At 41.1% G+C, this 72,089-nt stretch overlaps 1 long non-coding RNA gene across 1 annotated transcript; it reads right to left on the bottom strand.

Annotated features, from left to right (window-relative positions):
• Positions 1–16,642: 16,642 nt before the first annotated feature.
• On the bottom strand, positions 16,643–53,521 carry LOC125935455 (uncharacterized). Its single transcript, XR_007461683.1, has 5 exons — positions 53,270–53,521; positions 52,350–52,437; positions 35,045–35,159; positions 19,862–19,939; positions 16,643–16,914 (listed from the first exon to the last, which is right to left on the bottom strand). It is a non-coding gene; the product is annotated as an uncharacterized LOC125935455 (long non-coding RNA).
• Between the last annotated feature and the right edge of the window lie 18,568 nt (positions 53,522–72,089).

The following is a 72,089-nucleotide window of genomic DNA, read 5'->3' as shown; positions in this document are numbered from 1 at the left end:
GATTTGCCAGGTCTAAGTATAAGTTTATTTATCCACTCAGCTATCTTCATGGGTCGGTGAACATTCAAAGCACAAGGGACAGGAGGGAAGGTTTAATAATATTCACACCAAGCCTATAAATTAGGATCTATATTCAAGCATTATTAAAAGCAAGCAGGTGAAAGTCCAGCCACAAATTGGCAGCCTCCTGGTTTGATCTTTTCTTGTATGCATCTCTACCCATCACAACTGTGATATGTTGAATGCTCAATTAGCAGCTGATGAATCTGGAACAGAGTAGTATTTGAAATGAAATGAGGAGCAATCAATGCTGCAACTCAGTGGAAATGTATTTGCAAGAAACAAAACACTGATAGAATGTAATACATGTGAAGACTTCAGACTGCCCTGTAAAATGAACAAGTTCACTCATTTTTCTCTCTACAAGTAAAAAAAAAGGGGAGGGGGCGTGCCAGGCTGGTCAGTCCATCGAGCATCCGACTTCAGCTCAGGTCATGATCTCACAGTTCGTGGGTTCGACCCCCATTTTGGACTCTGTGCTGATAGCTCGGAGCCTGGAGCCTGCCTCAGATTCTGTCTCCCTCTCTCTCTGCCCCTCCCCTGCTCACACTCTGTCTCTCTCTCTCTCTCTCTCTCTCTCTCTCAAAAATAAATAAACATTAAAAAAAAAGTATCAACGAAGGAAATGCATCTTGAAAACACTGATGTCCAACCCTGTTCTATTTAGAGACAATATTTGCAAACTTTCAGATATTAATTCTAATTACAGCATGAAAGTATGAGAACGTCAGTATGGATTATTCACTCTTCGAAAGAAATTCATACTGAGGAGTTAACAGCCTGGTGGATAAATTTATTCTTTTTAAATGACTTGTACAATAATAACAGTTTTCTTAATGACTTTGAAATACTTAATGCCTTTAAAATGTCATGTAAAGTGCCAATTAGAGTTTTATACAAACCACTCCTCTAAATTTTTATGCTCTTATTTTGGCATTGTTCTTTCTGTTCAACAGCTGTACATTAGAAGGGACCTCTACTGCATGGAAAGTTGGAGGACTGAACAAATTACAACATTGAGATGATTTAGAAAATAAAATAGAATAGGCCTGAGAATTGCTTAACTGTTAGCCGGACTTTTATACCTGACCAAATTCTGGAACTAAAAATCTTGCCACTGAAAATCAATTTGAAAATCCCCAGAGGAGAAAAATAATCATACGAGGCCATTTAAAAATGCGGGTTAAAAAAATTTATGAAAAACGAATCCCAATTTCTGATATTTCAGCTTATGGGGAAACGATGGAAAGGAGGCTAAGAAAATGGCCATAAACAGAAGTTACGAAACACAGTCGCTGGATGCAAATTTCAGCTGCCTCAGTGGGTGATGTCACCAATTGCTGCTTGAAAAATCACTTAACTTTACAAGTATTTCAATATTTCATTGAGATCAATCAAAAGTTCTGGTCATGTAGCATATTATTTTAAAAGGCAGGCATTAAGAATACATCTTTCTTTTCCAATCCTATGTTTCAAACTTTGATAAGCAGCCTACCATCTATAATTTTGCCTGTATATAATATCTATGTTATATTTATATATATTAAGTGTGTGAATATTATCTGTCATCTCTATTTCTATTCTATGTGATATTAGAGTATCTCATGAGCTTGTTAAGCATGCAGATTTGAGGAGCCCAGGCCCACGTTTTTCTTTTTTTACTTTTTATAGACCCACATTTTTTTAATTCATTAAGGCCAAGAATCTATAGTTTGAATAAGAAACCTATATGACTAATGAGATGGGGAATATGAAGTCTACCCTTGGAAAATGATAAAGTTAATTGGTTTTTTTCCCTCCTTGACTGGCCAAATTAGGCATTTTGTTTTACTATTATTTTGTAATTGAAATATAGTTGGCGTGCAATGTAACATTAGTTTCAGGTGTGTCACATAGTGATTCCACAGCTCCATCTATACATTTTGCTGTGTTCACCACAAGATTAAGCATTTTAACTTCTTGAGGGAAGAGCTTAAGCTTAACTCTGGGGGTATCCCAGATTCTTTGATTAAACCCATGGACCCATCACTAGAAATATGCATGTACTGTATCCTGCTTAGAGAACTTCTGCCTGAAATTTCCTTTCAAAATACGTGCATCTTCTCTTTCTTCCTCCCCATCTTATGTGCAATAAAGTGGTAGTGAACAGTGCCCACAATAAAGGCCGGTAGTGATGAAGACAGCAGAGTGGAACTAGAGGCAGAAAGGAGTTTGGTCTATTTCTATTTCGGGGACAGGAAATGAACCAAGGAGGGCTGACTGGTGAAGCGAGCTCAGAAAACATGCAGAGGGGGCTTCAGCTGGAACTGACATGGGGGAGGAGGGGACCTTTCCAGCAGTGGGGACTAAGCTCAGGAAGGAGAAACGAGGCTACTAACAGGAAGAAGTGCAAGGTCTGGGGACAAGTGAGTGACGCCCCTGTCTTTTGTGGTTGTACACTATCCAGTGGGCCCGGGGAACACTGATCTAATTATCAGGAGAGGCAGTGGTGAAGATTGAGCCAAATTGTCACTTAGGACAGCAGGGTAGGAAAAGAGAATGTCAGCATTGATAAAATAGGAAAGCGTGAGGTCAATTTGTTAATAAGAAAATAACCAGAAAACCTGAAAAGAGCAACTGTTAAAATTTTGTTCTCTCTGAGATTAGACCTGAGAGGGGAGGGTAGCACCCGGGAGGGCTACTTTTCATTATAAGGCTTTCTAAGCAATTTGATTGTTTAACCATGTGCATATTGTTTAACTATGTGCCATTCCACTTTGCAAAAACTGTAAGAGTAATATGGGCAAACCATTAAAAAAGAAATAAAATGCTTGCTTGAAACCCAGGCAATGAGTCTCTTTATAATGGCATTTTAGGGTCCAGCAACAAATGAGTGGATAATTCTTTGGGGATGGGGGCTTCTTTGAACCCCTGAATCTCCCCCACCCAGGATTACAGTCCTTTCTGCTTATAAGTAAAACTAGTCCTTCTAGGCACTCTTCAAACATCTTGGGTGCCCTTAAAACGTGATTTCTTGTAATCACATGCAATGCAATAAAAGCCAAACTATGGCCTTGATTTCCTCGTATCATTCAGACATCATCTAATTTTTATACGTGCTATTTAGCTAGCTAGCTAGCTAACTTGTGTTCAATTATTTGTTCATTAATTTATGTGTATATATTTATACCCCATTAAATTTCAGAAACGTTTGAAGAAAGTTGTGAAGTAGATTATACATCATTAGTGGTAGCAAAATACCACTTTTATTATGTATTCAGTGAATTTTCCCATGGCCAATCTAAAAAAAGGCTAGATGTACTTGTTTTCAAATTTTGAAAAATAAAATCTTTTCAGAATGCTTTCTTGGCTGAAGCACTAGACACCATATTGAAAAATTAAAAAACCTTGTTTCTTTATAAACTTGACTTTTTAGGAAATATATATATATATAACAAATGCAACCACATAGCCATCAATAAGTTCAGTGCATATTACTAATGCCAAGCTGAAAATGTTGCATGGGTAATTAATAGAGACTGAATATTAATTCAGGAAACATTCTCAAAGAGCTTGTGAAAAAGGCAACTCTTCACTTGAAATGCTGGAGAACAGCACCTTTAAAGTGCCCTGAGGCAGAACAGACTGTCACTAAGTCTCACTTCCTTTTTCTTTCATCCTCATGAGAATGCCCTTCAGCATCACTATTAGGAAGGGTCCTTGCTCTTGTGCTCAACATTTTTCTTAATTCAAAAATGGATATGGAGCCAATTGAGAAAAATGAACATTTAGCATTGCCAATAGCCATGCAATTGGTATTGCATATCATGAATATGGTTAGGGGCTTGGGTTAAATGCCAACACGATATTCAATGGACTATGGATTACTAATGTATAAGCCCAGAAAAGCTATGTTTGCAGATGAGAAAAGGATGAAGAAAAATCTCTATCACTCCCGGCACATGCCCACATTTCTAGGCCAAGTCAGGATGGCAGAATGGCCCATTCATCATGAACAGTCACCCCTTCTCTGGTCCTGCCTTCGAAAATTAGCCTCTATGATTTCAGATGAGCTCTTGCTGGCTCTTGGAGCTCTGTCTTGATTTCCATCTGAGGATGGAGTCCAAGCCTTGTCTATCTACCTGATTACAGTTCCTTACATCTTTTTTCCCAAAACCTTTCTCATTCTGTAGTCCCATCACTCCAGAACCACAACTTTTCCTCAGGCATCTGTTTATCTAAAATAACAAATTACCCTTCTCCCATCATGTATTGTCCATTCAAAAGCTACCTGGCTTAGGAGACTAAATATGACAAAGACAAACAATGGAACTTATTTTTGCAACTCCAATCCACAACCACTCTTGTGATAGCTTCTTAATGTCTAACACCACAAAAGCAACGGTAACAATAATTAGAATAACAATACAATTGCAATGATAAAATTCAGCAACCTTATACCTTCAGTCTCCCTAGACTTTAAACTCTTACGATGGCAAAAATTGTACCCTTTTACTTGTTTTATCAAGTGAAAGTAGGGTGTGTTCGTGTGTGTATGTGTGTGTGCGTGCATGTGTGTGTGAATTTGTTCTCACTTTCTGATTAAACCAGAAGATACTTGAGAATAAAGGAGGCTGAGCCTTCTCTTAATTTATTTATTAATTTATTTTGACTGACTATGATATTAGCAGAAGTAACAACTTTACCCACAGACTACATTCTCTATTACACATTGTCCTAAATAAACATTATAGTTGTATTTTTTTCTTACTTGTTTTCTCTTGCAACATCATTGCCATACTTTGCCAGCCATATTAAAATAAGTCTAACCAAGCATAACCATTAATCACCAGCTTGCAACCAGTAATCTGCATTTGTATCTGTCAAGATGGGCTAGATAATGCTGCAATTAAAAAACGAATGCATTTTCAGTGGCAGAAAATAGCAAAATTTATTTTTTACTACATGTCCATTAAGGGTTACCTGAGGATTCTGTTCCAGTGTGATCATTTTCCTCATTCCAAGACCCAGACAGAGAGGAGACAGCCTCTACCAGCCATGGAGGTCATGGGAAAAGAGAGCATAGCAAATCATGTGTTGGCTCTTAAGGCTCTACAAGATGGCTTAAATTACATGGGCAAAGTAAATCTCATGGCCACGTCTGAATTTCATAGGCTAAGAAGTATAACTCTTCCCTAGGAAGGAACATGGGACACTGTCAAACAATGTCATAGTCTACCACTATGTTTAACTAGCGTTTTACCCTTTACATAATGACTTCCCATAGATGGTGCACCCATGATAACCTTTGTCTAGCATCCCCTGTCATCTCAGCATCCTTGAGCTTCATCCTGGACCCACATTAGCTCCCATCCAGTCATTACTCCAGTTTGCCTTGACCTTGGTTGGATCTTCTGCTTCAACCTCCTTGTCTTCCCTTTGCTCCCAGTCTCAGATTGGATTTTCATGCCTGGGTTCATTTGGTTTCTCTAGCCTCTCATTTCCTGGGTTCTCTTTCAGATTATGTCTCATCTCCTCTCTAGCTTGGCACAATAACACAGTCCATCTAGCACGCTGCCCTTCCAGCGCAGTTCCAAGAATCTTTGGCTCTTGAGTAGAGGGCAAAGTCACAGCCTGACATTTCTAGATCCGCTCCCATACCCGGACACCATCCCTAATGGGTCAAGTGTCCCAACCAGTACCTCACAGGGGCCATACCCTCCCAAGATTCTTAATATCATTATTCCAATTTTATAGCTACATAGACAAGGTTTGGGGAGATGAAGTGATTTGCTCAAGAACACAAAGATTGCATTTGAAGTATTTTTGCCTACCTCTCTTTTGTAGCACCTCAGATAAATAGACACGGTGTCTCAGAATAACTCAAACTCTGATAGGGTACTCTGGAAAAACATTCATTTCTTAGTGGGCAGAGAAAGGGGATGTGGACACTACAAGAGACTGCATCAGATCTGGAGTTTGAGCGCTGACGCTTTGGTCTGCAGAAATGTCTTATGCCAGTAGAAGTCAGGAGAGAGCATGGTGTGGAGGAGACTGGGAGGCAGGTGGAGGGCAGGGAGCTGGATCTCCGCGATAAGGCAACCAACCCTGTCTCAGGTTTGAGATCCTTAGAGGTAAGTCATTTAGGTACTCCCTTTTCATATTTTTGACCTACCTGCAGTGTCTCAAAAATAACCTTCTTATTAATCAGATTGCTTTTGTCTTCCTTGTTCTCTTTTATTGTTTCGTTTTTTTTTTCCTAACTGCACACCCCTCTCAAATCCTTGCAACCACCTTGAACTTGGCCACGCCCTCTCTTGGATGCACGTAGAATCAGAATTCGAAAATAGCAGCCACATTTCTAATAAGGTGGAAGTATTAGTTGAGACTGCTAGAGAGACCATAAGGCATAAACATTGTGTAATGGTTTTGCTTCCTCTCTGTCCTCGGAGGAGAACAGAAACCTGATACCGTCCTGAGTGCAGACACAAAAAGCTCCTCAGAGCTACCAAAATGAACAAAATAAAAAAAAAACACCCTCACCTGATGTTGGTGTTCTTGACAGGGACTGGCCCACTCAGCTTCCTGTGTAGATTTAAGAGCTTTTAGGTTAATATGGGTCTTGAAGAGGCCACTGTGTGGTAAGACCACTAACCCAACTAGTGGACAGCTGAGTTCCCTTGGTCCTTGGCTACCTGTCCCCACCTCTCACACTGAGACACTTGAATTTGCTCTTGAGTTAAAATATTGTATCATAGGTGGCCCCCCTCAGCATAGCAATGGGTCAGGGGTTGATTGAGGGAATAGATTGTCTAACCCATAAGTCCACAAAGATATTGTAACTTGAGGGGCACCTGGGTGGCTCAGTCAGTTAAGCATCCGACTTTGGCTCAGATCATGATCATCCAGTTCGTGGGGTAGAGCCCCACGTCGGGCTCTGTGCTGACAGCTCAGAGCCTGGAGGTTGCTTCGGATTCTGTGTCTCCCTCTCTCCCTCTCTGCCCCTCCCCTGCTCACAATCTGTCTCTCTCTCTCAAAAACAAATAAATATTAAAACAAATTTAAATATATTATAACTTGATTTAAAGAAAAAATTTCCATCAATGTTTTTGATGTTCGTGTTTAATAGTACAAAACCATTTCTCACAACTGTACTCTAATTAGCTTGGCACCAAAAGAGACCTCCACACTCCATCTCTGTGATGTTTTACTGCAGGGGGTATCAATAAATAAAGCAATCAGAGTTTTGCTAGCTTAAGAATACTGAGTTCCTTTATTTCAGGGAGAATTTTTTGAGTCTCTGGCTGTATATTATGACAAGAATGCAAACAAGCTGCAGTTTGGAGGGAATCTTATGCAACCATGGACACAATAACTCATTCAGAGCAGCGTAATCGACCACTGAGAAAAGACGATGGAACGTCGTGGGAAGACTCGTGGGTCCTTTGGGTTGGGACGTGTGGGAGGTGAAGCAGTGCCTGGAAGTTTGAAACTTGTATTCTGGGGCACCTGGGTGGCTCAGTCAGTTAATCATCCGACTTTGGCTCAAGTCATGGTCTTGTGGTTCGCGACTTTGAGTTCCGCATCAGGCTCTCTGCTTTCAGCCCAGAGCCCACTTCAGATCTTCTGACTCCCTCTCCTTCTGCCCACCCCCCACTCATTCTCTCTGTCTCTCTCAAAATAAATAAGAAAGCTTAAAAAAAAAAGGAACTTGTATGCTTACAGTGGCTGTGGGACAGTTATCCTAAGCAAGATAGCCCTTGGGTCCTGCTTTCCTCAGCTGCTAAATGAAAGAGGTTGTATAACTAGACCTAAAATGTTGATTCTATGCCTATCATATGCACACAAGAAAAGTATCACCACCATCTTCCCATGCTTGGGTGAGCCTTCCAGACCACATACCACCTTCATCAGGATAACTGGAAGGAGCACATAGCCCTTCAAGAACTCCACTCTTCCAGAGTAGAATGGTTACACCAGCATTTCAGGAAGAAAATTAGAAGGTAATTTTCAACTGAAGGATGAGAGCAATTTCTTAAGGGTTCTTGGACGTATTTCAGGGGGCTGAAGTATTGCCTTACAGACTGCTTCTCTCAAAGAAAGAAGAAATGGGGGTAACTCTACTGTGGAGGTGAACTCGAGACTTCACCTCCACAGGCAGAGGTCAACTGTTGAAATCTGAGGAGTGAGGGCTCTGAAGCATGGCAGGAGGTGGTGAGCCGTCTTTCCCTGCTGCAAGAACTTCTACCCAAATCTAACATGTATGCTTGCCACCCTCTGGGGGGCAGAAGAGACGATCCAGTAGGACTGAAGTACAGTTACAATTTCCATACACAGTCCTGCCTCTCACACTGAAAACATCCAATATCCGGAAGTATTTTCCACAATCCATTTGAGTATCGAAATAGTTCAGTGTTGCCTGTAAACCAATCATATGGAATTATAGTGTTATTCTAAAATGCTTGAGTTTTCTTCTTACTGATAAATGATGAAAAGAAAAATGCAATTCTACAAGCATGTTTTCATAAACACAAAGAAAACTAATCCAAATCCATCATGATTTGAGTAATGGTTCAATTCAAACTTAGTGGCTGGTAACAGCACTAGCTATGTTCCTTTCAAAGGCTACTATTTATAAAATGAAAATAAATTCAATGGATTTCGAGCAGAAGCATATTCTGTGAAGACCTAAATAAAGAGTCATTTCAGGGAGTAATTAGAAATCATGGTGCTTTCATCTGTACTTTGAATGGAAATTTTCTCATGATGCTTTGCTAAATGAATTTTTGCCATTAAGATTCCCCCATAAAACAACTAAGTACCTACACTCCAGCATCTTTACCCTTTCGAATGCTGGTCATATTGAAGCGTAATGTAATTTGAAAATTATTTCTGTTGTTAGCAATTGTCATTTGTGTTAGTGTCTCCAGTTCTCTGACCCATCTCTTAATCCTCTCCAGAAACCACTCATCCACCATACTCCATTCCTCGATTAGCTTGGCCCTATCCCCAAATGATCCTCCATAAAATACACAGTCAGCAAAATCTTAGTATAAATAATTCATAGACAAAATTTCACTTAAAATATTACACTAATAGATTATAAACATATAAAAGAATGAGGTCTAAAGGATGGCCAGGAGTTCATAGTTGCCATGAATGTAAGACATAAAGCAATTTGAGTAACTGCATTGTCCTTCTTTTTTCTCAATTTCCTTGTGCCTGTATTCTTACATATGTAAAATGGGTTTAATAATAGCACTCGCCTATCTTCTAGAGTTGTTGTAAGGATTAAATGAATTAAAATCATATAATAGAGCTTAAAATCATTCCTGGCACATAGAAGTATAGTCTATTATATAAGTACAAGCTATTATATAATCATAATATTACTTTTATCTTTTTTCTTCTGATGACACTAATGATCATAGCACATTTTCCCATGATAAAGTACGTTATAATTTTTCATTTCAGCATAAATCCAGTAAATTCAAATGTAAGCATAGTTTTAAAACCTACTACCTAAGCTTAAGTTGGAATGGAAACCTTAAAGAAATAGTGAGATCTATTCTGAATCATTAACATATATGTCAGAGTTATTTTTTTTAGCAAACTTTCACTATATGCCAAGCAGCTTAAAGATGCTTTACATGTAGCAGTTTATTTAATCCTCACAAATTAGGTATTATTATCCTGATTTTGCAGCTGAGACATAAGCTGGTTACGTGACCTGCCCAATATCACACAGGTAGAAGGTGATGAATGAAGGATTCAGATGGAGGCAAGTGGCCCCAGAGGTCATTTGTTTACACTCTATCCTGTTCTTGATATGGATGGAAAATTCCTCATCTCACTTCCTGAGGTAGCAGTTACCACTGTGCAGTAGTCAGTGCTAAGCAACTGCCTCTGTAACTTGGCAGAATTGCTCAAGTTCAGATCCTTTACAAGAAGCACAATTTTATTTAATGGACACACTTCTACAGAGTATATATCCTATCTCCCTAATTACATATGAACCTTCATAAGGAGGCTTCCATCCTCCAGAAAGTCAAGCATGGCTTAAGGCATGTGGGAGACCCTCCATATATATTGGGACACAGGTGATACATTCCCATCTGATTGTAAGCCTCAAAGAATTCAGTTTGAATGAGGTGATATTTCCACCTCTGGTTAAGGACTGGCTTCCCCTGACAGTACTTCTCCCCTATGCCATACATCTGGTCACTCTGTACCGAGTTCACCGAGCCAGGCTTTTTTTTTCATTCTTTTGAGAGCCATCTGCCTCTCTCTTGGTTTTAAAAGAAAGTTATCCCTCAGCCCTTGATGTAAATATGGAACTCTCCAGACAAGGTTAGCTTAAGAGCTGAAGTTGTCATATGTGGGGCTTCAAGACCTTCTTCCCAGGAGTCTTGGTGTAGGTAACACAGGTCATATCATGCATCTAAGGGAAATATCCTCGCAGGGATGCAAGGTGCTAAGTTGATATCTTTAAACTTTGTCCAACGGAGACAGCTAAATCTAGACACGTAGCTTTCATTATATTCTACAACAGGGTGGTAGTTATGGTATGGAAGAAGAAGCCTAAAATTTCTACTTGATAGTACAAACTCTAATTCTGCCAGTTCCCAAATTCTATACACTTGGGTAATTGACTAATGTTTCTGAGCCTCAGTTTTCTCAGATGTGAAATGAGGATAGGTGTGCTAACCCTCCCCATATGCTCTCCGTGAGTGCCTTCTTGTGCTTTATTTAACTCCTGGGAACACTTCAACAGCTGAGTGTGCCTTTTAAAAGGCATACTGTGTAAGGTGCTAATGAGGAGTCAGGATCACCATTCTCGAAAGCTTGTTCTTTCTTCCCTTCCTCCCTGACTTTTTCCTCTTTTGAAACATTAACCAGTAGACAGGACTTTCGGAAACTTCACAGAGGAGTGGAGCATTGAAAATGTCCATCTGAAAGCACGTACCCAAATAACTGGTGATTAAGACCTGTTCACTGAATCTCTCCTCCATCGAAATCCTGCCATTTGTAGCAACGTGGATGGAACTGGAGGGTATTATGCCAAGTGAAATAACTCAGGCAGAGAAAGACAGATATCATATGTTTTCATGCATATATGGAATTTGAGAAACTTAACAGAAGACCATGGAGGGAAGGAAGGGAAAAAAAATAATTACAGACAGAGGGAGGCAAACCATAACAGACCCTTAAATACAGAGAACAAACTGAGGGTTGATGGAGGCAGGAGCAGGGGAGAGGGAAAAATGGATGATGGGCATTGAGGAGGGCACTTGTTGGGATGAGCACTGGGTGTTGTATGTAAGCGATGAATCATGGGAATCTACCCCCAATCCAAGAGCACACTGTATACACTGTATGTTAGCCAACTTGACAATAAATTATATATACACATATATATATGTATGTATATATGTGTGTGTGTATATCTATACACATATATGTATATTTATATACATATACATATGTATATACATATATATGTATATGTGTATATGTATATACATATATATGTATATATGTGTCTGTATATACATATATATACACATATGTATATATTTGTAAGACCTCTTATCTGAAAACAACATGCAATGGATTTATGCATTGTCAGTGTCCTCAACCTCAAAGATAGGGTGGAATTGAATGCAAAATGCTGAAGTAGGTAGAGGGGAGGAGGCTGTGAATTTAGAAGTCAGCTCTGTGGGAGAATCTTAGGGAAGCATTGCTTCTCTCCACCCATCATTCTTTCAGATGTGAAACTCTAGGCCCAGACTCTTGTTCAGCCCCTGAACTGCCAAGGCTCTACTAGGGACAGTAGAAAATTCTCCTCTAATTCTGTTAGCAACACCCATTTATTTATTGAAATTTAGAAGATTTTGGATATAAAGCAAATTTTTCCTTCTCCTATAGATTCAGTTTTCTTATTTACTCTGGAAAAAGCCATTTCCTTCTGACTCACTGTATTATAAGGTCACCTCAGCTTGCATTGGCCATTATGGTTAAATACTCTTGGTGGGGGAAAAAAAACCTCCACGAATATGAGATGTCTTGAAAATATTAAGTACTAATAACTGATTATGGAAAATGTAACCACCCAAGGCACTTAACTCATTTCCCCTCAGAGCATCACTTTCTTTGTGTCTACATTTTATTTATTATTTTTTAATGTTTATTTTTGAGAGAGAGAGAGAGAGAGAGACAGTATAAGCAGGGGAGTGGCAGAGAGAGAGGGAGACACAGAATCTGAAGCAGGCTCCAGGCTCTGAGCTGTCAGCACAGAGCCCGACGCGGGGCTCAAACTCACAAACTGTGAGATCATGACCTGAGCCCAACTAAGTCGCTTAACCGATGAGCCACCCAGGCACCCCTTCCTGTCTTCATTTTAGAACTCACTGTTTTATATTCTAAGTCAGGGGTCAGGAAACTTCCCATAAAGGGGCAGAGAGAAAGTATTTTCAGCTTTGTGGGCCAGGCAGTCTTAGTATTTACTACGAAATTTTGTTAGAGCAGGAAAGCAACCAGGGATAATGTGTAAACAAATGAATGTGTCTGTGTTCCAGTCAAACTTTATTTATGGACACTGAAATTTGGCTTTCATATAATTTTTCACGTGTCAAATTATATTATTTTTCATTTGATTTCTCCCCTAATCACTGATTTATTTTTGCTTAGTATTTGGGGGGAGGGGCAGAGGGAGAGAGAGAATCTTGAGCAGGCTCCTTACTCAGCATGAAGCCCCACTTGGGGCTTGATCCCAGGACCCTGGGATCATGATCTGAGCAGAAAAAAAGAGTCGGATGCTTAACCAGCTGAGCCACGCGGGTGCCCTTCCCACAATCATTTAAAAAAGTAAATGCATCCATAGCTCACAGGCCATTCAAAAACAGGTGCGCCAATTCTGACGCCCAGGCCCTAGGTCCTCTGCCACTGTTTCAATTCACCTATGAGTCTTTTGAAGGCAACCGCCATATTTTCTTCAATATATGAAAATCAGATTTTGTGATATCAGCAATGAATATTAATGCCAAGAATCACAGGAATGTGCAAACCAGTACAAGAAGGGAGAAAGGAAGGAAGAACGGGAATGAACGTAACTGCAATGTCACATCTTTAAGAGATGCTCAAATTGGCCTGTGCTCGTGTGAAAACATTTCTTGATAAGTTATTTGGAAACATTACCTTTTACTTTCTACATTTGGAATTCCGGTCACAGTTGAACATGGATTGCTCCGTGGCGCTTCAAGAGGCTGCTGGGGCCTTGCCGTGATTAGCATCAGAACTGAAAAGATGGGATACGAGCCATGATTGTTAATGGAAGCAACGGCTTCAGCCCATTATCATTCTGCATGACAGACAGGCAGAAAACAAATCCAAATAGAAAGAAAGAAATCTCAAGCTTGTTTATGCGTCTTGGTGTTGAAGAGCATTTTCAGAATAATTCAAATAAGGCTACATCTCTCCGAGTCGAGGAAAAATCTATAGTTGAAAAGATTTTTTCAGAGTTGCATGGTACTTCTGGATTTCAGTTAAGCATGTGAACTCTGCTCGTAACTTGTGGTGTGAGTTTACCTGTTGTCCAGGGGGAGAAATGGGCTCCGTTCCAGTTGAGAAAGTTTCCCACTTGTTACTCTCCTGATCACCATGGATACAGTCTTTCTCAATGAGTAGCAAGATTGCTAGGAGAGCTAATGCAAGGCCCAAGACAAAATCTTTTACTTTCAGATCTTCATACTTTTTAAAAAAATATCACATGACTGCAGCTAGAAATTCATACAGATGAGCGCCTCCATGAAAGTCTCAAGACTTCTAAAACTTGAGCAACACCAAAGACAGAAGGTCTAAACTATTTTCATTTCAACAGGAAAAATCTTAGAATTACCAAGTTGGAGTAAACGTTGGATATCATGTAGCATTCCTCAACAGTTATCAGAACAATACTGAGGTCATTTCAGTTGGAAGAAAACCCCAAGTTCCCTACATACATACTAGATCTCCTGTCCCAATATTTATGGTCCCCGCCCCCCCCCACACACACACACAGTAGATATTATCCTTGTGCCTAATTCACATCCTGGAAGGCAGTTCACCTGCAACGCCTATTTTTCTGGAAACTCACTGATGATGTTACTAGCCCACAATACCAACAGCTGAGGAAAGAACTTTGAAAATTTTGCTGAGTTTGCAAGAACTGTGTGAGGTTCTTTTCTCCCTCTGCATTGGTGACTAACAAATTTTGCTATATAGGAAAAGCAAGCTATAAAGATGACTCTGAAAACTCCAATCAAAAAGTCTGGTCCCAGAACAGTCCCCTAGTCTAGAAATTGAAGTGAAAAGATAAACTTACTGTGCTTGATAGTATTCAGGAGCAACCAGTTTTGAACCTGAAGCTTTTTGTCTGGCACAATACAAGCTCATTTTCTACCTTTCATAATGCAAGCTCTTCTTTCATCTTTCCTAAGTCAACGACATCTATATTCTCTCTTCAAATATACAGCTCCTCCCACAACATACACACCCTAAAATCTTGCTGGCTCCCTCCGAAAAAATGTGGGGGTCTCTCCCAAATCTGCTTCCTCTGAATATGTATTCTGATGATTCTCAGTTTTACCTACTAGAATAAATAAGTGTCTACTGAAGTTGGTAGATTACGGGCGCCTGGGTGGCTCATTCGGTTAAGTATCCAACTTCAGCTCGGGTCATGATCTTACCTTTCATGGGTTTGAGCCCTGTATTGGGCTGTCTGCTGTCAGCACAGGGCCTGTTTCGGATCATCTGTCCCCTCTCTCTCTGCCCCTCCCCTGCTCATGCACGCTCACTCCCTACCTTTCTCTCTCAAAAATAAATATTTAAAAAACTAAAGTAGATAGATTATATCATCCTTTGAATGTTATAATGTGAATATTTATTTATGTGGTGGAACTGTTGAATGTTTAACATGTCTGTATGTATACAGATTTTATATCTTAGATTGACATTTAGGGTCGTATAGGAACTGAGTTTAACTTATTTGGGGTCCCAGAGTTGTTCCTAGACATTGTCTTCAGTGCTGACCCTTTGTATTGTCAATTCACATGCTGACTTGAAAAAGTGCTTTCTATATTTCCCTGCATCAAAATTTACCAACTTCATTAGCACTCTGTTCTCAACTAGCTGTCAATTAGGAAGGAGTTGTGATCAACACAATGATGTTGATGGATATTCATGCCTTAACATATGACTTTCTCTGGAATCCTGTACTTTAATTAGGATTATATTGAAGGGAATCAAAATGGCAGGAATGAGTGTGTATCACAGATGGAATTACAGGCAAAGAGGGAGGTATTTTTCGCCCCAAGAGCTTTTCGAGATTCTCATATACAAGGAGACAGGCGCCTCATTCCGCACAAAGCTAGCCTAAATAGCCCAGCCCAGAGGAGCACTTAAGACACAGTCTTGATAGTAATGACTATATACACAGATTGTAAGTGAAAAATATTCATGCCAAATAGTATACATGGCAATATTTTTAAGGTTATGATTGTAAGGGGCCTCTTTGCATAATAATTATAAATAATGAAAAACCTCTAATCTCTGTTGAACTTATTTAAATAATGCTGTAATCATCTGAACTTCATCATATTGGCTATATGCTTCAGCTACCCATGGGCTTATGACCGTAATTAGTCAATTCATGAATTTCAACCCACTTATACTTCTAAATTTTTTAAAAAATTTTCTTGTATAAGTGGCTCAATCTTAAATAGGTCATTAGCTGCAATGAGAAAGGGAAAAAAAATAGTGATTTGCCTTTCAAGGAGCTCGTATTTCAACCAGGCTTAATGTTTCTGGTGTGGTCTCTAATAAAGGCATACACAAATGTTTCTTGAATATATCTGGCAGCCAAAGACATGAGTGGTCAATGACCATATCAAGGAAAAGTAGTGAGAAAATTCACAAATCACTCTTCAGTATATATTCCTGTGATTAAAACAGGAAACAATTTTTAGGTTAAGCAAAACCATATGCCTTTATTATAGGTATAAATATTTGAGATAATTAACTGAATTTGTCACTGCTATTAAATTCCTATGAGTATTCAAAAATTTTAATGAAGGCAGAATATTTTTAAATAAACAAATGATCAGCAGTGAAAATAAATATATTTTTTAAATGTTTATCTACTTATTTTGAGAGATCTCACAAATGGTGAGATCATGGCCTGAGCCAAAGTCAAGAGTCAGACCTAACCAACTGAGCCATCCAGGCATCCCAAGAATAGATATTTAAATGGATTTTAAGTTATAAATGTGTTTATTTTTTCCTAGACACAAGTAATAACAAGAATTCTTTCTTTTTTTTTTTTTTTTTTTTTTGCCATGCATAAATATATATTTATTTAGGCAAGCTTTCAGGAAGAATTTTGAAATGTGTTTAGAAAAGGTGACATTGTGGCCATAAATACACTTCATAAATATATATCCAGCATATCTAAAGGGGTTGGTTCCTCACATTTTTTAATTATATTCACTGACTTTTCTGATGAGAGAAACTCTTCCTGCCAGAGTTCACTATTTATTGCTTAAAATGTCTCATTTATTCTCACAGATTCATTTAGAAGTCATTTATTTTAGTAATTACTTTGTAGCTGAAGGTAGGGAACATAGGCGTCTCTCTCTCTCTCTCATTTTCGCTCTCTCCTCCAGGTAAGGAGGCAAAATGATTTGCAGAGCAGAGAAGAAATTTTGAACCTCCTGCATGGCCATGCAATGTTGAAATCTATCGTGAAACATTGCTTTGTGTCTAAGTCTTCAGATACTTGTATCCATTCATGCTTGGTTACTATTGGTTGGATGCATGTGGGGATCAACAAGCAGGCTCCTGGATATTTAAAAGAAAAGAAGGCGAACTTTAACATGGCCGCATTCATTGCTAGATCCCTTTCTACACTGTGGGGAGTAGTGGTCCTCGTGATGGGGACAGACACCAGAAATGACAACTAACCATGGCACCCAGCCTCCTCCAAGACATGAGTAACAATAGGATAGGGATATCCTATTTTGCTCACTTCTGGAGTAAAGGGACCCAGCCTCCTTCTTCTGGAGTAAAGGGACCCAGCCTCCTTCTTCCGGAGTAAAGGGACCCAGCCTCCTTCTTCCGGAGTAAAGGGACCCAGCCTCCTTCAGAGATATTATATCAGTATTTCTTCCAGAGCCCTGCCAACTAGTTTCTGCAATCACTCGGAATGTGCTAATAAAGTGGAGTGATTGAGTATGCCGGTAACCTCCAAAATCCACACATTTTCAGCAATAACAAATAAACTTTTAGAGTTCTGATGGTTGGGAAATAAAAAAAACAAAAGCCCCTTTCCACAGAGTCCTAATGACTTATACATTCATGCCAAGAAGGCAAAAATGACATTCTGAAAAAGATTACGTTATTTCTGAAGAGTCTAGTTTCCAATAGGATGGCCAGAAATTCCCTGTCACCTCAAGGCTGTGCGAGCCTAGCTCTCGCCATGATTTTGCTCTTTAAAAAGTTGCACGAGAGCAGGACAGTGTGGACAGTGTTCCCTTTCTCCTCCCTTGTGTAAAATCAGGTGAAGAAAACTTCAAAGCCTGAGGTGTTGGGGTGTGGGACAAAAGCGTGTCACCTTCTGACACCAGACATCCTGAGCTTAGTTTAGAATCCAAGGCTCACGGCTCTCAGGAAAGTTTCCACGGCAACCAATTGGCGGTACATTTGCACGTGGTTGTGTTATTTGGAGTCTTATTCTCTTTCATCTCTTTGTGTCCACTTTGCACACACAAGACAGGAAGGTACAAGGCACTCTCATGCTTGAGCCAGGCCCTAGATTCTCAGAGGACCCTGAAGGCCTGAGGAGAGGCAGTGCTGAAGGGACAGCAGAGGGGCCGGGGAGGGGGGAGGTGCACAGCTCCCGTTAGAAACACTTCTGGGGTGAGTGGGTGCAGTCGTACAAGTGTGAATGAGAAGTGGGAAGACTCTCACACCTCCTTTATGGATTTCACAGCCCTGCCATGGGGAAGCGACAAGATTATGCACAGGAGTCTCACCAAAGTTTTCTTCTAGGCTCATGGTATTCCAAGAACATATTTCACCTAAGTATCTTGAATAATGGGGAAAAGGTTGGAATGGAGAGCATTAATTGCTTTGTGTGAGTGTGTGATGTATACACCCCTGTATAATCTTACAAAATTTCAAACATATATAGAGATATGAGTCAAAATGCTTTAAATTCAAATAAGAGAAATATAGTGTGTATGTTAGTGTGTAAAGTCATATATTCACATATGTATATAACATGTAAATTCATTGTGTGCATATGTATATTGTGCATATTAACATATAGTTATTCATTAATATGTAAATTTATATTCATATATGCATGCATCTATATCTATATATACATATATAGGTATGGCCTGATTATTCAAAGCATCTTACATTAACATTAATGGAGCCGTTCAGCCTCTCTCAGCAGTGTTTTTCCTTCCGTGACAAACCTAGAACTTCTCGACAAAAGGACAACCAGGAATTTGAAATCTCCTTACATACTCTAGGATCTTTAAATTAGACTCACAATCTGTATTCCAAAATATGCCTCATACAATCATCCTTTCCAGCCCAATCCAAAGTGGTAGTGCCATCCACAGAGGCATGCATTAAGCAGGGGTCCTTTGTTCCCCGAGTATTTACACACAGACATACAGATACACACCTAACCGTGTGATACCCTCAAGTACCCTTTGCACATGGGGAGTAAAACCACGTGCCTCTCTCAATCCCACCCCTGAACATCGTTCAACCTCGGAAGAAGAGGGAGAATAAAGAGGAAGTGGAAACCCTAGATCTATTTACCAGAGACACTTGAGATCAAATCTACAAGTAACACAGATTGCTTGAAAGTAACCGGATAAAAAAAGTTCCTGCTATTTGGCTGAGTAAGAAACGGAAGCATTCTATTCTGAGTTCAGAATTAAAAAATAAAGTTGCCTTTATTTTTCACACCTGAAGTTTATGACTGTAAGTTACATAACCAGCTGTGTGATTTTTAACTTCATTCACATCATAAGATTCAAAGCCGATATTCAGAAACTTTGGGAATACCAAATGGTACTCAAAATAGTGAGTTGTACGTCAGATAGGAGTTTTGCTGGGTTAATGCAAAGCAGATGGCATTAAAAGCTCTTATGTCTTTAAAAGCAACTTCCAATATATATTTTAATTCATATGCTTTGTAACAGTTACAGTCTGACAGTTTCACAATGGGCTGGTCCTCATTGTTTATTTTCAACTAAATAAAAGGATTAGATGGTATGTTTTCTAGGCAAACCAAAGAGACTCTGCAGAATCGCCCATGACAAATATGATTTTCTGGAGGATAAACCACAGAAGATATCAGCTATGAAATACAATTTTTAAAAAAAATCTGACGTTAGGATTAGGGCCATAAAACATAAATGCAGAAATTCCTTTGCAAGTTCTCTACATAAGCAATTAATTCAGATAGGCTGCAACTGAACAATTTCTGATCTCTCCTAGTCACGTGAAAATAAACTTAAAACAATTTTTCCTTTCACAAAACAAAAATTGCCTTTGAACTTCATTAGTAACTTTTGTAAACAAAAGCAAATCATTTTCATTTCAGTAATAACCATTAGTTATCATTATTTTATCTGTCAAATCTTGACACAAAAATTAAAGAGAGAAGACTTTAATGAATTGAATAGATGGATTTTGACAGCATGGTTCAAATTGTCTGAGGGAAAGCATGGATCAAAACCAATTAAGAAGAGAGAATACCCACTGTCATAGGTGTGGAGACATGTTCCACTTCCAGGTAGTACTTGTGGCTGATGGGGCCATGACACGTCCTCCTGATGTCCTGAGGCACAAAGAAAAAACAGTACCTCACCAGTGAAATTCTCAAAGACATTCACTAATGCTAATGTCATCCCAAACACTTACATATTCTAAACAACTGGCCATAGTTGAACTGAGTGCCATTAATTTATACAAAACAAAGCAGGCTAAAACAATCTAATAAGTGTATATTTCTTTGACAAAATCACTAGAATTCTAGTCTTTTTTTAATTTTTTTAATGTTATTTTAGAGAGAGACAGACAGACAGACAGATAGAGCACGAGTGGGGGGAGGGGCAGAGAGAGAGGGAGACACAGAATCTGAGCTGTCAACAGAGAGCCCGATACGACGCTCAAACCCACGAACTGTGAGATCATGACCTGAGCCAAAGTCAGACATGTAACCAACTAAGCCACCTAGGTGCCCCTAGAATTCTAGATCTTAAGATTAATAAAGATTAATCTTGATTAATAAAGATTAATCAAGATTAATAAAGATTAATAAATACAAAGGCATGTATTTTGGAGTGGCCTATGTGAGGAATGACAATCAGAAATCTCCCAGAATTGAACTGAAAATCAGTCACACAGAAGACCTCAGTTTCCAGAGAAAAAACAATTTTTCTATGTTCTTCAACATAGCTACCCATGTAAAGAGCATGGGATTCCTTAAAGCAAAATTGAGCTACAGACCTTGTCCTATTTTATAAGGACTCTCTTCTCCCCCTGACTGCTCCATCCGGGGAAGACATTCCCAGCCTTCCAGATTTCCTGCCAGGATTGACTTTGATACAGTCCTTGCTTCTATTATGCATAATGATTATGATCTCTCAAAATAAAAGTGGCAACCATCACATTCCCAGAGGTACCTATCCCTCATTAATGGAAAAATAGTGTAGCGTCTGAAGGATTGGATATAAGGGTGATATACTCTTACTCAGGTAGGATTGTGTTTTCTTCTTCATTCTTGTATATGGGAACCACAAGCTCTTACCAAGATTTCAATTAAAAAAAAAATGACATCAATCTTTCGTGTAAACCATAATTTTTAAATGTTTTAAATTTTTTTAACATTTATTTATTTTTGAAGGACATAGAGACAGCAGTAGTAGGGGAGAGGCAGAGAGAGAGGGAGACACAGAATCCGAAGCAGGATCCTGTCTCTGAGCTTTCAGCACAGAGCCGAACGCGGGGCTCAAACCCACGAACCATGAGATCATGACCTGAGCCAAGTCAGACGCTTAACCGACTGAGCCACCCAGGCTACCGTAGACCATAATTTTTTATTATGCCACACTTCATTCTCAATCATATATCATCCTGGATCTTATCAGTGGTTTCAGGGACTTTCCTGGTACCTATCTCTTCCCTCTGGTTTGGGGGAAGGTCCACAACAGAGAAAAGCATTCTGCACTGTCCCTGGCTACAGATTTTCCATCTAAACCTGTGGCACATTGACCCTGCATCCTGGGTACAGAGCAGCCTTCTTGAAATCCCTCCTCACTCTTGTCCCAAAGGTTCCTTTTCCCTCTCTTCTGTGTTGGATTTCTTGTTTCCTGTGTTCCATGTTTTTTTCCTGCTCCCTCAGTTTGGGTGTGTCGCACTTTCTGGAAAATGATGTCGGTCACGTTTGATAACATCTGTACTCTTTGCTCTTATTTGATTGATATTTTGGCTCTGTATTAAATTCTACCTAGGAAATAATATTCTTGTTGAGTTTTGAAAGAATTCTCCACTTTTCTAGCTTACAGAGTTGATAAGGTATTTAACATTTTGTATATGATTTGTTTTTCCATATGGACGCCTTGAGAATCTTTCCTGTGCCCAATTCTGAAATTTCACAGTGACGTGCCTTACGTAGACCTACTTTCGTTCATGTTTGGGCCTTCTAGGACCCCTCTTAATCTGGACATTTGTGACCTTTAGTCCTGAAGAAATGCCTTCAATTATTATGATTTCCTATCTTCTATATTTTCTGTTTTTGTTCATTTTTTTAAAAATACAAGTTATTTATTTTCTTCCAAGTTTTTCTTTTAATTCAAGTTAGTTAACATATAACATAGTATTTGGTTTCAGGAGTAGAACTGAACAACTCATCACGTACACATCCAACACCCTCCCAAGTGCCCTCCTTAATGCCTATCACCCATTTATGCCATCTGCCACCCACCTCCCCTCCATCAACCCTCTGTTCTCTATCTTTAAGAGTCTTTTATGGTCTGCTTCCTTCTCTGTTTTTATCTTATTTTATTTTTCCTTCCCTTTCCCTATGTTCATCTGTTTTGCTTCTTAAATGCCACATATGAGTGAAATCATACGGTATTTGTCTTTCTCTGGCCAATTTATTTTGCTTAGCGTAGTAACACTCTAGTTCCATCCATGTTATTTCAAATGGCACATTCTTGTTCCCTTTAAACTTCTTTTATATGTGTTAGATTTTCTGGACTGTTTTCTAAGTTTCTCATCGCTTCTCACCTATTTTTTGTCATTTTTGCTCTACCTTCTGACTATTTCTCTAACTTTATTTTCAACTTCTCATGGAGTTTTTCAGTTTTTAATCTCCAAAAAAAAATCTTTTGGGATGCCTGGGTGGCTCAGTTGGTTGCGTGTTAGATTCTTGATTTCAGCTCAGGTCATAATTCTCTCAGGCTGCTCAGACTCCCCAAACGAGAATCTTCCTTTGTCCTCTCTGTGTGATGGAAGCCTAGCCCGGCAACCAATCACTCTGCATCCGATATGCATATACATTCGCCTGAATCTTGTTTGCAGGCTGGATGGCGTATCCTTCCTTTGGAGACTGGTGATCTAAACTCTCATTACTGCCCCCTCCCAGACCTCGCCATCTTGCAATCCATTTGCAATTTGCTGCCTTACAGTGTTAAACGTAAGGAGTGTGTTTCCACCTCATTGGCCACATCTAGTCATTGACTCATTTGTTGTTCGGGTATGAAGGAAGGACACATACGATGATTTCTACATACAGATGGGAAAACTATGTCTTGGTGGTGACACTGGCTCTTTTGACCAGTGCGCTGCCCTATTTACCTGGGAACCCTGATAATCATCTTATTTCTCAGCGTGTAACCCTCTTTCAAGTTCTAGTGTAGAGCCAGCAAACTGCAACTAAGCCAGTGTTTGTGAAGAGTAAGCACATAAAGCTATGGCAAATGTTTAATGTGACTACGGTCTAAGCTTGCACTTTCTCTTAGTGCTGTAGATGGACAATAGCCTTCTTTTCCTTAGGGAAATTAGCTAAGGGAAACAGTATGAAATGTAAGCACAGGTGACAGTCATAAGAAATTCTCAAATATTTCTTCTCCTTCAGTCATCCATGCACGAATTTTTCACACCAAAAAATACTCCTTTTCCTTATGGCTTCCCCTTGGTCTCCATATTTTTATTTATGATGGTTTTTCTCTTCTATTTGGCATTTTCTATTAGTGTCTGTTCTTTCCCTTTCTTCTGCTTCTCCAACCCCTTTTCTACAACAGTTTCTCTTCCCTGTTAACGGAGTCAACTCATGATCAGTGACCTCTTCTAGCCAACAGAGTTCTACAATTATCAATAAATCAGCCGATAAATGATTATCTGAATAGAGAGTGTGTGTGTGTGTGTGTGTGTGTGTGTGTGATGGAAGAATGTATAAACCCAGGAAATAAGACATGAGAGGTATAAGAAGCCATATTCATGAATATTCTATGAATTCTCTATTCCTATTCTATGAATATTCTAGTTAGGTTAAATGTATATAAAATGTAACATAAAAACGTGGAAGATGTATCTCTGATTAAATTTCCTCCAGCTGGTGCTTTGCCCTGACACTGACATTGCTGGGGATGATTAGCTTTCCACAACACCCAAGTTCACAGGGTCAGGGGTTGTGCACTTGTCCAGATGAACAGAAAGTCATTCTGATCCTGCTAATATCATTAACAAAAAATAACATGCTGGCAAGATTTGGGTTTGAGCTTCTGTCCTTTATCTGCCAAATTTCCATTTTAAATGTAATCAGAACACACTTTTCATATGGAAAGCGTCTCTGTAATAGCTGACATTTATTGAGCACTCACTACCAGTCATTCAATGTATAAAGAACACGCATTATCATATTTCATCCCTTCAGATCTCTGTGAGGCACTTGTGATTACTCTGCCTACTTTACAAGTGGGAAAACTGGGTCTTCGATTGATAATGTGCTCATGGTCACATAGCTGGAAACATGTAAAATCTAGTCTTCATAGTTCCATTGTCCACGCTGTTAACCATGATGTCTTAGCGTCTCTAATATTGAATAGGATAGCCTGTAAACCATCCATTAGAAACTCAGGGTGATCATTTTCTGTTTTTCTCTACATCATTTTATTTATTTTTATTTTTTTTAAATGTTTATTCATTTTTTGAGAGAGAGAGAGACCGACTGCGAGCAGGGGAGGGGCAGAGAGAGGAAGACACAGAATCCAAAGCAGGCTCCAGGCTCTGAGCTGTCAGCACAGAGCCCGACACAGGGCTCGAACTCACGGACCGTGAGATCATGACCTGAGCCAAAGTCGATTGCTCAACTGACTGAGCCACCCAGGTGCCCCTTTAATTTTTTTTAATGTGTATTTATTTTTGACAGAGACAGAGACAGAGCATGAGTGGGAGAGGGGCACAGAGAGAGGCAGACGCAGAATCCGAAGCAGGCTCCAGGCTCTGAGGTGCCAGCCCAGAGCCCAACACAGGGCTCAAGCTAGGTTAACAGCGAGATCATGACCTGAGCCGAAGCTGGAGGCTTAACTGACTGAGCCACCCAGGCTCCCCTGCTCCATGTTATTTTATTAAGAAAACATGGTAGATGATAATAAATAAAGAAGTCATCCAGTCTTACGAATCATGATGTAGTCTTCATACTTCAAACCGGACTAAGCATTTGAATCGCTGTCTCTGTTACAAAGGTATTGGTAATTTATTGTTGCGGAATAGGAAAAGCATTCCTGTGTTTCTTCTCCTTTACTAAACTCTTCTGACGCCAGCTGTGTGAGTTATGTGACACGAATTGGCTAGAGTTAGCACAGTCCCCACAGGTTAAGAGCTCCACGTTACCAGACTGCCCCCACTTCAGATGCTAATCACAAGTAGTGGGTCCCCAGGTTACTCTCAACTACTGTCTGACTCCCCTATATAACCAAGAGCTTCCCGTGACACGATAATGATTTTGAAAGACCAGAAGTTCTGACTTGGTATAAAAGCCTGGCCCTGCTGATTCGAAGCTCAGTAATTCAAGTATGAAACTTAATCCGAACTGCAGTTTTATCATCTGTAAGTGGATCCTAACACTGCAGGTTTGTGGTAAAGATAAAGTGGAATAGGGCATATAAAAGTACTCAGCAAATGACTGGCACTCGATAGACATAGGTTTGCCTTTTTCTTTTGCATAATTGGGAGAGATCGAGACCCCAAGACAGAGGAGAAATGTTATATGCTCCCAACGTCCTTAAGTTACCTGGCCTGCTCAAAATTATAGGACTAGGAAGAGATGTCTTGTCTGTAAAAGCTATGTCTGGAATAACCAAGGTATATCTATATAAGAAGAAAATTTCTCTGAACTTCTGGAAAGTTTACAGACAATGCTGTTACAATTAGCAGTTCTCCATGTATTCTACCATTTTCTAATGGTCTTTAAGAGAGGGTGTTTTCTCCCTAAAATGTTTGTCAATACTTCAAGGGATATTCTTTGGGTTCTTTTGTGTTCTCCACTGTTACTAGTAGTTTCCAGCTAATGTCCATTTTTATAAAAAACTGGGGTGTGTAGCCTGACATACAAATGGGTTGTTAGAATGTATTAATTTACACGTGAATCCTACTAACATTAATCCTACTAACATTATACAAATGTGATTGCATTAGTTATACTTTTAATTGCCCCGATTGAAAAGAAAAAAAAAATCCACAAAAACTAAACTATCCATTAAGGTCACAGTGGCCATGGCACTCACAACCCCTGGTATCGTTCTGGGTACTCTCCACCCTTGCTTGTACAAGAAATCGCAGCTTTTTGGAATTCAGTGATTTCCAAGTCTCGAGAGCTACAAAACAGACTTCTAGGCTGGGGGAGAACAGGCACCCTTTCGCTGAATGCTTGACATCTCAACTCAAAAAAGTAACCTAGTAGCCGTTAAACAGCCACTTCTTTCCCATCGCAACATTTTTATCTAAAGATAGTATAACAAGCACAGAGTAAAAGGTACTCAGGATGGGAGAGCCTGACCTACAGAATCAATACTTAATGGTAAGAGCATGAAAGGAACATTGCCAAGACAAAAAAGCCCAGCAAACCCAAAGGTTTTCTAATTAATGGTCTTAAAGTCTAAAAGTAAGTAATTAAATGGGCAGTGGACTATGTGGAAACAGAAACACCAGGGCAGGAAGGGCTCATGGTCACATTGTGGCTGTGGTGATTCCGGACAGTCCCAGGAGGAATCTGCTGCTTCTCAGGTAAAGGACTTTGTCATGTTTTCTTTTGAGGAGACTATGAGCCCCAGTTGTGTCCAGGTAAAAATAATCCACATTTAGTCACTTTCTGCTTTGATTTCCATTCACCTCCCAATTACGGATGTGCGTTCCAACACTGGGAAAGAGGCATCCGAGATAGGAGATCTGACATCCACCAAGACACTATAATACTCATGAACATTTACACAACTAATCACGTTGCTTTAATATAAGTTGAGGCTGTTAGATATTCAGGGGAGAATCGGCAAATCCATAATTGTACTGAGAGAATTGAATATAAATGTCTTAGAAACTGTTTAACACGGTAAGGTCATAGAGGATTTGAGGTTTATCATAACAAGACTGGATGTTTAAGCCAAGAAATCGAGAATATACATTACTTTCAGAAACTTATTAGAACTTCACAAAAATTGACATAGTTAGACCAGAATAATCTTCAGTAATCAAAAAGCAGAAATTAGACCACATTCTTGTGCTATGAAGCAGTAATTTTATAAAATACCTAGAGGGAAAGCCTATGAAAATTGAAATTAAAAAAATACTTCTCTTGGGGCACCTGGATGTCTCAGTCATTTGAGCTTCTGACTCTTGATTTTGGCTCAGGTCATGATCCCAGGGTTGGGGCCTGCTCAAGATTCTCCCCCTCTCTCTCTCTCTCTCTCTCTCTCTGCCCCTCTCCCTTACTCTCTCTCTCTCTCTCTCTCTCTCGATTTAAAAAAAAAATAAAAACTTTTCTCAATGATGCAAGTTAAAGAAAGAAGCTAAAACTGAAGAGGATATTTTCCTCAAAATAAACTGTGATGTTTTAGTCGGAAAGCAGAAAAATAGACCGAAAGAGCAAAGCCCAGAAGCAAGCACATGGGTTTTTGAGCCGCTGGGGGAAGAATGCATAACTCCAAATGGCTACCCATTTGGAAAAGGAAAGAAAGCTGTAGTTCCTTCTGACACTGTGTGCAAAAATTAAGTTTGTCTGGATCACAAAGCTATTTTTTAAATCACAATAACATTAAAAGGAAATTTAGGAGACATTTGTTGTAATATTATAAAGAGGGTGGCCTTCTTTAGAAAGCTACATATTTTCAAAGTCATGAAGAAAAAGATTTGCTTATATAAAAATGTAAAACAACACTTTTATAAGTATGAAAAACAACAGTCTGGGAGAAACTATGATTTCCAGTATACAACAGACAATGGGAACATATTCAGGATATTTAGAGTACCTATGAATAAATAATTACTTGTGGTGAGAGACTGCATATACAGACAGAAAGGTTAGACCCTAAATAAAAATAGAACTCTGTAGCAAACAGCCCAGGAAGTCGCTTACCCTGGTAGCACTTGGTGCAAAACAGCCAAAACTTGATTATTTATTAACTGACAGCTCTCTCATGTTTAAAATTTTTTTTAATGTTTATTCATTTTTGAGAGACAGAGACAGAGCAGGAGAGGGGCAGAGAGAGAGGGAGACACAGAATCTGAAGCAGGTCCCAGGCTCTGAGCTGTCAGCACAGAGCCCAAAGTGGGGCTCAAACCCATGAACCGAGAGATCATGACGTGAGCCCAACTCGGATGCTTAACCGACTGAGCCACCTAGGTGCCCTTAAGCTTCCCTAGTTTTAACCCTGCTCACACCCTTGGACCAATAGGAAAAAGCCAAATAGGTACCCCCAAGCAATCATCTAAGATGCCCTACTTCTGATTAGCCCACCTGCAGCTTCCCCATGCCAACAACCTCCAATCAGGACTTATCCTATGCCTTCCCTCTTCCCCTGCAAGGATTTCCCTCTTCTTTGCCTGCCTTTGGGTCTCCGCTGAACGCAAGTGATGGTGGCTGGCTCCCTTGCTGTAGCAAATTCTGAATACATAGTCTCTGCTTGTTCTCATTTGGGGCGGGGGAGGGTCTTCATTTATTTCCACAATGGGAACTCACCCTATTCATTAACTTTCTACCTATATGAATTTAGAGAAAAAAACGTTATAAAGGCATATTCTTGATTACACATTGATTGAGGATGGGGGGAGGTGGTCTCAGAGATCAAGGGGTTTTCACTTTTTTCTTACACATATCTGTATGATTTCAAGAAGGCCCAGTCCTGAGTTTGGGTGGCTCAGGTGGCTAAGCCTGTGACTCTTGATTTCACCTTAGGTCATGATCTCAAGGTTCGTGAGATCAAACCCCACACTGGGCTCCACGCTGAGCAAGGAGCCTGCAAGAGATTCTCTTTCTCCCTCTCTCTCTCTGCCTCTCCCCAACTCATGCACTTGCTCACTCACTCTCTCTAAAAAATTAATTAATTAATTAATTAAAAATAAAGAAGTTCCAGACCTTTCTGTTGTGTTCTGGTGATAGCAAAGCTATGGTTCTATTGTCCCTCCAGTGGATCCTGTCAGGAGTAGAATAAAAGTAAACTTGACCCAAAACTACAGTTTAGGTCAAGTGGCAAGGTCCCAGAGCTTATCTCTCTCTGTGGCCCAGGGGCACAGCAAGTCCACAGGACAGCATTTAAAGGGCTCAGCACACGCACTTTGCCATTTCACAACTCTCTAAAGCAAGCAATGAATTCTGATAGTCAGTGGCTCAGTGGGTTAAGCGACTGACTTCAGCTCCGGTCATGATCTCACAGTTCGTGGGTTCAAGCCCCGCATCAGGCTCTGTGTTGCCAGCTCAGAGCCTGGAGCCTGCTTTGGATTCTTTGTCTCCCTCTCTCTCTCTGCCCCTCCCCCACTCATGCTCTGTCTCTCTCTGTCTCTCAAAACTGAATAAACTTAAAAACAAACAAACAAAAACAACCAACGCAGGAAGGGCTGATCACAATAGAGCCAGGGAGACCTGTATTTAACCTGTTTGACGTTTTTGTTGGGGTGGGTGAGGTTGGGTTTGAGATGTTTTCAGAATTTGCCAGAAAGGGAGCAGCCAGAATCAAATGAACTAAAAACATCTGGACACTAGAGTCCTGAATGACTTTCCCCCAAAATACAGTGACAAAGGACAGGAAGCAGAGTCAGGCCCACAGGAGAGAGGGACATCCTGTCTGGGAAGCCTGACGCTTCCGAAACCATTTCATTTGAGGAACACAGCTCCTAAAGGGCACACTGAGCACAGGGCCAGTGAGGTGGTTTCGTTAGCAGAGTCTTCAAGTCATTGGTATCCGCTAGCGTTTTCAGAGGTCTCCAGCAGCCGAGGCTACTTTTGTTTACTGACAAAAAAAGAAATGCCAAAACAGGGTTGCGGTGTTGTGTCCGCATTTGAAATATTCAGTCCTGGCCATGTACCTTTGTGACTACCTGAATAACTCGAGGCGGAGCTAACGTTTGTGAGTGAAGCCTAGGCACCACACAGAAGAGAGAACCAAAGGTTGGTTCTTAAAGATGAAGGTCCATCCAACGAAGATGGGCAGTACGTGTGATCAGAAGTTATTTCTTTCCCACATTTTGCTCTAAGTAGGGTGTATTTTCTTACTTTTAAGGATGAATTAACCTTCACTGACTGATCAACACTGACATTTTGGTCTGATTTGTGTTTATTTCCTTTTACAGTGTCTATACATTCTTCTGTCCATTACCCACCACGATATCAGCTGATAGGCTGCCATTATCCAAATACCGTCCCTGCCCCAGTGTCACTTTCCTAAGCAACCCAAGGCAATTGGAATATTCTGTCTTACTAGCCCTCCAAACTTAGACTTTAAAAAAAATTATTCAAGGGGAACCTGGGTGGCTCAGTCGGTTAAGGGGCCGACTTCAGCTCAGGTCATGATCTCGCGGTCCGTGAGTTCGAGCCCCACGTCAGGCTCTGTGCTGACAGCTCAGAGGCTGGAGCCTGCTTCAGATTCTGTGCCTCTCTCTCTCTCTCTCCCTCTCTCTCTCTGCCCCTTCCCCCTCTTGTTATCTCTCTCTCTCAAAAATAATAAATAAATGGTATTTTTTTTTAAATATTTAAATATCAGCTAAAATCGAAGTCGTCTCAGCCTCTATTCCAGCCTAATGTCTTGAAGCAGATTTTTCTCCATTCAGATCATTTATTCTGAGAAGCAAAAATGTTAGAGAACATATTCTAATTCCAAAAACATTATCACAGATGTCAGTGACAAAGTTACTAGGAAATAACTATAAATTCTTGGAAGGCAAACTTGAAGCAATTTGTCTCCTGTAGAATCTCGATGAGTTGCAGTTTGTAATTTATGAAGATGTTTTCCAGCACCAGGACATTGTAGTTTAGTGAATAATAACCCAGTAGCAAAAAATATTGAAAAACAGATTACAAAATAGTGCAGAAAAGTACTTTTAGGAACTTTACAAGTAAAGGTGACTTGGAGACGTTATGGAAACATTCCATGAGGCCCAGACAGATTGGTTCTTCTCTTCTTAATGTACTTCCAAAAATACAAATGTTTAACAAATCAATTACAACAATTTAGAAGTCTAGGCTCCTGATTTCTATATATAACTAAAGACTACAGCTGAAAGGCAAAGTTTCCTTGGGGTTACTTCTAACTGAAAGTGTATGGATGGAGTTTAGGATATGTTTTTTTGTTGTTGTTTGTTTGTTTGTTTGTTGTTTACCTAAAAGATGTTTCTGACTTCCATTAATCCACATTAGTTAGTAGTCAAAGAACAACTTCTCTGAGATAAACATTAGCACCAATTGTAAAATATGTTCCTCCTTCTTTCCCCCAGACAAGACCCAAATTTACTTCTGTGATAATTCTATGTCAGAGGCTTTTCCAGATCTTGTGTTTCCTGGAGAGGACAAGGCCTTCTCCCTGAGAGCAGATCTGAGGACTGTGGGATCATATTACTTATCAATTGTGTTTATATCATCCACCTAAATATTCTCCAAATAGAGGAGAAATGTTAACTCCTGAGCATCCAAGTAATCATTTTAAGTCTTTTATGAAACAATAAGTTCCTTTAGACCCTAAATCCCTATTTCCTCTCAAACACGTAACAAGTTGATATCATGGAAAGAGGAGTGTTATACCCCCAAATTTCATTCGTTGAAAGTCTAACCCCTGATAGCTCAGAATGTGGCTGTATCTGGAAATGAGGTCTTTAAAGAGGCGATTATGTTCGAGGTCCCTGGGTGGCTCAGTCAGTTAAGTGTCCAACTCTTGGTTTCAGTTCAGGTACGATCTCATGATTCATCACTTTGAGCCACACATCGGGCTCTGCACTGACAGCACAGAGCCAGCTTGGGATTCTCTCTCTCCCTCTCTCTCTGCCCCTCCCCACTCTCTCTTGCACACACCCATGTGCACATGCACTCTCAATCTCACTCTCAATCTCTCTCTCAAAATTAATAAACATTTTTAAAAACAAAAATAAAGAGGCGATTAGGTTAATCTGAGGCTATCAGCATGGGCCCTAATCCAATACAACCAACGTCCTTATAAGAAGATATTAGCACAAGGACATGCTATCCAGGAAAGCCTGTGTGAACACATAGGAGAAGACAGCCACTTGCAAACCAAAGAGAGAGGCTTCGGAGGAAAACACCCTCGCTGACATCTTGATCTCGAACTTCCAACCTCTAGAATTAGAAGAAAATGAATTTCTACTGTTTAAGCCACCCAGTCAGTGGTACTTTGTTACAGCAGCCCTGGGTGACTAATACAGAGGCCAAGCCCGAGATTCATGGCCCACAAGTGCGCTTTCCTTGGGGAGTGACTTAAACCCTCAAGATATCAGGATATGTATCCCCAACGTGGACACAGGGCTTTCATCAAACCTCCTAACAGTTTTATGGTTTTAAATTCTGTCTCTACTTGGCTAAGTCTTCATGTCTATGTCCTGCCTTTTCCCTAATTCTATACCTGCTGCCATCTGCCCTCTCACATCTCCACCAGTGAGTCTAATGGGCATCTCAGATTTCAAATCGCCAAAGCAGAACTCCTGGTATTCTCCACAAAAACAGAATTCTCCATAGTGGAAATTCTAACATTCTGCTCAAAATCTTAAGAGTCAAAATCTTAAGAGTCATGCCTCACTCCTCGTTTTCTGAAGCCCCACATAAAATTCATCACCAAACCCTATCATCTCTACCTTCAAAACACATCCAGCTTCATGAATTGAGAGAAAGATCAATGGAATTGACTAGAAAGTCCAGGAATTGATCTACTTTCAAACAAAAACACCAAGAACAAAATCAAAAGACAAGTGTCAAACTGCAAGATAATGTTTGCAACATAGATCTCAGAAAAAAAAAAAAGGCTATCATCTCTAATATACAATAAATGTTTTAAATGTTGATTTATTTTTAGAGAGAGAGGCAGGGATAGGGGCAGAGAGAGAGGGAGAGACAGAATTCCAAGCAGGCTCCATGCTGTCACCATAGAGCCTGACGTGGGGCTCGAACTCACGAACCATGAGATCATAACATGAGCAGAAATCAAGAGCTGGACGCTTATTGACTGAGCCACCAAGGCGCCCCTACGGTAAGTTTTTTTAATTGACAGAAAATATTCTATAGAAAAATCAGCAAAAGATATGAACAGATGATTCACAAAGTGGATCTAAAAATGTCTGTTAAAACCATATGAAAAGATGTTCCATTTAGCAATAAGTGGAGTATAAATTAAAACTACACTGAGATACTATTTCTCATTCAACAGACTGGCAAAAATTCAAGAGCTTGACGATACAGTCTCTTGGTAAGGCCTTGGGGAAACAGGCACTCTCATACATTGCTGCTGGGAACATAAAATGATATCACCCCAATGGAGGACAAGTAACAAAATTACAAATGGATTTGCTGTTGACCCAGCAGGTCTCACTTCTGGGGATGTATCCTGAAGATACACATTCATCGATACAAAATATGCACAGAGTTACTCGTTTTCAGCATTACTTATAATTGTAAAACGCTGGTAACTTCCTAAATGTTCAAGTAGGAGATTAATCAAATAAACTATTGTGCTACACCTGGTGGGAGTCTATTCAACTGTGATTTCCAGGAGATATTAGCAAGTGGAAAAAAAGCAAAGTACAAAAGACCATATTTAAAATGCCAAAATTTTCATAACAAAGAAGAGAAAATAAGAAAATATGCACCTGTTTTCTTATCCTTACCCCCCCCCCAAAAAAAATCAAACAAACAAAACACACAGGAATAATAAAAACCCAGAAAATAATGAAGCTGGTGGTCCATAAGGCAGGGATGGTAAAGGGAGACAGGAGGGGGCGACATTTCTCGGAGTATATCAGTTTGCATGGTTTTGGGTTTCGAAAGCATCTCAATATCCTACCTCGTTGAAAATGGAATTGAATCAATATGAACAGAAAAATAAAATTGACACTGGAAGCAAATGGAAACAAATGACTCTAACTGTAGGGCAAATGAATACACAGCAGGAAGGAAGGAAGGATGAAGGGAGGGAGGAGGAAGAGAAGGAGGTTAAGGCCTTATCTCTGTGGCCTCATCACATACTACTCACTCACTCAGCTCCAGATACTTGGACCGTCCTGCTGTTCCTTAAACATGCCAAGCAGCTCCCACATGTGGGTTTACACGCGTTTACCTTTCTTCTCATTTACTTTAGGATTCTGGTCACAGGTCACCCTAATTGAGCGATCTTGCCTGCCTACCACATTCTTCTTCCTCTTTCGATATACTGTTGTTTTCTCTAGTACTTTCTGAAAGATACTTATATACCTATGTAAGATATAGGTGGTGTGTGTGCGTGCGTGAGTGTGCGTGGGTGTGTGTGTGTGTGTGTGTGTATAAAAACCGGGCACATAGGTAGTGCTCAATGACTATTTGGCGAAAGAATGGATGGTATTGTTGGGCCACGTGAATGAGCGCAGATCTGAAGGCCCAGACGCTGAACAAATGTTCTCATTCTTCACACACCATTCTTTGCTTTGGGGATTTCCATTTTAAAGCCTAGAACCTAAAAACCAGTCAAGAAATTCAGCTAAAATAGCAGGAGGAGATGTGTTCTGCCTCTAGCTCTTTGTGACTAATCAACTCAGCTTCAAGGGCCCCGAGGAGCTATTTTTCTCTCTACTATAGCAATTCCATTTAAAATGGTAATCCCAGGTCTCATTTTGTATTTTCTCCCGTACAAGGATGTGAAGGTCACCCATTTAGAAAACTCTTCAGTTGATGTGAAATGCATTTAGAAGCAGCAACTAAGGCAATATAAAAGTGAAGATGAATTGAAGTTATTTATATTCAGTAAAAATGTGCCCGAGGAGTAAGGTAAGAAAAATCTGGTCTCTCCGGCAGAAATGCCTTATACATGGTTACAAAATACCCATGGGCCACCAACCACCAAACTACAGTTACAAACCTCACTTCTTTCCAGAAGCAGCTGGGGCAGGCAGCAGGCAGGATAATGAGGATGTGCCTGGGGCACTTCCAAATCAGAGGCATCAAAGAGGTTGAGAAAAACCTTGAAATGATTATAGATATTGATGGCACTGAAGTACTCACCTTTGGAAAAATAAGAAGTCAACTGGTTTGTTATGCTTATTTCCCAGTTTAGTTTTATTTTCCATTTGAATTCTAGAATAAAAAAGCATCTTAATCTTTTCTGGGCTTCAGGTTCTCAAGATGGTCATTCCACGCTTTTCTAGACACCCATTCAGGTCTCCTGCAAAAGTAAACTCCATCTTTCATTGGTCTAAACCTTACCTTTCCCAGTCGTGTCTTCTCCTCTGACCCAATAGAGCGCTGACAATCTTGGTATTTTTCCAGAATAAAAATACTCAGACCTTGTAACTTCTTTTGGGGAGGGAGACAGGGGTTGCTGGTCACAAAGAAAAAACATAGTAACATTTGATTTCCTTAGATACATGCATTTACCTCGGTAGGACATTCTGGATGGAATCCTCATGCTAAAAATGGAACCACAGGTGTTTATAAGCAGTACAACAGATTCCAAAGGAAACCATATCAACAATGTGGGTGGGGCAAAACCACCGCTGCAGTTTTTAAAAAAATAATTATCTTTATGATAGTCTGGGTCACTCAATATCATTCTTTCAGAAGTCATTATAAATCAAACAAAAATAAGTTTAACAAAAACATTTCAACCATAATCTTCATGATTCAAGGATTTAACTTTTAATCTTTTTATAATACAATGTTTCCAATAATTCATTTCACTTGCTCAGGATCATGTGTTTTTGTTTTGTTTTGTTTTATTTTATTTTGTTTTGTTGTTTCTAACTCGAAATAGGTTTTTGTATCATTTCGTAACACAGTGGTTTTCATACTGCTGGTCATGAAATCCATTTAGTGGGTCATAACAAGTAGTTTCTTAAAGAAACAGAATAAAATAGAAATATCACAGTACAGCTACAAGAAGGGAAATTAGTTTTCATTAAATTTTGTTTCAAAACTATGTAAATGTGTATGTATACTATGTATATCTTTGGATACACTGTAAAATGTACCTCTTACTGTGGATTGCAACAACAAAAAAAGTGTTTTGTTTTGTTATGGAAGGCATGAATTTAATATTTGCACTTAAAAATTTTTTTTAATATTTATTTATTTTTGAGAGTCAGAGACAGAGCGCGAGCAGGGGAGGGGCAGAGAGAGAGGGAGACACAGAATCCGAAGCAGGTGCCAGGCTCTGAGCCGTCAGCACAGAGCCCGACATGGGGCTCGAACTCACAGACTGCGAGATCATGACCTGAGCCAAAATCGGAGGCTCAACCAATGAAGCCACCCAGGAGCCCCTGATATTTGCACTTTCATAAGCAATTAGCAAATACCCATGATAACAAATAAAATCTAATTCTTAGGTGCCCCTGGGTGGCTCAGTCAGTTAAGTGTCCAACTTCAGCTCAGATCATGATCTCGTGGTTCATGAGGTCAAGCCCTGCATAGGGTTCTGTGCTGACAGCTCGGAGCCCAGAGCCTGCTTCGGATTCTGTGTCTCCCTCTCTCTCTGCCCCTCCCCTGCTCACGCTCTCTGTCTCTCTCTCTCTTTCAAAAATAAGTAAATATTTTTTAAAAATCCAATTCTTAGATTAACTAAAAATGAAATAAGACTATCTGTGTGAACTAATTTATAGACAGACATTTAAAAATATTGATGTTTTTCAAGAAAAATGGGTACTTTACAAGGAAAACACATTCCTGACTTCTTGAAAATCATATCCCTGAGTCACTTTATAAGCTGAAGGGTTAAAAAAAAAAATCTTACTTACCTTAAATAAACTTTCAGATTAGTATTTATAATAACTGGCTTGGTTGGCATTTTGATGACTAATTTGAATTTTTTTTTTTTATTAAATCGAAATGCAGACAGATTTATTGAGATTTAAAAATCCTAACAGAGGCCTTTCCAGGGCTTATTTCCTTACGACAAAAACTGTGATAACACTCAGTGGGGAGAAAGACATCTTTGGCAACTTGATGAGTGATATCAAAGATGGGCACTTAATAGAAGCTCTTCTGGTCTTTACCCTTACTCTGGAACCTTCGGCAGCTCCCCGTGTTATGATTCCACAGAGAATCCGGCTGGGGAAGGAGAGTACTTCCAATGCCCTATGGAAGTCCATATCAGCAGAATGAAACTCCAGCATAGGGGCTGCTCTGGAACTGAATGAAAAACCTAGAAGTTACACCCATAGATTTACCTTTGGGAGACTGCGGGGCAGTGATGGCTGAAGGTGTTTCTTGACACCCCCCCCCCACCCTCCGCGCTTCTGAAATAACCTTGAGTGTATGGGGTCATCTCCTGTGCCAGTCTGGGGTATAGTTCTCTGACTGTGACCATTCAGCCTATTTTGCCCTTTGTGGACCACTCTAACCTTCATTGCTGTTTGCCAGAATCTTGGAAATTCTTTTGTCCCCATCTTGCTTCAAGGAACCCTTTCATTGAATGCCCCCCACTTTTCTGAATACAAAATCAACATCAAATGTGGTACCTGAGTGAAACCTGAACAGATGACTGAAGTACCTGCATCTTGATTTAATGCTTTTAGAAAAAATCTTGGTGTAAAAATTAATCTAGCCCATCAATAAGAATATTTGAAACTCATTGGCCAGCCTCTAGAAGTCCTGACAGGTCATTTTCAAAATGGCACAGACTATAAATGGGAAAGGGAAAATGGAAAATGTTTTTGCTGGGAAGGAATCCAAAAAAGTAAAGCACTCCTAAAATTTATTTCACAGCATCTAGATATTCCTGCCCTCATTCTCTTTTACAAACAGCAGTATAGGTTTAAGAGCGAAGCTCCTAAGCTCAGATTCTATAAATAAACCTTCAGCAGAGAGACCCCCTGTGAGACAAGATGGTGTAAATATTAAAATTATAGCAGTGGCTGCAGCTTAAACTTCTTCTCCTCAGTTATGAGAAGAGTGCCTGATAACTCTAAGGCATCCTGCTGCCCTCGTGTTCAAAAGCAAGCCCAGCGAGAAAAGAAAAGACAGTATTTGTTTATTGTGGTGTACAGAATGGGATACATAATGGCCCCTCAAAGGTGTCTGCGTTCTAACCTCCAGAACCTGGGAACGTATAACCTTACGTAGCAAAATAGACTTAGCTGATGTGATTACGTTAAGGACCTTGATATGGGCAGGTTATCCTTACTACCTGGTTGTGCCCAGAAATCACAAGGGTCCTCACCAAAGAGGCACCAGAGAAGTCAAAGTCAGAGAGAGAAGCTGTAAGCAAGAGTCAGAGAGGAAATAAGATGTTCTGCCTCTTGCTGTGAAGGTGGAGGAAGGAGCCGTGAGCAAGGAAAGCAGGCAGCAGAGAAGGAGCTGAAAAAGGCAAGGAAAGGGATTCTCCCCTTCAAGCTTCCAGCAGGAAACAGCCTGATCAAAACCTTGAGGCTGGCCCAATGACAATGTTCTGACTTCCTGAAGAGTAGAGAATAATCCTGTGTTGTTTTAGTCACTGGGTTTGTGGTAATTGATCACAGCAGCAATAAAAAACTAATATGTTTACCAAGCTCCTAAAAGAGTGAATGAAAATAAAGAGAGGAAACTGCTTCTATCACTTTTACTTTGGGTGAATATATTTGATTCTTAGAACAGTTACAGGGTTCCCACCCCGATCCCCACTTTTCCAAACCAAAAAGGCCTTAGCCTGGGCCATTTTTGCCAGTTGCTACTCACTTAAGAGCAGAAAATGGAGGATGAAAAATGCCCTTACTCACCCAAATAATCTGAAAAAATCCCATGATGGAAAAATGTTTTGACATAACATCTCAGGCAAAGTAGATGATTTCAGAGAAGTAAAAATTTTAGAGAGGTAAGAATACATTCCAAACTGGATAAGTACAGGAACTGTACTTACCAGAACATATATAAACTGAAGTTTTATATGTAAGTCAGGCTTCCTTGAGTAGTGTCCTAATTTTCAGAATTCCTCTGACTTATCTTTGCTTACCTTGGTCTGCATAGAAGTTTCTAAAACAAGAAGGAAGGGACTCATTGAGCTTTTCTTCCTTATACATACATTATATTGCTAGGGGTTTTTTTTCCCCATACTTAATACATATTTTGCTGTTTACTTTGGAATGAATCAGGTAATTCAGCTGAAATACAAATCAACCACATTTCCACAAGTAAGGTGATTTCGCTATTTTAAATCAAAACCTGTCAAATATTTTCTCCATCATTAAAACTTCGAGAACAATTTTGTGCTGTCAGGAACATATACTCTCCAAACTCTTTTTCTCCCTTCTTATGTTAGAATTTATCCCTAAATGAAGGACTCTTCCTTAGTATCTTACTCACTTATATTAGTGATGCTTCAAATTAGGTTGGGTAAAATATAAATGCACATGGTTTCGATCATCTATTAATGTTAGGCTTTCGTATCACACACACACACACACACACACACACACACAAGTTTAAGGAGAAAAGGACATTAAGAGAATGTCAGACTCTCTAGTTTGAAGCAGCTATCTCTTCAGTTTCCATGAAAGTGCTAACAAAACATAAAGAGAAATCATGAAAAGTCAAATTTGCCTAAGATTTGAGATATGAAAGTCCAAATGGTAGAATTCAAGAGTTTGCAGGAAAACCTAGGTCAGTGTTTCATCCTATCCGTGTTGTAAGTTTCTCTCTCTTTATTTTATTTTATTTTTTTACCAGGGACAGTTGGCCCCAGTGTAAAATACAGCCTGAGGTACAGAAAGTTCACACAAGAAAGTATTCACCCTAAAAACTTGCAAATAAAAAAGGGCCATGCAGCAAGCTGGCAGCAAAATGAGAAACAACCTCTCAGAGAAAGGTCAGGAGATGATGTGGAGTGAAAAATCTCCAGGGAACTGTCACTTTCTGAAAATGAAAATGACAAAAGTGACAAATTTCAGAGTGTCTGAGGAGAGCAAAGGACAGAGGTTGAAAAACAGAGAACAGAACCACCTGCCATCTTCTTTTGAGAGACCATTCAAGGTCATTTCCTCAGAATCCCTTAGGAGTTCACCGGTAAAGAAAGAAAAAGGGGAAACCCTTACCCTGATCATTGTTAATAGGGAAGAGGTGCCTCCCTGACCATGGTGAATCTAAGAAGACAGATCTGGGTTCCCTGAGCTGGCATCTATGGCCCCAGCCTTATTACCCAAGCTCACTGAGGCCTTTTTTTTTTTAATATTAAAAATAAAAATGGGGGCGACTGGATGCCTCAGTCAGTTAAGCATCCAACTCTCGATTTCATTTCTGGTCATGTCATGATCTTACAGTTTGTGAGTTCAAGCCCCGTATTGGAGTCTGTGTTGATAGTTTGTAGCCTCCTTGGAATTCTCTCTCCCCCTCTCTCTTTCTGCCCCTTCCCCCTCTCTAATAAATAAACTTTAAAAAGTAAAAATAAAAATGTATGTATGTGTCATACCAATCTTCTTCATAGTGATCTCCTGAGCAATAATGACCAAGCTTGAATCTATACCTTCAGCATGCGTGTGCGCGCGCGCACACACACACACACACACACACACACACAGGCATGCACACACAAACTTACAGTAAAGAGTTCTTAAGTCACTCCCCAGATGGCGACAACTAGCCATGTCTAGCAGGGAACCATTTGTCTCCTCTTTCTTTCCCATCCTGTAGTCTCTTTCCATGTCCCCCTTCCCCTCAGGGAGCTTTAAAGGTATTGTGGGAAGCACCCAAAACATTTTACTTGCCCTGCTGATGATATTCAGCAATTTAAAAGGTTCCCAAGCCTTACCCTTTGTTGTGTTTGTAAGCATTTTGAGTAACAATGCAGCAACTCTAGTCAGAGAGCCCCTGACTTGGGGCCAAATGGAAGCTGAACGGAGAACAGCCCTGAAGGTTTTCAAATAAATATGCAAGCCCATCTTCCAACCAGTCACTCCAGCCTCAAAGAGATAAAGACTTGAAAAAGCCTCTCTTTAGAAAATAAAATATGTAATTATTTGTCCAACCACGAACATTCTTTGCTTTTCATTTCATTATCTCCAAATTCGGGATGTAGATTAAAATATACAGATATCCATCATTTAACTACTTTAAGGTAAGTTTATATCTTTGGGGTTTTAATCATTTCTTTTAAAAGTTATTTTTAACGATGTTCATTTTTGGAGAAAGCACTAAAATACAATGTCATTCTGCAACAGCGGTTTTGCATCAAATGCTTTTTACTTTAAGTTGTGAAAACAACATCGATTATACTGCCAAATGCTGCCTAAAAAAATGCTCTGCACCATAAAAGGATTTGGAGCCTTGTTTATTATCATCTAAATTGTACATTGTACACTTGTCGGCAACATATTGTATGCTAAAAAGCCTTTCCTATCTAAAACAATAGATGTTATAGTAAGACAGTTCACAAGTTTTTGGAAAAGCATGATTTGGTGGATTCCTAATCTAAAACAAATCTTTTTGTTCCCCGGAGACAAATGCTGATTGTGTGCCTGCCTCAATTGTTTCACCCCTTTGGTAATCCTGGTCACTCAGAACAGCATTGAAAGAGATCAGAGACAATGACAGAGATGTTGAAAGTGTCTGAATGCCATCCCCACAGAGCTGCCCTTCTGAGGCACAATGACTGGTTTTTGTGTGCATCACTCAGAGGTACTTCTGTGTTCCTCCTGGGAAATATCAAAGAAATTTCAGAAAGACAAACCTATTACCATTGATCGGAATCCAAGAGTCTGTCCTGGTCAGAGCTAACATAATTTGTCTGATTTCAAAGTTTATGTCACTTTGGAATCTAAATATGAGGTCCCAGTTCCCATGGTGGTGACCATGTTTCTTCAACCAAGTAAGACAAGGGGGAGTCAAAGTATTTCTGTGGTCCTAGTACAGGTTCAAAGTATTGAAAACATGGGTACTGATCTCATGAATTCCTAACATAACCGCAAAAAATGAAGATTGACTGGAGTCTGTGCATTGTGATACGTAAAAATACAGGGTGATAATGGATAAAAACTGATGTAGAATTCACTCAGCTGGCTTTTGTGACACAGGAATAACCTGGTTTAGCCAATGTCTCCTATACTCCTATATACAGTGCTTGATGGAAGATGATAATGCTGGATTTGATATCTGCCAATGTCTAGTTTCTTACAACTGACAGAATATTCTAGGCTGAACTTAACACATTGAGTAGTTAAAAAAAAAAAAAAAGGATTTGAGTTATACCACTATCGTAAAACCCTTTTGCAATGAATTTATTACTGTCAGAAAATATAAGCTTTATAGCTTTTATATTATTCACAAAAATGTCCCCTCCTTACCTGATCTTACAGATCTTACCGCTTCCTATCCAGAGGTGGGAATCTATGTCTCTTTCACCTGAAACTGGGTGGGCCTCTCACCAATCAAATGTGGAAGACGTTATGCCACGTGACCTCAGGGGCTAGGTCAGAAAATACAACGCACCGTCTTCCAGTCCCTCTTGGAAGAATCATTCCTGGAACCCCAAGCCTCTATGTCAGTAAGAAGTACCGGGAAGCCATGCTGTGAGGAAGGCCAAATTTGGCCAAAGAGCCCTCGCGGTGGGGCCCCGATTCTGCATGCAAAGAGAGTGGTGCCTGGCCAACCCCCACTCTCTGACCACACTCACACAAGAAACCTGAGGTGGAGCCTACTCCCTCCCACCTCTGCCAGTCAAGCCATTTATGAATTCCTGACCCATAGAAACCAGGAGCAATAATAAATTATTTATGTTGTGTTAAGCTACTATGTTTTGGGATAATAGGTTACACAGTTTTAGATAACAGAAAGAAGACTATCTTCTCCCTTTCTTAAGAGACCTGTTCAATAAGGGGCCTGGCAATAGATCTATATAGCATAGTGATGAGATTCTGCCTCCATTTCTCTGCACCCCATTTAGAACCAAAGAACTCATTCCCCAAGGTGAGAGGAATATTGTCTGCTGAGAGCTCATAGCTGTGTCCTCTTCCAGGAATTGTCCTCAGCCAAAGGACAGCCCACATCCAATACTGGTTGGCTCAGGATATGAAGCTCTGGCCTCCTTGCATTAATTCTGGCCACACAGAAGGGTCGTCACAGCTCCAGAGTTCCTTGGTGGGTAGGTTAAAGATTTTGGTTGCAACTGTATCCATCCAACTTCTTCCCTGGCTCAGTCTTGCTTCCCTCACTACCTTACAGGTATTATGCCTGAACGTCTGCCTCAATAAACTACTACACACGAATCTCCATTTCAAGGACAGTCTCCAGATAACCTGAACCAAGACCAGACTTAGTCAAGGGTTAATTACCATGGAAAAGGAAGGTGAAGTCAGGCTCTAAGGTACTGTAATTCCCTGGTTTTCTCAGTAGACAGCAATAATAATTAAAGATTCACTGATTCTCACAATGACATGAACAAAATTTCTAATCAACTGACTCTTACCTGTACTCTAAAATGGTTTCTCTGCCAGTCTTTAAGGCATCTTGTACTCACACTGATCCTTGCTGGGCATGATCTAATTTGCTTGCCCAAAACCTATTCTGGTTTGGGAAGCTTTCACTCTATGATGTGTCTGTAGAATGTTAAAAATGAAGCCATTAGCAATGAAACACTTGAAACAAGACCACACCCATTCCTAAGTCGTGGTCTTTGATACATGGCAGAATTTAGATAGAATTCTGCTATAACTGTTGAAGAAAGAAGACTTTTTACAGAAAAGCTTATGAGATTTGAAGGTGCTTATGAGATTTGTTCCATTTTTCCTGAAAGCAAATATTTCATGTTCTTATTTGTTGTTTCATCTCTTATTTTATCCAGGTGTCTTTTTCCAGAAATGATTCATCATTTCACAAAGACTGTGAAGAGAAAGATGGAATTCAGAGATCATTGCTAGAATCTGATGGTATGGAGACAGCTCAATGATTCAAACCACAGGACTTACTTATTTTTCAAACCAGGTTCTAGTTTCCACTTCAGGCATTTATAACTAATTCATGAAGACAAGCTTCGGGCTTATTTTCTTACTTGTCTATCCTGTGTTTGCAGGTTCTTCCATAGCTTTACATGAGCCTGTCTTCCAGCAGGGACTACTGATTTCTCCAGTTTTTCAAAGTTTTCTTGAAGCCATTATATCACCACTAAAAACAAGTGGCCATTGAATGGGAACACCAATTTTTTGGCTTCCCAACAATCTGCACAGTGTAATACGGAATTGTCTGTCCTACATTACTAACTAGGGAACCAAAATAAGGTGCCATTCTTTTTAATATTCAAATTAAGTTTCCCTAACCCCCCAATCCACCTGTGGGGGAAAGTATTTCTTCCACTCCTGTGGTCTTTCTTTCCCAAAGAAGTCCCAAGATTCAGAGGCATTTGATGAGTCCAATGGGCCAGTTTTGATGACCAACTCTTCCAGGAGAGAAAATAGAACACCCTCCTTGTTCAGAGTCTTAGTCTGATCAAGCTGTTGTAAGAAAAATACCATAGACTGTATGGCTTAAAACATAAACACTTATTTAGGTGGATGGGTGACTCAGTTGATTGACTGTCTGACTCTTGATTTTGGCCCAGGGTCATGGGATTGAGCCCCGCATCGGTGTCTGTGCTGAGCATGGAGTCTGCCTGAGATTCTCTTTCTCTCTCCCTGTGCCCCTGCTTGCATGTGCTTTCTCTCTCTCCCTCTCTCTCGTTCTCTCTCAAATACATACATACATACACACATACATACATAGGTACACTTGTTTCTCATAGGCTGAGAATTCCAAGCTCAAGGCCCTGGTAGATTTGGTGTCTGGTGAGGGCTCTCTTCCTGGTTCATAGAAGGCTGTCTTCTTGCTGTGTCCTTACATGGTAGATATATCAAGGGAGCTTTCAGAGGTCTCTATTATAAGGGAATGAATCACCACTCAAAGGCCCCCACCTCCAACTATTATCACATTGGCAGTTAGGATTTCAAGATATGAATTTTGGGGGAATACAAACATTCATCTACAGCAATCAGTCAAGTAGTTGGCTCTCTTTAGCTGTAGTGATTTTATTGCCACTGTGCCAATGCAGTCTTTGTCTGCTGGAGAAATCATAGCACATCTGCCAATGCTGACCTGATAGGAGTTTCTCCCCATTCATGGAAGAGCAGCATTCGTGTCTCATTTCGCTGAGATTGCTCTCAGACCTATAGCTTTATAGAGACACAGTTCCCCACCCCACACACAAACTCTGTCACTATCCCAAGGTCACTCAAGATGGTAAAGCAGCTGGGGCAGAGGTGTCCAACTTCCAATACATGTTCTTCCCAGGATTGCATCCTCCACCCAAACGGCACTTACTACTATGGCTTAATTAGGAAACACTCCTTGGAAAATGAGTGCCCAGTTCTGCTTTACTACACGCATGGTGATAGGCCAGGATCTACCGAATCGGTGGCACTGACGACAGTCCAGCCTCCGTAAAGCCAAGGGAAGGTCAACAGGCACATTAGATCTCTCCATCCTCCTACTCCAGGGCCCACCAACTTCCTGACCTACCAGGATTCATGGCCTGCCATCAACAATATAGACCCACTATCCCAACACATACAGACTTGATTCCCCATAACGCATCAACCAGGAGTAAGTAGCAGGAGTCTTAAAATAACATTATTACACAGTTCTCTGATTCAGCTCCACTAGGTCTGTGGGAACTCGAGTACCTCTCCCCTCAAAATGTAGCATGACACCTGTGGGAATTCTCAGGGGTTCCTACACATGTTTGGTGAAACACTTCTTTGAATATTCAGGTTTTGCTTCTCTCAACAATCACAGCTCTTTCTGGCTGTTCACCACGAAACTTTCTCTTGTTGTGGCTGATCCAAAGCCCTAGTTCCAACTGCAACCCGTCGTCAGTCAGCAACATCAATGCCTGCAACACCAGCGTGCCACACTGCCTCCCACCTGGCCAGGTCCTAGCATATGACAAAGCCACTGGTGGTTCCCAGCAAAGCCACATCAAAGCTGGTGCTGTGCCCACTGAGGGAGCTACGCTCCATCAACGCCAGCTCTGGAGGCCTCTGTTGCTGGTTCCTCATCCCCAAGAGCTCATTAGCTTTTGCCCTGTCTTACTTCAGTGCTTCTCCCTTGGACACAGGGAGAAGCCACCTAAAAGCTTCCTGATGACGAGGAGGCGGAATGTTCCGGGGCCACCCCTCAGTTATGATATTTTCATTTTGCCCTTGCTTCATCACCAAATATCCTTTTGATTTTCCTTTAGGACCTACACTTTCCCACACAGATGAGTAACGCCGTGTTTGCTGTGTGAAGAGAGAGACCCTCTAAAAGAGAAGATGTCTATTTTATAATAGCCTTCTCCACAGGCCCAGGGATTTAGAGCACTGTAGAGTTCTTTGAGGAAAAAATGTCAACTTTCTTAACTCCATGAGGGGAAAACTGTCAGCTCTATTCCTAAGGAGTCAATTAATTAAAGTTAAGTCTCCTCAAACTCCACAAAATGCCAGCTCCAGATTAAAGGGTGTGCGCATGCATTACGCTTTGACCTCTTGTCACCGGTCGAGTACCTGGCAGATTTGTGGAAAGTAGCTTGTGTGCTGATCCAACAGAAATGGGTATTAGCTCACAAGGAAGGAAGATAATGAGTTCAAGGACAATCTCAAGCATTTTAAGTTTGGGACTTTTCGTCTTTTTCCCCAGCCCCCTCTGCTCCTCTTTGCAAAGCTTTCGCCTTTTTGCTTTCCCCACCCATACGTGTATTTCTTGAATCACTCCAGTACCGTCTTCTCATGGGGTTGTGACAGGGTTGAAGGACTACTTTGAAGTCTGTCTGGTTTCAGGTTTGAATAGGTACCTCTCTGAGGCAACCCTACCTCCCCTCTGGATGTTGCAAAGATTCAGGAAGATCCTGACGCAAGGCTCCCAGCTCAGTGCCAGGCTCAGAGGCTTACAGAAGAGGCAGCTGTCATCAACTGTAAGTAAGAGCTAAATTCCCACATTGGGAAAAAGGTGGTTTTGCCATCAGTGGAGCACCAGCCTCATGGGGGTACTTAATGTGGTCCTTCCAACCCTAACCCTGTGCCATCAGGGTGACACCAGTGGGAAAGTTCAGGATCTGAGATTTCTTCTCTACTTTTCATCTTCCACATACTTCTGTTAAAAGGTAATCTCCAGTCTAAGCAGTTGCCACTCCTTTCTACCACTAGAGATTAGTTTACTAGACTACTTTCCCAAATAAGTAGAGCAAACAGGGCACAGAGCAGGAAAGTTCAAGAATGCTGGGTATTAAGAATTAAAAGAGACACACAGCTAAGTGAAGGAGAAAGAAGCAAATAAATGGAATATCCACAATGTACCACAACAACCCAGTTAAGTAGGTATTAATCCCCCTAGAGTAGGTACTCATTATTTTGGGATTTTTAAGCATGAGAAAACTGAAGTTCAGACAGGTTAATAATTTGAGCCACCACTGACTATGAACTAGAGATTCCAAATCAAGATAGCCCAATCCTTCTGTATGGTACCTCCCTGGAGTCTCATCACTTGAACCACTTTCCCAGGGAAGCCCCAGCTGGTAGAGTCCCCACCCCTCCTTACCCTGGGGATGGATGGTTGCAGAGATATCTCTTTGGAGGCCTGATTTCTCTGCTTCTTCAGCTGCTGGTTGAGAGTCTAGTTGGAGATGTCTTAAAGCAGATGCCCTGTAATAACCATTAAAGATAACTAGCATACTAATACTATTGTTTATAGAGATTCTGCTGCACCACTCTGCTAAGCAATTTACAGACCCTGTCTCAGAGAGAATGCAATTTAGTCAAATACCATCACTGGTCATTGGCAGTTGACCTTTTCCTTGGAACCCCAAAGCCACACAATCTCAATGTGTGTTCAGGTCATGGAACGAGCTTGTTAACTGATCTAGAAACCAATTTCCTTTTATTTTTCTCTGCCGATTAAACTCCCTCACCTGCTGTCTCCCAATCCTGAAATAAAATTTTAGGGATGTCTCTGGTTTCCAATAATGCTTACATAATAAAAGTTCTCTGGTTACCTTCACACATTATTAAGTCCAGTCCAGCTGAAAATTATAGAGGTCAGTCTGTTCTAGTAGAATAACAAAACTCCATACTCATTCAGAGTTAAAGCCTCTCCTTATCCCTCCATCCGGGTCTGTTCTACCCTGGAATTCTGCCATGAGGAAGGAGAGGGGCAAATGTTGGGCCTCTTCTCTCTTGTCCTCCCATCTCTCCCCCGCCATTTCTGTTTCTAATTGCTCCGTGATTAGGCCCAAGGGTAGAGGAGAGAGAGAAGGTACAGATATAAATTGGTGTCAGTGCCCTTTAGGTAGGGGTCATATCTGAGGTTGGCTTCTTTCTGGTGGGTATGTCAACAGGTTCCTAGGAAAATCTAGCTGGAGCCTTTGGCCATGGTGCCTTTTTCCTGGCCACCTATCACCCCGTTGACCTCTGGGCTTCAGAGGTCTATACCTCCTTAGGGTCCTTTTACTCATCCGGACTATCCTTGTGGGCAGGCTGGCTCTCTCGTGTGAGGCCCAGAACTGATCCAGGGAAACCATCACTTCTGCCCTTCCAGCTCCTTCCCTCTCCAGGAGGCACACCCTCCAGTTCCTCTGCCACATCCAGGCTGACCTAGCCAGAGAGTCAAGCCTGGGGACGGGCTGTGCGAGACACAAAGACCAATATTTGCGTGCCCCCTCGAAGCTCCCTTCGCTTGGCTTATGGGGTAAAGCCCTCCCCTTTTCCATAGCAGAACTTGGGATGAGTGAGGAAGGGAGAAGAGAAATACAACAGCACTTTGAACTGCCTGCAAAGAAAATGTCTGAATTCTTGGTCTATTTCACAGAGCGTCTGCCATCTCCTTAACAAATGGGATCTAACATATTTGGCACCTCATCTTTTATTCTGTGGTTGGAGGCTCCACTGGGACAGCACAGACCCATCTTTGGGTCATACAAGACTTCATCTTGTATGGCAGAAGGGGAGGGTTGTATTCTGTGCTCAAAAGATTCTCAAAGAAACCACAAAGACGCGGCTGGGCAAAGCTCCACAATAGAGAAGACATCAGTACATGCAGCTAGGAGTATATACAACTGCAGGACAGACAGAGGGACAAAGAGAGGCATAAATGAGAGAAGATCCATACACCTAAGAAATAATAGGAGATACAGATTTTCCTACCAACATAGGGGCGCCTGGGTCACTCAGTTGGTTAAGCATCCAACTTGGGCTAAGTCATGATCTCGCGGTTTGTGAGTTCAAGCCCCGCATTGGGTTCTGTGCTAACAGGTCAGAGCCTGGAGTCTGCTTCAGATTCTGTTTCTGCCTCTCTCTCTCTCTCTTCCCCTCCCCTGCTCACACTCTGTCTCTCTCTCTCTCAAAAGTGAATAAACTTAAAAAAAAAATTTCCCTTCCAATGCAAGAGAGACTCACAGACTTTTTCAAAAGTGAGACCATACCCAGCCATCTTTAACTGTCATAACACTAATACAGGGACCTGGACCGTGCACCTGATATGGTCCTCCTTTGGGTGTGATGAGAATAGTGACTGAAGGAATATTAAGGCTGAGAAGTAATCATTTCAGCCCTCAAATAACACCCAGGAGTTTCTGAAAAGTTTTACAGAAAACTACAACCATATGAAAAGTAAGTTGCCCCAGACCTGGTGTGAGTCTTTTCATCTTATAAATCAGTGTATCCAAGCCTGTGCTTCTAAGTGGCACAAAACATCAACAAAGGAACCAACTACTTTGAAGTCAGAGGTTTTTTCAGGCATCGAGCAGAGTTTAGAGTCAGCTTATTTACTAGCAGTAATCAGCTTTCTACTTTCCAGAGATCTTCTTTGCCTGGAGTTAATCTGTAGATAATCTGGATTAAAGAGTTCCAGCCTATTAATAATATGGACCACCTCCACCTGTTTCTGTGACAGGTCCAAGACTATGGAAACATAGTTATTCACTACCTTTTGCCCTCCTCAGCTTTCTTTTCTTTTCTTTTCTTTTTTTAATATGAAATTTATTGTCAAATTCGTTTCCATACAACATCCAGTGCTCACCCCAACAGGTGCCCTCCTTAATGTCCATCATGCACTTTCCCCTCTTCCCCACTCCCCATCAACCCTCAGTTTATTCTCAGTATTTAAGAGTCTCTTATGTTTTGCCTCCTTCCCTCTCTGTAACTTTTCTCTCCCCCCTTCTCCTCCCCGCTGGTCTTCTGTTGAGTTTCTCAGGATCCACATAGGAGTGAAAACATATGGTATCTGTCTTTCTTTGCCTGACTTATTTCACTTAGCATAACACTCTCTAGTTCCATCCACATTGCTACAAATGGCCAGATTTCATTCTTTCTTAGTGCCAAGTAGTATTCCGTTGTATATATAAACCACATCTTCTTTATCCATTTGTCAGTTGATGGACATTTAGGCTCTTTCCATAATTTGGCTATTGTTGAGAGTGCTGCTATAAACATTGGGGTACAAGTGCCCCTATGCATCAGCACTCCTGTATCCATTGGGTAAATTCCTAGCAGTGCTACTGCTGGGTCATAGGGTAGATCTATTTTTAATTTTTTGAGGAACCTCCACACTGTTTTCCAGAGCAGCTGCACCAGTTTGCATTCCCACCAACAGTGCAAGAGGGTTCCCGTTTCTCCACATCCTCTCCAGCATCTATAGTCTCCTGATTTATTCATTTTAGCCACTCTGACTGGCGTGAGGTGGTATCTCAGTTTGGTTTTGATTTGTATTTCCCTGATGACCTCCTCAACTTTCTAAGGAAGAATCTTTGAACTGCTCAGCTTTGAACTCTAAGGGCAATAGGCAAAGTGAAGAAAAGTGCTTAGAGACACTTCATATTCACATAAATTCAAAGAGGGAAGGGAAGGGAAGGGAAGGGAAGGGAAGGGAAGGGAAGGGAAGGGGAGGGGAGGGGAGGGGAGGGAAGGGAAGGGAAGGGAAGGGAAGGGAGGATAAAAAGACAAAGAAAGACAGACAGACAGAAAGAAAGAAAGAAAGAAAGACACAAGTTCTCTGAAAAGGAAAACTTCCAGAAACATCAGGGAGAGGAGGAAGCCAGCGTAAGTATCTAGAGCACTGGAGAGAAAGCCAGCATGTCCCGGAGATTTGTAGACTGTTGGGAGAGCTTTGGAGGAGCTACTCCTGGGCAGGGTGGGGCCTCACAGAGTGGACCAGGTAAAGAGGTTTCCAGGCATTTCAGTCTTGCGTCACGTGATGCAACCCTCCTTCAGACACCTTCACTATAGACATTATGTTTCCAGACTTGTGGAAAGTGGAAGTGTCTCTTTTATACATGCTATTGACTTGGGCTAGACCTTAGAGCAGGGGTTGATGGACACAATTTGGGTGGCATGAGAAAGGGTCACATTAATGAGATGATGGCAGTTGACCTGCCCTTGAGAATGAAATGTCATGGAAATGGCCCAAACCTGGCAAGAGCCTTTGACCCTAACTCACATGTGCTTATGAGCAAGACAGATGAGCACCCACATGACTTCCCCCACATGTCCACTCCTGCTCCTCTCCCCTCACTGCATCCTTTCAGTGATGGCTGAGCCCTGCCATGTCTGCTGGAACCTACATCACCTCACTCAGGCCCCACCATGTTGTTTCCAGGAAATAGTCCCAAAATACACAACCATTTCTGACTGCGCTTGATTTATTTTCTTCCATGGATTTTTCTGTATTTTCCAAATGTACTGTGATAAACAAATAATATACATGGTTATAGTCCTTTGATAGGCACACATGTTATTTTTTTTTTAAAAAGCAAGCAAATCATCTTCTTAATTGTAACAGTGATTCAACAGTCAGTCAATTATAGTTGCTTATAGAATCCATGTCTGTGGACATTTCCAAAGAATAACATCAATGACTCTGACTTTGGTAATTTGGAAGTTAGTCCTCTTGGAAGGATGGAACTCAAATCAATCATCCTTAATTGGCTCTTCTCTGTAATAAGGAAATTCTACTTCCTCCCTTAGCTTCCTCCCTGCCAATCCATTTTTATGCTTTAGCCTGAAAGATCAACGTCAGATGACACACACTTGGGCCGTCTTCAGAAATATACAGTGTTAACAGCCGAATTTAAGCCACATGGCTCTGCAAGATTTTTAAGGTCTTCCATACACCAGCTACTTCACCTCTCATATCCCACCAGCTACAGCTGACACCCTCCATGTTCCAGCCCCAGCCCTAGGTACATCGGGGCTACCTCTGCTCCTGCTGGAGTGAGACCCCCACTCCCATCATCTCCCCACTGCCCACATCCACTAGACCCTTTAAGGTCCAGATCAGGTGTCCCATCCTCCCATGCACCCTCTCCTGTCAGCCTTAATCCATGCCATGTCGATAGCTTCCATCTTCAAATTTCTTCGAATTTATCACTTGTACTATCTGCAGGGTTTTTTTCTGTCTCTGATTCTCTACTTAGTTGTTCTGCACAATTTAACTCTTTGGTATATTATAGTATATCACTACAATCCTACTTACGATGCCACCGTGACAATGAGAGAATGATGCAGGCCCTCCCACGAGCGGGCTTTAGACTGCACCTTCTGGCCAGGAAGCTCACCGAGTTCAGTCGTCAGTCCATCTGATCCCCCGAGATCCATTTACTTCAGATTCATATTTTAATTGACTTAGAAGGGCTCTTTTACTACCTTCATAAAAAATAACCAAGAAAGTTACCTTAAGAGGCAATAGTTTCACATTACAGGCTATAGAACCAATCGTATTGCTAAGCATGTAAATGACACATTTAAATTGTACAACAAAATGGATCAAAAATTTGTTCTTTGGGATATTTACAGACATCAGACATACCTGCAAAGAATACACAGCAGTCAAATACATTCAGTAAATACTGGGTCAAATGAGCAGATATCTTTCCTGTAGACTTTCTTAAAGTTTCATAACATTGGCACTGGGGATCTCCTTGAGCGGGTTAGTGTACGTATGTGGGTATTTCTGCAACCAAGATGACTAGAGGCCCATTTTCCTATGGCGTGAGTTCTGGGGTGCGTGTTCCATGGCACTCATTCTGGCTGATGCTGATGTGGTTCACACATTCCCTTCCAAAGCCTCCTCGGCAGGATCTTGCTTGAACCTTCAGCGAGGGGCCTCTAAGGGAAATGTTTATTTTCTGTTCCTCACTTCCTCTGTGCTCTGTTCCTCTTCTGGTCATGGGAAGGCCCTTTGCTCCTGTTCTGCGCATGTCACATGTTTAGGGCTGAGCCACATCCCAGAGTGCGAATAGTTCTTAGCCTCTTTCTGCATTTGTTCAGTTGCAATTTCAGTTCAGAGAGGCAGCCCCATGTGCTGACTGACAGTGTGGACTCTGGAGTCCCACGGCCTGGCTTTCAGTGATCACTGCCCCGGCTGTATAAACCGGGGCATTTCTTCAACTCTCAGTGCCTCACGTATAACATGGCAACAATTACAGAATACACATCATGAGATTTTGTGGGGAGTTAAGATATGTAAAGGGCTTACCCAGAATCTGACCTCTAGTGCATGCTGTTGGTGTGAATCAGTGTTAATCCTCAAGAATTCTGTTTCTCCGACCATAGCTTCTTGCTGTTACTATTAGGTATTGCGAGGACCCATGCAAATCCTAAGACATCAGGAAGCCTAGCTCATGATTTTTGAAAACTACTCGCTGTACTTGCCGGAGAAAAATTTTCTTTCTGTTCTTGGGTGGGAAAAAGAGAGTAATAGCAAGAAACAAGTACCTGTTCTTAAGGAGAAGAGAACAGTTTCTGGGCTAATTGTGACCTCAAGGAGTTCTTTTCTATTACTCTGCTCTGGGGGTCAGCAACCTTCTGTCAATAGCCAGACAATAAATATTTTAGGTTCCGCAAGATGAAAGGTCTGTGTGGCAACCGGTCAACTCTGCTATTATAGTGTGAAAGCAGCCATCAGCCATACGTAACTGAATGGGCATGGCTATCTTCCAGGAAAATGTTATTTACAAAATCAGAAAGCTGGCTGGATTTCACCCATTGGTCTTGTTTTGTGACCTCTGCTCTGTTATAAACCTTGAATTTCCCAGCCATGGGATTTGAATAGGAGTTCTGGGGTGTCTCCGTCTACCAAATGTGAGTAAGGCATCTGACCACTCTGGAAACCAGTAGAAGTGAGAGAAGCCAGTCCAAGGGAAAGACCAACAAATGTTGGAAATAACTGCAGGGAACGGATGCACAGTCCCGGCCATGTTGTAAACTTTTGGATCAACTCTGTCGAAGCCTGACCTACCTCGGGAGTCTTGGTTATATAAACCCATAAATTCCCATTATTGTTTAAGCCACACTGAGGAACGTTTTCCTGTCATGTGGAAACCAAAATCTTCTACTGAGACAACATGCTTATAGCTCAATGAAGTACACCAATGAACAATTTATGGTGGATGCTCTTGGAGTTCAATTTGCGTTTTATCTCTAGTTAAAACTTTTGCTGACGGACTCAGAAAAGAAATTTAATGATGAAACCCCCATCCCCAGATGAATTCAGAGTCATTCATTTAAACATTTCTAAGCGCTTTCGCCATTTCTAAAGTGCTTGAGGACATTATCCTTCAAGTATCTGTTATTTCTAGTTTATTTATAAAGCTCTCTTGTATTTTGGTTTTATTGCTTCTGGCTCTTCTGTTATTTTACATAATAAAAACAAGCAAAGTCACCCATCAATCTACAACCCCTCAGAGGTCTGACTCTAGTTGAAAAGGACTCTGGATAAAATCAGGAGAGGCTTTTGCAATGCCTTCATAAATCAACTTTTGCTTGTAAGCTTTCTTTAATGCCTCAGTCAGCCCTAAACATAAAGTTCCCTGATGCTGTGGCTACCATTTCTGTCTTGTCTAAAGCAGACAAGGTGGTACTCAGGCAGAGGGGTCCAGAAGTGTTTTCCGAGTCCACTAGAGATTCTGCATCTTGAACACAAGAAATGGTCAAGGACTCACTGATGGCATTTATGCCACAGGTAGGCACCTTCCCTATGAGGTCTCTGAGTATATGGCAGAAACTCCACACCAGACATCACCCATCCTCGCTCATTCACACCCTCAGACATTCCCTGTGCTCATGGAACCTCACTGACTTGCAGACCAATCTCCAGAGGGCTGAGAATGACCCAGTCTTCGCCTTGTACATCAGTTCCACACCGGCCAAATGACAGCACTCATGAGACCCAAGGTCCCACCTGGACATTAGGGATGAGTCAGTGATTTTGTTCATATGATGAGTCAGTTTTCTGTGCTGCTGTAACAAATTACAGTAAACTTCGTAGCCTAAAACAACACAAATTTCATATCTTACAGTTCTGTAAGCAGAATTCTGATGTGAGCCTCACTGGACTAAACTCAAGATGTCAGCTAGGCCTTCTGGAGGCCATAGGAAAGAGTTTCCTCATCTTTTCTGGCTTCCAGAAGCTGCCCGTGGTCCTTGGCTCATGGCTCCTTTTCACCTCCAAAACCAGCAAACAGGGACTGAGTCATATCAAGTTGCTCCAATTTATTTTCTGCCTCCCCCTTCCACCCAGCTAATCCAGGATAATCTCCCCATCTCAAGGTCAGATGATTAGCCATTTTATTTCTACCTGCAGTCTTAATTCCCCTTTGTCATGGAGCCTATCATATTCATAGGTGTCAGGGATTAGAACGCAGACATCTTTGGGGCCGTTATTCTGCTTACCACAGGGGGATAGACAAGGAAAAAACAAATAAAATATACTTAATGATAGATGATGATAAAAACAATAGAGAAAAGCAATAAAGGAGCAGGAATCGGGTATGCTAGACAGGTGTATTCTTTTATACAGGTTGATCCAAAAGGTCTCATGATTTGACTCTCATGAGTAAAAATCTCTGAGAGATAAGGGAAGTATCCAGGAAGGTATCTTTGGGGAAAGCCTTCCTGCAAAGGGGACAATTAGCATCAAGTGAGGGCAGGCTGAGAGTGTCCAGGATCAGAAGAAGGAGAGGGTAGCTGAAACTGTCTGAGGTACAGAGGGAATGAGAGAAGAAGATGGACAGAGTGTGGGAATGGGGGGCATCACATCACACTTTGCAGGCTAATGAAAATGACTTTGGATTTGGTTTAGCATAAAATGGAGAGGTGGGGGTTTTTTCTTCAGTATTTATTTATTTATTTATTTATTTATTTATTATTTTAGAGAGAGAGAACACACATGTGAGCAGGTAAAGAACAGGGCGGGGGGAGAGAGAGAGACTCTCAGGCAGGTTCCATGCTCAGTGCAGAGCCCAACACAGAGCTCGATCCCATGACCAACATCGTGACCTTAGCTGAAATCAAGAGTTGGATGCTTAACCGACTGAGCCACCCAGGCACCTCATCTTCAGTATTTTTAGAAAAATTTTATTTTTAAATACTTTTCGATTTCCAGAAGCATTACAATTATCATCCACAAAGACCCCATATACTTTTTACCCAGCTTCCGATCATATTAACCTCTTATATTACCCTGGCGTTTATCAAAACTAAGTAATTTAAAGTTGGTACAAAGCGATTAACTAAACAGGTTACCGATTACAGGTTTGGGAGAAGATTCCCACAGAGGTGAGTGCCCTTCTTTTCATATATCACGGGGCACACGATATCGCCATGGTTAAGTACTGGTGGTGTTAACTCTGATCACTTAATTAAAGACGTGTCTGCCAGGATTCTCCACTGTGAAGTTACTCTTTTCTCCTTTCCGTACGCTGTTCAATGGAAGTGAATCCTACGTTCAGCCCACACTCAAGGGAATTAAGTTCCAGCTCCTGTAGTAAAGGGTTATCAAAGAATTTGTGAATATATGATAAAACTGCCACAGTAATTAATGAGTATTTCGCAGCAGATACGTTGAGGCTATGGATGTATCCTGCTTCTCCTTAAAGCTTTACCTGCTAATATTAGCATCTGTCAGTGGATCTTGACTATAACAAGTAGTGTTCTGCTCATTTTCTATTTCCTTCATCCCTACTACGTTTACTATTTGGAATTCTTCTGTATGGAATATTTAACCCTTCTCCCCTATTTAGTCAGTTACTGATATCAGGATACACTCGTGTATAATCATTTTGTTCTTTGGATTATAATCCAATACTGTCATTATTTTCTTGTTTCTCCAACTTTTCTGGCTTTGGACATTGAGAACTCTTTCAGATTAGTTCCTGTGTGGGGCGCCTGGGTGGCGCAGTCGGTTAAGCGTCCGACTTCAGCCAGGTCAAGATCTCGCGGTCCGTGAGTTCGAGCCCCGCGTCAGGCTCTGGGCTGATGGCTTGGAGCCTGGAGCCTATTTCCGATTCTGTGTCTCCCTCTCTCTCTGCCCCTCCCCCGTTCATGCTCTGTCTCTCTCTGTCCCAACAATAAATAAAAAACGTTGAAAAAAAAATTAAAAAAAAAAAAAAACAGATTAGTTCCTGTGTCCATTTAACATGCTTCCATTTCCTTTTTTGTTTTAAGCATATTCTTATGTTTTGGTACTACAAGATATAGTTGTATTTTCTTGGTACGACAAGATTCCTTGGAGGGGTGACGTGGTGGCTCAACCAGGCAAGTGCCTGACTCTTGATTTCGGCTCAGGTCACAGTCGCATAGTTTGTGAGATCAAGCCCTGAGTCAGGCTCCATGCTGACAGCATGAGGCTGCTTAGGATTCTCTCTCTGCCAACCACCCCCATCCTGCTTGTGCTCTCTCTCTGTCTCAAAATAAATCAATAAAATTAAAAAAAAAAATTCTTGATACTCCGGGCTCATCTTGTATTTTCTCTATACCAGCCCTAGAATTACCCACTGCTCTTAGCAACCCTGGATCCTCTAACTGGGGGCATGGAATGAAAAACCCAAGATCTGGGTGCAGGTGTGTCATTGGAGAGATTTGGGGAGAAGAGATACACATTCTGACTTATGTTTTCAAATGATGAGTCTTCTTACGGCTGGGTTGAAAATAGCTACATGGGGGTGATTATTGCAATAATCCAGACTCCCTGACTTTAACCTAGGAAAGTTGTACAGTGAATAATCCCATCACTGTGAAGTACCTCAGAGCCTTTTCCATGAGCCAGCACACAAACCACAGCTATCCTTTATTTGTCAAACTCTGACACTGAGCCCCACCGTGTCTCAGGCATTATGCTCTCTGCTGATGGTGCAGATATGAAAAACAGCACTCCCTCTCCCTGGGACTTTCACAGACTGCTACAACAGGTGCAGCACAGTGTGATACGGAGGGGAGTACAAAATTGTAAAAGGTAAAGCGTTGGGATAAAAGAGAGAATAACTTTTTATCGGAAGGCCAAGAAAGCAGAATGCAAGGTTGAGAAGGTAGTACTGAAGTCCTACTGATGTGGTTGGAATCTGGGTTTTACCACGTATTAGCTGATGACTCTGAATCTTCGAGCCTCAATTCCCTTACCCAGAGGAAATGACATCACCTACTCTTAGGGACCCTGCCACACCCACCACAGAGTTTCGTCCTCATCCTGTACTTCACGGTTCTCCTATAGCTGCGGGGAGAGGGGACGATATGTCAGATTGTGGCCAATACAATGCGGAGGAAGTGATGGAATCCCACTCAGAGACCTGGCCCCTAAAGCCCCCCTATGATCTCTCACTTACTCCCTCCCTTCTATGCAAAAGACTTCAGGATAGTGGAGGTGCATTGCAACCCTCTGCTCACTGCTTCAAGGACGGCACTCACGAGAGCTGTGCAGTCACGAGCATAGCTCCAGACGCTGCACGAGAGCAAGAAACACCCTGGCTGCAATTCTGGGACTACATACTGCAGCGGTTAGCCTATCCTGATTAGTATACCACTTCCAAGTTTGCTGGAACACTAAGGGAGATCAAAAGCCTGTGATAAGCCCTCAGTAACTGATAGCCTTTGTTATCTTAGCCATGATGTGTAGAAGAAACACTGAAGAGTGGGGACTTAAAAGTATTTACTAGGTGCATGGAAGGCGAGAGGAGCTTAGAGCTTTGAGATGAGGGCACAAAAATGCCAAGTAAAAAAAAAGGAAAAGGGGGAGAAGTAGTGTCAAAAAGGGAGGAGGGGGGGGAAATGACATGAGACAAAAGGAAGCAAGAGCCATCCGTGTCACTGGAGAAGCAGCTGCCCTAGACATGTGTCCTTCCCCGCACCCCCCTCCCCCACCATGTCCAGCCTGTGACACACACAGTGGCGTGGCCAGGCCCTCCGTGCCTGAGACAGCTGCCCAGAGCCTTGCTGATACTCCTCCCTCAGCTGTTCCAGATCCAGACAAAGCAACTGGAGGCCTGGCTTTTTCATTTGTTTGAACCTGCTGGCAAGATCCTTCCTGGACCCGCTTGTTTTTACTATTTGAAATGTGTTTCTTTTATCACCTTCCGGTCACAGGAATAGTCTTAATGGAGTGTAGGATCCAAATTGGGGGCAGAAATTCTCCACTCAGGAGACGCCAACCAAACAAAAGACAGAGGTGTTCTTTGTCTCTCTGGCCTGTCAGGGAACAAAGGACAAACGCGTAGAATAGGGTTAGAAAAGATGCAAAGGATACTTTTCTTTAACAACCCCTGTGAGCAACACGGGCGTTTCCCTGGGCTTTGGGGCTCAACATGTAGCCAATACCACTGCTTTCAACCGTGCACAAGACTGTTTGAGAAGAGTCTTCATGCTTTTGAAAGGTACTATTGGGGTGCCTAGGGGATTCAGTTGGTTGAGCATCTCTTAATTTCATCTTGGGTCGTGGTCCCAGGGTCATGGGATTAAGCCCTACAATAAGGCTCCATGCTGAGCATATAGTCTGTTTAGGATTCTCTATCTTCATCTCCCCTCTCCCCTGCTCGCACTCTAGATAGATAGATAGGTAGATAAATGGTACTACCTATTTAGGTTTTTGCTAAACTTAGTAGAGTTCACTTAACCAAAAAGTCATTGTCCTGGGGCCCCCATAAATGTTGTTGAGCTCTGAGGATGGTTAGGTTATGGCTTCTGCTTAGGCGATGAATAGGAACCATGTCCACAGCCAGAAAATTGACACCTGGCTGATCAGACCAAATCCGCCTCATTTATTATAGAAATCTTATCCCCTAGAAAACCACATGTTAGAAAAAATCTAGGAGTCAGTGTTTCCAGGCAAAAGGACCACCCATGGCTGAAAAACAGGAAATAGCTAAAACAAAGAAAACCAGATCCAAATAAAATGTGGAGGCATGTGAAAGTTTGAACCCTTTAGAGTGAGATGTTTAAGTCCCGGCCTCAAAAATTCTGTGTCCATGTCTTCCCTTCCCACCTCCTCATCTTGGGGGTTTTCCAGGTTTCCTGTCTACCCGTAAGCATTTGGGAGCAATGCTTCCTGCTTAAAGAGTCACTCTAAGCAAGCCCTGACTACAATACAGGCTTCTAAAAGAGCCCCGTGTGTGTAAATTAAAGCACATTCGCCCATCACGCCCTTTTCCTGGAAAGGAAATCACATCTCCTTATGTGTATCTGTAAATCAAAACCTACTTGTCTATGGCTTTCTCTTCAGCATGCCAAAACAAAACCCCGTGCAGGGTTGGCCTGGAGGAGGGCTGAGCACACAAAGAGATCCATTCAAGCCTTTGGACTTCAAGAGAATCATATGGTCCAACCAAGGTCAACAAGATGATTGCAGCCTGATATCAAAGATTAGTTTTTAAAGGGACAATACACAACTGCTGCTAAATTCTCTTTTCCTTTACAACAAATGCTCAGAAAAGAAACAACCAGAGGAAGAAACATCTAATCTGATTTGTGGTCCTATCTCTGAGATATGCAATTATATAGTGAGTTGAATCTGAAGTCTAATACAAAAAGAAAGAAAGGAAGAAAGAAAGAAAGAAAGACTCCTTACATTATGGGATTTTACTAATAGGACATACTGTGGAAAATTCCCTGACATGTTTCATCAATACTTAAACACACAAACTTCCTCCAGATCTCAGCTGCCATAGTCTTTTGGGGGAAAATTATCTTCCTTTCTCTCTTTAGCTTCCTTTCTTCCTTCCTCCTTCTTCTCCCTCTTCTCCCACCTACCCGCTCTTTTCTTTTTCATCCTTTTTTAGGAAAGAAAGGGAAACAGAAATATACTAACATTTATTGAGCTCCTGCTTTGAGATGAGAGTTTTCCATGTGTTATTCAACAACTATAAGGATTCCTTCCCTTGGCTCAGTCTGACCTGCCATGCTTCCAGTGAACTCAGTTTTAGTAGAAATCAAAAAGTAACGCAATTTATGACATGCCAACAGATGTCGGAGTCCTCTGAATGACTAATATGCCCAACCGCATCTAAAAAGCTACACCACCTACTAATGTGCAGAGAATACTTTTTCTGTTTTTCATACAAAAATGCACGCACACACACACACACACGAACAGATGTTCTTTCTTTTCATTCTGTACTTCATACCTTAAGTTTTATTGGTGGCGGGTCCTCTATCTCCCCCTCCCCCTTCTAGGACTTGATTAGCCTCTGGGAATGGGGAGTATCTTGAACAGTGTTGAGAAAAGCAGCTTCTCTGCCCTTCTAAATGCTATTCTCTCACCTTCCCCATCTTATTCTTGCCCTCACCCACTTGTCCCACTCCGCTACCCCGGGCTTGACATCTGAAGACCTTCCTGCCCCATCTTCCACCCGGCAGGAGTGCGGTTCCCAGGAAGGGAACCTGGTCTGAGAAATCAAGGAAGAGGCGTGTGATTACTCAGTACTTTTCCAGAGAAATATCTATTATTTCTTCAGATTAAACATTTATGGAATAAGACAGTTACTCAAATGGAAACAGGTTGTGTTTATTTAAAGGATTATGTGGAATCTTGATATATTAATACACAGCGTCCCTTATATGGACCCCACTTTCTCCTCGACACCCCCGCTGTCATCACTTGGCCTGCGTCCCCTGCACACCTTCACAGGCAGCCTGGGGCCTTTCAACAGACAGGATCTGATGTGGCTTCACAGATTAGCTATTCCAAAGGGAAGGGCGCCATCTGCTTTTTTGCCAGAAACCTCATTCCTTCTTCTCCATAGTAGTCAATTCCTTCCTTCGTTGCTTCATCATACTTTATCCCATGATAATATGATTTCATCAAAATAAACTTTATAGGGAAGAAAATCTAACTCTTAACGAGAATGGCTTCTCAGACGCATTTAGGGAAGTTAGCTTTCTCCCCAGGAGCGTCACACCCTAGGTTGGGCAGGTGCTCTCCCTTGGTCTTCTAACAATAACAGCTCGCACCTGTTGAGTTGTTTCTCCCCTGATCTTCTCCAGACTATCAGAAAGGGACTCTTGTAGCGTCGTCTTATCATGAGGAAAGTGAAGCACAGAAAGTTTAAGCAGCCCACGGCCCATAACTGTCTGACTGAAAAGCGACATCTTTTCTCCAACCACACTTTCACTCGTGCAAAGGGCCGCGGGAAGCCTGGCCCACGACCTTGAATGCCGCCGCCCACGCATCGCCCACGTGCTCGGGAAGCCTCGTTTACAGGTGCAGATGATGGTAGCAATTACCCCGCTGCTTATGGGGAACCTGGTCGCGCTGGTTTTTCGTGGGCTAAGTCGTTTCGCAGACAAGGATGAGGCGCGAGGTGACGTCGCTGAGGCATGGTTGGTGCGAGTAAGTAAAAGGTGCTGTCCTTCTGTAGCAGGGTTCTCCCACAGAGGGACGGGACACGGAGGCTTTTCTGCCCAGGAAGCTACTTTATTCATCATGCTGGCATGGGGTCAAGGGGGGGGGGGAGGGGTTGTACCTTAAAAACTGAGCCCTGAGCCCAGCGGGGTGTAGCCTTTTATGCAATTTCTACTTCTTTGTCTCCCATATATGGTGACGTATAGTCTGATTGGACATATTCCAAGGTGCAGACTGGGGTCAGTGCTACTCGGACGTGTATAGGAGTTGATTGGACCCCGTCGCCTTCCTTTGTTCGGAGGAGGTCTCCACCACATTCCGTAGGGAGGGGCTCAACCCCACTTAAGCAAGAAAGTTTCTTCTGTGTCCCCGGCTTTCTTATGGTAAGGATAGGAATCTCTAAGTGGAAGATAAAGCATGCTAAATTTTCTACTTGTGTTTGGTCACAGAGTCTTTTGCGTGGATAGAAGCAGGGGGCTGCGTATTTGCCAGACCCCTGGCAAGTTATATTCATGGTGTATCTCACTTAAACAGTTTTTTAGGGTATGCCTGTGAATTCGTTTATCAGGATGTGTTTTTTTGGGGGGAGGGGGGTTAATTGTAGAAAGAGCTGGTACAGCCGGGAGCATGCCTGAGGGTGCCAGCAGGGCGGAGTCAGGCGGAGGTGGTGGTGTACTTGGGTAAGTGACCTCACTCCTTGCAGCCTCAGGTTTCCCCTCTACAAAATGGGTGCGATAAAATCTCCCATGTGGTGTTATGAAAATCAGAGCGGAGGGTGGTATCTGGTACAGACTATGCACGTGGTCAGTGCTGGCTGTTATTTATTATCCTCTTCGTTCTTAAAATGAGCATGATGACCGGGGACAGTTTTTGAAAATCCATCTAGTCTCATTTCTTTCTGTACAAAGTAGGAATCATACTTTACGTTTCTAAGAGGGTTGAGTTGATACCCAACCTAGCTCTGGGATGCCTGGGAGGCTCAGGCGGCTAAGCGTCGGACTTCGGCTCAGGTCATGATCTTTCGGCTTGTGGGTTCAAGCCCCATGTCGGGCTTTGTGTTCACAGCTCGTAGCCTGGAGCCTCATTCAGATTCTATGTCTCCTTCTCTCTCTGACCCTGCCCTTTTCTCTCTCAGTCTCTCAAAAACAAATAAACGTTAAAAAAAAAAAAAATGTTTAAGCCTAGCTCAGTGTCAGGCACAGAGTGGTTTCTCAGCATGTGATGTTACCCTGTCCTCCAGCCACCCCCGCCCTGACACTGTGAGGCCCCTTCAACTCGTTTGCTTCCGTCCTGGAAAAGAAATGAGGATTCAAAGGGCAAGAAAATCTCCTACTTCTTAATCCCTCTTTTGCCTTCTACTTGGGCTAATTTCTTTCTCCTGGGTTCACTTAGCCCATCAATCAATCCTCACACACTCTATTGAGAAGCCAGTGGTTTCGTTTCCATTTTTAGAGGATAAAGCACAAAGCACTCTGTGATTAAAGATGCTGCCTGACAAGGCTTCTGTATGCACAGAGGCTGCCGTGAAGCCCCTAACGCATAGGCTCCCACACCCCGTTCTCTCTCACCAGGGGGCACTTACACCTGACTTGATAATGGATGTGCCCAGGCTAGGCCAGGTCCCTGCAATTCTTTTCAGTACAGAGGACCTGTCAGCACTCAACAGAATCAAATAGTTTTGGAGTAAATGCTCACTTCCTTCCCCCCCCCCCACAAAAATGCAAGCCTCTGTGTTAGGGAAAACATCACAGATAAAACAATGAGCCAATTTTGCTGGAATGAACTGAAGCAGTCTTGACACAAGGGTCAGCCTCCTGAGGCAAAGCCGGGAGAAGGAAACTAGACCATTGGCAGCTTCCTTGGGACCCTGTATTTCTGTGCAGTCACTCACAGAGTAACAAATGAAATGTCGGGGCAGTTTTGCTAAATCTCTGTGGAAGAACCCGTTATCTTGGTTTCCTGGAGACATCTGTACTGTAATATGTAAAGTGGGGAATTTCATTTTGCCGTGTTGCTATCCAGGAGAGACATTCTTGTCACACCAACCCTTTGGTTACAGAATTTGTAGTAAAACCATGTGCACAGTTGATGGTTTTCACTCGTTATCTAGCACAGAAGAGGCAGGTAAGTGGTAGCATAGACTGTGTAGGCATGCAAGTCTGAAAAAACATACCTTCTTCATATCTCCCATCCGTATTATTGGATTGCTGAATTAAAAGAAAAATCTGAAAACACTGTAACCTCAGTAGCAGAAATGAAGCGAATAAGGATGGGGTAGTGGGAGAGCTACCTCATTACAAGCCTTTTTTATGTGACATATTGTTGTATTTGAAGAAAGCTTGGCAAGGGAACGCTTAGACATTCTACATGCAGCTGGTGCCCTCTAGTGATGGGGAGTAATCTCCAGTCATTGTAGCCTCTCCTTTTGAAGCTTGAAGAAATCCCCTCTTCCTAATTTATCCTACCCCAGATTTACAGGGAGGGAAGAGAAAATGAAGAAGCTCTAAGGCAAGAAGGTGCTTTGGAGTGCCTTTGTAATTCAGAAGGCAAATCCCAGCGGGCATCCTTGGGTTTACAAGATAAGGGTCCTCAGATGAAGACGCTGTTCTGCCGGGTATCGCTGGGAGACTTGCTAGCTGGAAACAGGTTTTCGAGGTCGTCTCTGATCATTGAAATAAGCTCTAAAAATCACACAGTTGCTCTTGGCACCGAGAAATGGTGGAATAAGGGGACATAACTCAAACATTGCACTATCTCTAGCCAGAACAGAATACGGACCTCTTGTGAGCTGAAATACCTTCAAGCCAGCAGAAGACCAGAGCTAATATCCACCTAAGTATCCCTACATAGGTATTTGCTGTCCGGTCTTTGTTCCCATACAAATGGCTCTTAGGCCTGGAGGATCATCTTTATCGCTGGTACCCCCCACCTGTCTCCAGGGCAGAGCCCACATTCCTCCTGAGTTGACATCTTCGCCTAGGTCTGGAGCGTCCCCCATTCATCTGCCCTGGACACTGCGCCTCAGTTCAGGCCTTGGTCATTTCCCATTGTGAATTCTTTTATGTCTCCCAAGTTGGGTATCTTCTCCCCTGCCCACTGACTTTTTTTACACGGCTACTAACTGGTTTGTCTCAAAAATGTATTATCTGGTGAACTTAGGAGAAAGTACAACAAAATGAAATGACCCCCCCCCCTTACTTCTTCAGTTGCTTCTCACCTTTCCCCTCCTCATCTTGCTATGCTCACACAGGCTTTGCCCTCTGTGCAGAACTCTACAGACCACTGGCCATCCTTTGTGTCCTGCACATGTCCTCTCCAGGAAGCATCCCAGTAGCCCAATGGCTCCTGCCCATGATCTCACACCATCTGCTTGGACAGCAGCACTGCTCACCGGAATCTTACTGTCACTTGCTTATGCATTTATCTCTACTTTGACCTCCTCCAGAGCAAAATTCTACATTTTAATTTAAAAACTGATTTCCTTATTATATAAAATACAGTGCGCAAAATCTGCATAAAAATGTGCTAAAACTAAAGCAGTACAATTGAACATGCTTTTTTTTTTAATTTAATGTTTATTTTTGAGAGAGAGAGACACAGGGTGAGCAGGGGAAGGGCAGAGAGAGGAGACACAGAATCAGACTCCAAGCTCTGTACTGTCAGCACAGAGAGTAATGCGGGGCTCAGACCCACAAATTGCAAGATGATGACCTGAGCTGAAGTGAGACACTTAACTGCCTGAGGCATCCAGGTGCCCCACTTTTTGATTTTGTTTTGTTTTTGAGATAAAAAGGACATAGAACATTTTATTGGCTTCTGGGGTGTAACATCATAACGCAATGTTTGTATATTGTGTAAGGATCCCTACAATAACTGTTGCTAACACCTGTCACTAATGGAGTTAAAAAAGCTTTCCCCTGGTGATGAGAACTTTTAAGACGTATTGGCAACTTTGAAATACGCAATACACGGTGACAGTCATGATGTTACACATGATATCCCCATTACTTACTTTATAACTGGAAGTTTGTACCTTTTGACCATCTTCAGCCCTTTCACCCTCCCGCCCCACCCCCACCTCGTGTGTCTGGCAACCACCCATCTGTTGTTTTGTCTTTAGGTATGTATATATGTATATAAACCTATTGTATATATGTTGTATAAAATACTACACAATTTTGAACGTGAGCATCGTTTTATCTATATCTCACCAGTCAAAATAGGAGTATGACCTTCCACACCCCAGACAGGACAGGATTTGAGTCTTGCTGTCACTTAACAGCTGTGTGCCCTTAGGTAAATACTTGAACTTTTTGAACCTCAGTGGTTCCGTGTAGAATGGAGATGATAGTACTTCCCTGCCAGGTGAAGACTAAATCACTTCATGTACGTAAAGTGCCTAGGCTTAATTGGAACTAGGCGCTCCCTGAATGGAGATAAATCCATCCATATGATACGCAGTATATGTACGTATATAATTGAGTAGATTTGATCTTTCTGCAGCAACAGTGGAAACTCAGAAAATCTAGTTGTCTCTCTGATCTCCTGCTGAATACATATTTTCCACCGTGATTCTGAGCACATTTTCACTAGGATTTGGCATAGACTGATTTTTTTTTTAAAGTAATAGACGCTTATTCAAATGGCAATTATTGCTTCATGGAAATATTTGTCTACCATTCCTTAGTTACATACCAAGAAGCAGGGGGAAAGTATATTTTTACCACTAGGCTATTGAATCATTTCTTTCCCTTTCACCGTGTATGTATCCAGTGGGGCCAAGTCAGCTGAAAAAATAATAAAATCATATACTCAGACTTCTATTTCATCATCTTGTCTCAGAAACCCCTGCTGGCAACACATATGTCATTTACCCCAAGGTGGGGCGTTCTAAAGGAGACCGGCTGCATCCCCCTAATTTACTGCCTTGCTGTTCATAGCATCATATGCATAAAACATCACCTGGGTGGTTGGCTGTCTCAGTGTCTTGAGGCTGAAGCAAGGCACAGGGGGTCCGGGAAGGAGACATGAGTCGCCAAGTCCCTGCTGACAAGAATACTTGACTACACCCTTTTAAAGCATTTAGCACAAGCAAAGAAGCAGGGGGAAAAGACCCAGCTTGCCAACAAACCATTACGCAAATCTAAAAATGTGGTATTAAGTTTTGCTCCATAAGTGTTCTTTCCGTGACAAGCCCTGTTAATTAAGCTTCAAAACTATTTGAGTTTTTGTTACAGAAAAGACTTAAGAATCTCGGTAGCTGTGTTTGTTGGAAACATTTGCATTTTCATGTTAAATAAAGTAGTGATAAGGAGTAAAGCTAGTTGGACAGTTTTAGGCCATTGCACTAGGTCCTGATGTTCTTCGGAGTGTTGGAATTTACCATGTATACCACCTTCTGCAATGGCGGGAGAGAACTCACCTTTATGTTCCTTTTGGAAAGCATGGGTCAAACAGCCCAACAATAGGAAAACAAAAGAATAGTAGGTAATTTTAGTGACAGTTAAAATGAATTGATCTCAATATCTACACATTATGTATACTATTCTATGCAATTTCTGCAATAACCAGATTGGGAGTTGAGTAGGTACAAACATACATCTTAGTGCCGCACCACACCTAACTGTTGGTAGAGCTCTACTCATTTTAAAGCTCTCGGGGAATTGACATGAAGATTTGTGTAATCGTTTACATTCCAGTAATTCACAACTGGTATTCCATACACTGGATCCCAAACCTCTGTCATATTTTCGTTGGTCAGGGTTGTAAGAATTGGGCCATTATCTATAAAAATCCAGACATTTAGCTGGTCTTGAAAAAACCAGATGATCTGGCCTCACCAAGGCTCACAATTTCACATGACAGCAATCAGCTGAAACTGAGAGCACCTGTCTCCCATGGGTGGGCTGTGGCTTCTCCAGGGTATCCCCTCCATCCTTCTCACCTGCACTACCTCCCTGACCCTGACCCCTGCAGGCGCTTGACTTTGCCTCCGATGCTCTTTTATATACCGTGGTCATTAGTTTCTGTATTCGCTTGCTCAGGCGGCCATAACAAAATGCCACAGCCTGGGTGACTTAAACGGTAGAGATTTATTTTTCACAATTCTTGAGGCTAGAAGTGCTGACAGCAAGATGTTGGCAGGATTGGTTTCTTCTGAGGCCTCTCTCCTTGGCTTGCAGATGGCTGTCTTCTCCCTGTGTCTTCACATGGTCTTCCCTTTGTGTTTCTGTGTCCAAATCTCTTCTTATAAAGAAACTAGTCATATTGGATTAGGACTCAGCCTAATGGCCTCATTTCAATTGCCTTCAACTGTTATTCCAAATACAGTTGTATTTTGGACTGCGACAATTAAAAGGGGAGAGTCACAATTCAGCCCGTAACAATTTCTTACAGATTAGAAGCCAAGCATCAAGTCCATTCCATTCTGTTCCAACCCATACTTCGGTAGCAATTAGTTTCTACAAAATGGGTAAATGGGTAGATTGTGTAATCTGGAAGTCTGAATAGTTCATGTAGCACCCCTAAATTTCAAAATCACAAACACATGTGAGAACAGGCATCTCGGAACATTACCCCAGTTTCTAGTTCATCCCATGTTGCTCTCATTGGCTTAGATGAGACCTTTGTCAGGCTTGAAAGTGCTCATTGCATAGTTCTCTCCCATCATTCTATTTTTTGTCCTCTTTCCATAACTTAGCATCCTCAGCCCTTTATTGATATCCGCCCTTTCCATGAAGCTAATTTCACTATTTTTTTGAACTGAGATATAGTTGATATATTAGTTTCAGGTATACAACATAACCTGATAGTTTTATATAAATGATCACCACAGTAGTCTAGTTAACATCCATCACCCTACATAGTTAAAACACTTTTTCTTGTGATGAGATGTTTTAAGATCTGTCTTAGCAACTTTCACCTGTACATCTACAATATTATTAACTACAGTCACCATATTATACACTCCATCCCCATGACTAAATAAGTCATAAGTTTTATAATTGGAAGTTGTAAATTTTGACCCCTTTAACTCATTTCGTCCAACCCCAATCCCTCAGCTCTGGGAACCACCAATATGTACTCTATTAGGTTTGGTTTTGGGGGTGGGTTTTTTTTCTTTCTTTTAGATTCCACACGTAAGTAATATTGTATAATACTTGTCTTTCGCAGTCTGACTTACTTAGCATACTACCCTCTGCCCATCCATAGTGCAAATGGCAAGATTTCTTTCTTTCTCATGGCTAAATAATATTCCATTATATATATATATATATATATATACTACAAATTCTTTACCCATTCATCCATAAGTAGACAGTTAAGTTGCTTCCGTGTGTTGGCTATCATAAATAATGATGCAGTGAACATGAGGGTGCATATACGTTCTTGAGTTAGTATTTTCATTCCCTTTAGATAAATGCCAAAAGTGAAATTGCTAGATAATTTGAAATTGCTAGATAATTCTTTTTATTGAAACTCTACACTGTTTTGTGTAATGGTTGCACCAGTTTATATTCCCACCGAAAGTGCACAGGGTTACCCTTTTCTACACCACCTCACCAACACTTGTTATATCTCTTTTTTCCAGTTTTATTGAGATAGAATTAACATAAAGTGCTGTTTATTGTTACACCATAAGTTTATTAAACTTATTACACCATAAGTTTAAGGTGTACATCGTGATTTCAGCTGCACATATCATTAAATAATTACCACAATAAGTTCAGCTAACATCCATCGTCTCATATAGATAATATATATATATTTTTTTTCCTTGTGATGTAAACTCTTAGGATTTACTCATTTAATTTCCATTTATACCATATAGCAATGTTAACTATAGCAATCACATCATAGATTACACCCCCAGTGCTTAGTTATCTTAGAACTAGAAGTTTGTACATTTTGATGTCCTTCATTCAATCTTCCCTGCCTCTAGTAACCACAAATCTGATCTCCCCTTTTCTATGAAGAGTTTGGTTTGTTTGCATGTATGTTTGTTTGTTTTTATTTCATACCTGAGTGTGATCATACAGTAATTGTCTTTCTCTGTCTGGCTTACTTCACTTAGCATATGCCTGCAAGTTCCCTTTATGTTATCACAAATGGCAGGATTTCCTCTTATTTAAGGTTGAACTATATTCCATTGTGTATGTATGTACATAGGTGTATAATATACACACCAGATTTTCTTTATACATTCATCCTTCAAATGACACTTAGGTTATTTCCATGTCTTGGCTATTATAAATAATGCTGCTATTAACATGAAAATACAGATATCTTTTTATCATAGTGTTTTAATTTTCTGCAGATATATTTCCAGAAGTAGAATTGATGGATCATATAGTAGTTCTGTTTTTAATTTTTTAGACGAGCCTCCATACTGTTTTCGACAGTGGATGCACCAATTTACAGTCCCACTAATAGGGTATGGAGGTTCTCTTCTCCCCACATTGTCCCCACTATATGCTATCTCTGGTTTGTTTAATATTAGTCATTCTGACATGCATGAGGTGACACCTCATTTTTATTTTGATTTGTATTTCCCTAATGATTAGTGATGCTAAGCATCTTTCCATGTACCTGTTGGCCACTTATATATCTTCCTTGGAAAAATGTTGACTAAGGACTTTTGCCCATTTTTCAGTTGGATGGTTTGCGTTTTTTTGCTATTGAGTCACCTGAGTTCTTCATATATTTGCATTTTTACTCTTTATCCTACATATGGTTTACAAGTTTTTTTCCCATGCAGATTTTTTTTTTTTTTTTTTGCTATACAGAAGCTTTTCAGTTTGACATAGTCCCACTTTTTAATTTTTCATTTGGTTGATTTCACTTTAGTTGTTATATCCAAAAAAATCTCATTTGCAAGGCCCATGTCAAGATGATTTTTTTTCTTAGGTTTTCTTCTAGAAGATTTATGGTTTCCAGTCTTATATTTAGATCTATAATACATTTCAAGTTAATTTTTGGAGTTGTGTGAGATAGGGGTCTAGTTTCATTCTTTTACATGTGACTATCTAGTTTGTGCAGCACCACTTAATGACAGTACTGTCTTTCCTCCATTGAGTATTCTTGGTTCTCTTATCCAATATTAGTTAACTGTAATGTGTAGGTTTACTTCTGGACTCTTGATTCCATTCCACTGGCTTATACATCTGTTTTTAGGCCAGTACCATACTGCTTGGATGACGATAGCTTGATAGTATAGCTTAAAATCAAAAAGTGTGATGCCTCCTGCTTTATTCTTCTTTCTCAGTCCTGCTTAACTATTAGGGGTCTTTTGTGGTTCCATATAAATTTTAGGATTGTTAAGATTCTTTAGAGATTCCACTGGAATTTTGATAGAGATTGCTTTGAATCTATAGATGGCTTTGAGTAATATGAACATTGTTGCAATATTACTTTTTCCAATGCATGAACATGGGACAGCTTTCCAGTTACTTGTCTTTGATTTCTTTCATCGGTGTCTGGTAGTTTTCTGAGTAGAGAGAGGATCTTTTACCTACTTGGTTAAATTTATTTTTAAGTATTTTGTTTAGGATGCTATTGTAAATGGGATCATTTTCTTTATTTATTTTTCAGATAATTTATTGATAGTGCACAGAAATGCTACTGAGTTTTGTATGTGAATTTTGTATGTTGTAATTTTACTGAATTTAATGATGAGATCTAAGAGTTTTTA

This window comes from Panthera uncia (assembly GCF_023721935.1).
Source record: "Panthera uncia isolate 11264 chromosome A1 unlocalized genomic scaffold, Puncia_PCG_1.0 HiC_scaffold_17, whole genome shotgun sequence".
Classification (NCBI taxonomy): domain Eukaryota; kingdom Metazoa; phylum Chordata; class Mammalia; order Carnivora; family Felidae; genus Panthera; species Panthera uncia.
Note: the sequence above shows the minus strand (reverse complement) of the source record. Positions and strands in the feature narration are given on the sequence as shown.